The sequence below is a fragment of the Salvelinus namaycush genome, unplaced genomic scaffold (assembly GCF_016432855.1).
Source record: "Salvelinus namaycush isolate Seneca unplaced genomic scaffold, SaNama_1.0 Scaffold1746, whole genome shotgun sequence".
Lineage (NCBI taxonomy): Eukaryota > Metazoa > Chordata > Actinopteri > Salmoniformes > Salmonidae > Salvelinus > Salvelinus namaycush.
This window is the reverse complement of record NW_024058504.1, coordinates 1-53,667: the sequence shown is the minus strand read 5'-3', so window position 1 is coordinate 53,667 and position 53,667 is coordinate 1. Positions and strand designations below refer to the sequence as shown.

Genomic DNA, 53,667 nt, shown 5'->3' with positions numbered 1-53,667 from the left:
TAATAGTGATATTAAACCATGGGGGCTGTATAGTCGGATATTAAACAATGGGGCTGTATAATAGTGATATTAAACCATGGGGGCTGTATAGTAGTGATATTAAACCATGTGCTGTATAGTAGTCATATTAAACCATGTGCTGTATAATAGTGATATTAAACCATGTGCTGTATAATAGTGATATTAAACCATGTTGCTGTATAATAGTGATATTAAACCATGTTGCTGTATAATAGTGATATTAAACCATGGTGGCTGTATAATAGTGATATTAAACCATGTTGCTGTATAATAGTGATATTAAACCATGGTGCTGTATAATAGTGATATTAAACCATGGGGGCTGTATAATAGTGATATTAAACCATGGGGGCTGTATAATAGTGATATTAAACCATGTTGCTGTATAATAGTGATATTAAACCATGTTGGCTGTATAATAGTGATATTAAACCATGTTGCTGTATAATAGTGATATTAAACCATGGGGGCTGTATAATAGTGATATTAAACCATGGGGGCTGTATAATAGTGATATTAAACCATGGGGCTGTATAATAGTGATATTAAACCATGGGGGCTGTATAATAGTGATATTAAACCATGGGGCTGTATAATAGTGATATTAAACCATGTTGCTGTATAATAGTGATATTAAACCATGTTGCTGTATAATAGTGATATTAAACCATGTTGCTGTATAATAGTGATATTAAACCATGTTGCTGTATAATAGTGATATTAAACCATGTTGCTGTATAATAGTGATATTAAACCATGGGGGCTGTATAATAGTGATATTAAACCATGGGGCTGTATAATAGTGATATTAAACCATGGGGCTGTATAATAGTGATATTAAACCATGGTGCTGTATAATAGTGATATTAAACCATGGGGCTGTATAATAGTGATATTAAACCATGTTGCTGTATAATAGTGATATTAAACCATGTTGCTGTATAATAGTGATATTAAACCATGTTGCTGTATAATAGTGATATTAAACCATGTTGCTGTATAATAGTGATATTAAACCATGTTGCTGTATAATAGTGATATTAAACCATGTTGCTGTATAATAGTGATATTAAACCATGGGGGCTGTATAGTAGTGATATTAAACCATGGGGGCTGTATAATAGTGATATTAAACAATGGGGCTGTATAATAGTGATATTAAACCATGGGGGCTGTATAGTAGTGATATTAAACCATGGGGGCTGTATAGTAGTGATATTAAACCATGGGGGCTGTATAATAGTGATATTAAACCATGGGGGCTGTATAATAGTGATATTAAACCATGTTGCTGTATAATAGTGATATTAAACCATGTTGCTGTATAATAGTGATATTAAACCATGTTGCTGTATAATAGTGATATTAAACCATGTTGCTGTATAATAGTGATATTAAACCATGTTGCTGTATAATAGTGATATTAAACCATGGGGGCTGTATAATAGTGATATTAAACCATGTTGCTGTATAGTAGTGATATTAAACCATGTTGCTGTATAATAGTGATATTAAACCATGTTGCTGTATAATAGTGATATTAAACCATGGGGCTGTATAATAGTGATATTAAACCATGTTGCTGTATAATAGTGATATTAAACCATGTTGCTGTATAATAGTGATATTAAACCATGTTGCTGTATAATAGTGATATTAAACCATGGGGGCTGTATAATAGTGATATTAAACCATGTTGCTGTATAATAGTGATATTAAACCATGTTGCTGTATAATAGTGATATTAAACAATGGGGGCTGTATAATAGTGATATTAAACCATGTTGCTGTATAATAGTGATATTAAACCATGTTGCTGTATAATAGTGATATTAAACCATGTTGCTGTATAATAGTGATATTAAACAATGGGGGCTGTATAATAGTGATATTAAACCATGTTGCTGTATAATAGTGATATTAAACCATGTTGCTGTATAATAGTGATATTAAACAATGGGGGCTGTATAATAGTGATATTAAACCATGTTGCTGTATAATAGTGATATTAAACCATGGTGCTGTATAATAGTGATATTAAACCATGGGGCTGTATAATAGTGATATTAAACCATGGGGCTGTATAATAGTGATATTAAACCATGGGGGCTGTATAATAGTGATATTAAACCATGGGGGCTGTATAATAGTGATATTAAACAATGGGGGCTGTATAATAGTGATATTAAACCATGTTGCTGTATAATAGTGATATTAAACCATGGGGGCTGTATAATAGTGATATTAAACCATGTTGCTGTATAATAGTGATATTAAACCATGTTGCTGTATAATAGTGATATTAAACAATGGGGGCTGTATAATAGTGATATTAAACCATGTTGCTGTATAATAGTGATATTAAACCATGGGGGGGCTGTAAAGTAGTGATATTAAACCATGGGGGCTGTATAGTAGTGATATTAAACCATGGGGGCTGTATAATAGTGATATTAAACCATGGGGGCTGTATAATAGTGATATTAAACCATGGGGGGCTGTATAATAGTGATATTAAACCATGTCATGGCTGTATAATAGTGATATTAAACCATGGGGGGGCTGTAAAGTAGTGATATTAAACCATGGGGGCTGTATAGTAGTGATATTAAACCATGGGGGCTGTATAGTAGTGATATTAAACCATGGGGGCTGTATAATAGTGATATTAAACCATGTCATGGCTGTATAATAGTGATATTAAACCATGGGGGCTGTATAGTAGTGATATTAAACCATGTCATGGCTGTATAATAGTGATATTAAATTATGGGGGCTGTATAATAGTGATATTAAATTATGGGGGCTGTATAATAGTGATATTAAACTATGGTGGGGCTGTATAATAGTGATATTAAATTATGGGGGCTGTATAATAGTGATATTAAACCATGGGGGCTGTATAATAGTGATATTAAATTATGGGTGCTGTATAATAGTGATATTAAACCATGGGGGCTGTATAATAGTGATATTAAATTATGGGGCTGTACAATAGTGATAGTGGTGGTGTTACAGTATGGTATAGTATATATAGTGACTGTTATCTCTGCAGTAGGATGGCTTCACCCCCCTGGTGGTGGTGTTACAGTATGGTATAGTATATATAGTGACTGTTATCTCTGCAGTAGGATGGCTTCACCCCCCTGGCGGTGGTGTTACAGTATGGTATAGTATATATAGTGACTGTTATCTCTGCTGTAGGATGGCTTCACCCCCCTGGTGGTGGTGTTACAGTATGGTATAGTATATATAGTGACTGTTATCTCTGCAGTAGGATGGCTTCACCCCCCTGGTGGTGGTATTACAGTATGGTATAGTATATATAGTGACTGTTATCTCTGCTCTAGGATGGCTTCACCCCCCTGGTGGTGGTGTTACAGTATGGTATAGTATATATAGTGACTGTTATCTCTGCTGTAGGATGGCTTCACCCCCCTGGCGGTGGTATTACAGTATGGTATAGTATATATAGTGACTGTTATCTCTGCTGTAGGATGGCTTCACCCCCCTGCTGGTGGTGTTACAGTATGGTATAGTATATATAGTGACTGTTATCTCTGCAGTAGGATGGCTTCACCCCCCTGGTGGTGGTATTACAGTATGGTATAGTATATATAGTGACTGTTATCTCTGCTGTAGGATGGCTTCACCCCCCTGGTGGTGGTGTTACAGTATGGTATAGTATATATAGTGACTGTTATCTCTGCTGTAGGATGGCTTCACCCCCCTGGTGGTGGTGTTACAGTATGGTATAGTATATATAGTGACTGTTATCTCTGCTGTAGGATGGCTTCACCCCCCTGGTGGTGGTGTTACAGTATGGTATAGTATATATAGTGACTGTTATCTCTGCTGTAGGATGGCTTCACCCCCCTGGTGGTGGTGTTACAGTATGGTATAGTATATATAGTGACTGTTATCTCTGCAGTAGGATGGCTTCACCCCCCTGGCGGTGGTGTTACAGTATGGTATAGTATATATAGTGACTGTTATCTCTGCTGTAGGATGGCTTCACCCCCCTGGCGGTGGTGTTACAGTATGGTATAGTATATATAGTGACTGTTATCTCTGCTGTAGGATGGCTTCACCCCCCTGGCGGTGGCGTTGCAGCAGGGACATGAACAGGTGGTCTCTCTGCTCCTGGAGAATGACACTAAAGGGAAGGTCCGGCTCCCGGCGCTCCACATCGCCGCGCGCAAGGACGATACCAAGGCTGTTGCACTGCTGCTCCAGATCGACCACAACGCAGATGTCGAGTCCAAGGTACCACACAGACAGCGCACCAATCACTAGTCCTTTATCTGCACTCTGACCAGAGGGCTATCCTCGGAATCAGGTTTAAGGAGTTAGCCAGGTAACGTTGGTCAACTCTGAGTTAAACTCGGGATAACCAGTCATACGAATATGGCTCACCTTTTAGTCAGGTACATTTCTATGGCAACGGATCTTTCAGAACTAACCTGCTCCGGGGCAGGCTAACTCAGGGCTAACTCCACTATCCTGCATTCAGAACTAACCTGCTCCTGGGCAGGCTAACTCAGGGCTAACTCCACTATCCTGCATTCAGAACTAACCTGCTCCGGGGCAGGCTAACTCAGGGCTAACTCCACTATCCTGCATTCAGAACTAACCTGCTCCAGGGCAGACTAACTCAGGGCTAACTCCACTATCCTGCATTCAGAACTAACCTGCTCCAGGGCAGGCTAACTCAGGGCTAACTCCACTATCCTGCATTCAGAACTAACCTGCTCCAGGGCAGGCTAACTCAGGGCTAACTCCACTATCCTGCATTCAGAACTAACCTGCTCCAGGGCAGGCTAACTCCACTATCCTGTATTCAGAACTAACCTGCTCCAGGGCAGGCTAACTCAGGGCTAACTCCACTATCCTGCACTCAGAACTAACCTGCTCCAGGGCAGGCTAACTCAGGGCTAACTCCACTATCCTGCACTCAGAACTAACCTGCTCCAGGGCAGGCTAACTCAGGACTAACTCCACTATCCTGCATTCAGAACTAACCTGCTCCAGGGCAGGCTAACTCAGGGCTAACTCCACTATCCTGCATTCAGAACTAACCTGCTCCGGGGCAGGCTAACTCAGGGCTAACTCCACTATCCTGCATTCAGAACTAACCTGCTCCAGGGCAGGCTAACTCAGGGCTAACTCCACTATCCTGCATTCAGAACTAACCTGCTCCGGGGCAGGCTAACTCAGGGCTAACTCCACTATCCTGCATTCAGAACTAACCTGCTCCAGGGCAGGCTAACTCAGGGCTAACTCCACTATCCTGCACTCAGAACTAACCTGCTCCAGGGCAGGCTAACTCAGGGCTAACTCCACTATCCTGTATTCAGAACTAACCTGCTCCAGGGCAGGCTAACTCAGGGCTAACTCCACTATCCTGCATTCAGAACTAACCTGCTCCAGGGCAGGCTAACTCAGGGCTAACTCCACTATCCTGCATTCAGAACTAACCTGCTCCAGGGCAGGCTAACTCAGGGCTAACTCCACTATCCTGCATTCAGAACTAACCTGCTCCAGGGCAGGCTAACTCAGGGCTAACTCCACTATCCTGCATTCAGAACTAACCTGCTCCAGGGCAGGCTAACTCAGGGATAACTCCACTATCCTGCATTCAGAACTAACCTGCTCCAGGGCAGGCTAACTCAGGGCTAACTCCACTATCCTGCATTCAGAACTAACCTGCTCCAGGGCAGGCTAACTCAGGGCTAACTCCACTATCCTGTATTCAGAACTAACCTGCTCCAGGGCAGGCTAACTCAGGGCTAACTCCACTATCCTGCATTCAGAACTAACCTGCTCCGGGGCAGGCTAACTCAGTACTAACTCCACTATCCTGCATTCAGAACTAACCTGCTCCGGGGCAGGCTAACTCAGGACTAACTCCACTATCCTGCATTCAGAACTAACCTGCTCCAGGGCAGGCTAACTCAGGGCTAACTCCACTATCCTGCACTCAGAACTAACCTGCTCCAGGGCAGGCTAACTCAGGGCTAACTCCACTGTCCTGCATTCAGAACTAACCAGCCTAAACCCTAAACAGCAAGCAATGCAGACGTGGCTAGGAAAAACTCCCTAGAAAGACCGACACGTAAGAAGATACCTAGAGAGGAACCAGGCTCTGAGTTTGGGCAGTCCTCTTCTGACTGTGCCGGGTGAAGATTATAACAGTACATTGCCAAGATGTTCAAATGTTCATAGATGACCAGCAGGGTCAAATAATAATAATTACAGGGGTTGGTCAGCACCTCAGGAGTAAATGTATTTTAAAATATTAAAATACCTATCACACTATTTAGTCATTTATTTTTATTTATTCATATAACCTTTATTTAACTAGGCAAGTCAATTAAGCACAAATTCTTATTTACAATGACGGCCTACCAAAAGGCAAAAGGCCTCCTGCGGGGACGGAGGCCTGGAATAAAAACAATACAAATATAGGACAAAACACAATCACTGTATGTGTCATACAAAAGTTACATTAAGTTAATGCATTCTGTCATTACTAGGGATGGCAAGTAGCCTCGTGGTTAGAGTGTTGGGCCACTAACCAAAAGGTTGCTGGCTTGAATCCCCGAGCTGACAAGGTATAAATCTGTCGTTCTGCCCCTGGACAAGGCAGTTAACCCACTGTTCCCCGGTAGACCGTCATTGTAAATACGATTTTTTTCTTCACTGACTTGCCTCGTAAAATAAAGGTTAAATAAAATAAAAAAATGATTTCGATACAATTATTTTATTGATAGGAGTGGGAAAAAGGTGTTCAGTTATTATCGATAAGTAATAAAATAAAGACATCTCTTCTGAAAGCCTTTTTCACACCATAGCCTGCTGAATTAGCAAAATAACTTTTCTTTCATTTTGATTTCGGCACAAATGAAAATGTGGCACTGACTCACCCATTGGATTGATGTTTCAGCATTGTCTCAATGAAGAGTTGGGCATTTCGACTCTCCATGTGTGACATGCACACGTAGTTACAAGCCTGCTACAGTTAGCAGCAGGCGGACAAGCAATATCCACCGTCGAAGCCTGACATGGAATGTGAAGCTAACTGAAGCTGCTTTAGAAAACCCTGAGTTGATAACGCTTTCTTCATAGGATACCCCTCTGGCCTCACGGTGGTTGTTGTAGCTGTAGTTATTGTGAACTTGAAGGTGCAGAGTTCTGATGTTACTGTCGTAGTATAATTTGACTCTGTAGATGTTCTATAATATCAGTATACTGGCAAAAGTAGTACCCTGTGTTACTGTGTTCCTGTCTGTGGTGTTAATGTGGTGTACCTGACCGTTATCCTGACTGGTATGTTGTTATCATGACTCTTCCCACCATCGTACAGCATGGTGCAGCCATAGTGTCGTTGTGATGCACTAACCTCCCATTCTCTCCTCTCTTCACCTCTCGCTGGTGTTGCTCTCCCTAGATGATGGTGAATAGGACCACAGAGGTATATTTGGATCTCGTCTACACACTCAGCACTCACAGCCCACCACCTCACACCCTGCTGCTAACTGCTAACTGCTGCTGCTAACTGCTGCCTCATCTCTCCTCCCTGTTCCTGCATTGCTTCTTCTGTTATTTTATTTACTGTCTGTCTTGGTGCTTTCCAGAAGGGACTAGAAAGCAGCATGACCTCTGACCTCGATGTACTGACAACATGGACTGACGGTCTCTACAGCTGAGGGGCTGGCTTCCTTTATCCAGTCTCATAAAACCCTTAAGAACCTGGTTAACACTTGAACCGCCAATGGCCACTGACATTTAATTTAGTCAATAAAAGGTATCGCCCCGCTCCTCCAAAAACAAATGTTATTTGTCACCTACACGTGTTTAGAAGATGTAATTGCGGGTGTAGCGTAATGCTTGTGTTTACTTGTCATTGTTTTTCTCGGAAGCTACCCGGAACATATCCCAGTCCGCATGATCAAACTATCTTGAAGCGTGGATTCTGATTGGTCAGAGCAGCGTTGAGTAGTCCTTAGCACAGGTACTTCCTTTTTGAGTTTCTGCCTATAGGTAGGGAGGAGCAAAATGGAGTCGTGATCTGATTTGCTGAAGGGAGGTCGGGGGAGGGCCTTGTAGGCATCCCAGAATTAGGAGTAGCAGTGATCGAGTGTTTTAGCAGCGCGAGTACTACAGTCAATGCGTTGATAGAACTCCGGTCGCGTTTTCCTCAAATTTTCTTTGTTAAAATCCCCAGCTACAATAAATGCCGCCCCAGGATTTGTGGTTTCCAGTTTTCATAAAGTCCAGTGAAGTTCTTTGAGGGCCGTCGTGATACCGTCTTTAGGGGGAATATACACGGCTGTGACTATAACCAGAGAATTCTCTTGGAGGTAATACGGTCGGCATTTGATTGTGAGGTATTCTAGTTTGGGTGAACAAAAGGACTTGAGTTCCTGTGTGTTATCACAATTACACCATGAGTTGTTAATCATGAAACATACACCCCCGCCCTTCTTCCCGGAGAGATATTTATTCCTGTCTGTGCGATGAACTGAGAACCCAACTGGCTGAACGGACTCAGACATTATATCCCGAGAGAGCCATGTTTCCGTGAAAGAGTACGTTACAATCCCTGATGTCTCTCTGGAAGGAAATCCTCTCCCTGAGCTCGTCAACTTTACTATCCAGAGACTGAACTTTAGCTAGTAACATACTCGGAAGCAGTGTGCATGCCTACCTGAGTCGGACTAAAAGTTCACTCCGAGTACCTCTTTTCCGCCGGAGGTGTTTTGGAACAGCCTCTGGAATCAGTTCAATTGCCCTGGAGGGTATGATAAAAGGGTCCAATTCCGGAAAGTCGTATTCCTTGTCGTAATGCAGGTAATGCTGGTGCGTTACCGCCACTCTGATATCCAAAAGCTCTTCCCGGTAGTATGTAATAACACCAAACACTGGCTGAGTTCTGTGATGAGATACTGCAGGACACCATTGGACCCCAGGAAGACTAGCGGTTGCCAAGGTGCCAGCTAATGTGGATCCAAATAAAGAATAAAGGAAGCTATCCCCCAGCAGCAGAGACCCAGTCCACCAGTTAGTCCCTCTCAGTGTCTGCCTTAACATCCCCAGGCTTGTGCATGACTCTAACCCAGGCAGGAGAACCCAGACACCCTGAGGCAGGCAGGTGTCGGTCAGCAGAAAGCCCCAGCTGCAGCATCAACAGTCCTCTACTCTAAATGTGGCTATGCTGCTTTTTCTGTTCTCCAACAGCGAACACAGCTAACAGGCCTACTGTAGATCACAGTTCCACACAACACTACTGTAGATCACAGTTCCACACAACACTACTGTAGCTTATAGTCTAGTACAGCCTCTGCTTCAGACAACTTGAAGTTAACAACTGATGAACTATAACTCTATGGAGGAACCATAGACTAGTGGTCGTTTCTACCATATTTCATTGGACTGGTGGAGACACCATAGACTAGTGGTCGTTTCTACCATATTTCATTGGACTGGTGGAGACACCATAGACTAGTGGTCGTTTCTACCATATTTCATTGGACTGGTGGAGACACCATAGACTAGTGGTCGTTTCTACCATATTTCATTGGACTGGTGGAGACACCATAGACTAGTGGTAGTTTCTACCATATTTCATTGGACTGGTGGAGACACCATAGACTAGTGGTCGTTTCTACCATATTTCATTGGACTGGTGACGACACCATAGACTAGTGGTCGTTTCTACCATATTTCATTGGACTGGTGGAGACACCATAGACTAGTGGTCGTTTCTACCATATTTCATTGGACTGGTGGAGACACCATAGACTAGTGGTCGTTTCTACCATATTTCATTGGACTGGTGGAGACACCATAGACTAGTGGTCGTTTCTACCATATTTCATTGGACTGGTGACGACACCATAGACTAGTGATAGTTTCTACCATATTTCATATACCAGTCATTTACTTTAAAATCAGTGAAGGGAAGTGAACAAGCACACACTTTGGGAGGAAGGAGATCATTGGGCTGTAGGCAGGGTCTGCAGTGTGTCTGATCAAAGAGCAGTCCCATCTGGCTATGACGGTATGAGGGGCTGCTCTGATTGGTTGTGTTGTGACTGAGTGCTGATGTCATGATGTATCTGTTTTCTAGAGTGGCTTTACTCCGCTGCACATTGCTGCTCACTACGGCAACATCAACGTGGCAACGCTCCTCCTCAACCGCGGCGCATCCGTGGACTTCAAGGCCAGGGTAAGACTCCTCTAAAACAAGGCCAGGGTAAGACTCCTCTAAAACAAGGCCAGGGTAAGACTCCTCTAAAACAAGACCTGGGTAAGACTCCTCTAAAACAAGACCAGGGTAAGACTCTTCTAAAACAAGATCAGGTTAAGACTCCTCTAAAACAAGGCCTGGGTAAGACTCCTCTATAACAAGATCAGGTTAAGACTTTACTAAAACAAGTTCTTGGTAAGACTCCTCTGAAACAAGATCAGGGTCAGACTCCTCTAAAACAAGACTAGGGTCAGTCTCCTCTAAAACAAGACCAGGGTCAGACTCCTCTAAAACAAGACCAGGGTAAGACTCCTCTGAAACAAGATCAGGGTAAGACTCCTCTAAAACAAAACCAGGGTAAGACTCCTCTAAAACAAGACCAGGGTAAGACTCCTCTAAAACAAGATCAGGGTAAGACTCCTCTTAAACAAGACCAGGGTAAGACTCCTCTAAAACAAGATCAGGGTAAGACTCCTCTAAAACAAGATCAGGGTAAGACTCCTCTAAAACCAGATCAGGGTAAGACTCCTCTAAAACAAGACCAGGGTAAGACTCCTCTAAAACAAGATCAGGGTAAGACTCCTCTAAAACAAGACCAGGGTAAGACTCCTCTAAAACCAGATCAGGGTAAGACTCCTCTAAAACCAGATCAGGGTAAGACTCCTCTAAAACAAGATCAGATTAAGACTCCTCTAAAACAAGACTAGGGTCAGTCTCCTCTAAAACAAGACTAGGGTCAGTCTCCTCTAAAACAAGACCAGGGTCAGTCTCCTCTAAAACAAGGCCTCGGTAAGAGTCATCTGGCCTGTTTCCATCCTGCCCAGGTCAAGAATGTGCTTAGGGACCTGAATGTGCAGGGTCGTACCCAATAGCCCCTGCAGATGTCATTCTACAGCTGCTGGTGTCAGTCTGCACTCCCCCTGCCAAGGCCCTTACACATAGACACACCCTGCCAAGGCTCTCAGTCGGTCATACCTCTGCACTATGAAATATGAGCCTATAGATGTAGATGGAATCTGGCTGTTGTTTGCCAGGACATCCCATAATACTGTCCATCCCAGCATGAAGAAACCATTTGATTCCAGCTGCTGATGGTATGGAGGCGCTTTACACTAGGACGGGGTAATATGTTATCCTATATCCCTCCAACAATGGTAATATGTTATCCTATATCCCTCCACCAATGGTAATATGTTATCCTATATCCCTCCACCAGTGGTAATGTGTTATCCTATATCCCTCCACCAATGGTAATATGTTATCCTATATCCCTCCACCAATGGTAATATGTTATCCTATATCCCTCCACCAGTGGTAATGTGTTATCCTATATCCCTCCACCAATGGTAATGTGTTATCCTATATCCCTCCACCAATGGTAATATGTTATCCTATATCCCTCCACCAATGGTAATGTGTTATCCTATATCCCTCCACCAATGGTAATATGTTATCCTATATCCCTCCACCAATGGTAATATGTTATCCTATATCCCTCCACCAATGGCAATGTGTTATCCTATATCCCTCCACCAATGGTAATATGTTATCCTATATCCCTCCACCAATGGTAATATGTTATCCTATATCCCTCCACCAATGGTAATGTGTTATCCTATATCCCTCCACCAATGGTAATGTGTTATCCTATATCCCTCCACCAATGGTAATGTGTTATCCTATATCCCTCCACCAGTGGTAATGTGTTATCCTATATCCTTCCACCAATGGTAATATGTTATCCTATATCCTTCCACCAATGGTAATGTGTTATGCTATATCCCTCCACCAATGGTAATGTGTTATCCTATATCCCTCCACCAATGGTAATATGTTATCCTATATCCCTCCACCAGTGGTAATGTGTTATCCTATATCCTTCCACCAATGGTAATATGTTATCCTATATCCTTCCACCAATGGTAATGTGTTATCCTATATCCCTCCACCAATGGTAATGTGTTATCCTATATCCCTCCACCAGTGGTAATGTGTTATCCTATATCCCTCCACCAATGGTAATGTGTTATCCTATATCCCTCCACCAGTGGTAATGTGTTATCCTATATCCCTCCACCAATGGTAATGTGTTATCCTATATCCCTCCACCAGTGGTAATGTGTTATCCTATATCCCTCCACCAATGGTAATGTGTTATCCTATATCCCTCCACCAATGGTAATGTGTTATCCTATATCCCTCCACCAGTGGTAATGTGTTATCCTATATCCCTCCACCAGTGGTAATGTGTTATCCTATATCCCTCCACCAATGGTATTGTGTTATCCTATATCCCTCCACCAATGGTAATATGTTATCCTATATCCCTCCACCAGTGGTAATGTGTTATCCTATATCCCTCCACCAATGGTAATGTGTTATCCTATATCCCTCCACCAGTGGTAATATGTTATCCTATATCCCTCCACCAATGGTAATATGTTATCCTATATCCCTCCACCAATGGTAATATGTTATCCTATATCCCTCCACCAATGGTAATATGTTATCCTATATCCCTCCACCAATGGTAATATGTTATCCTATATCCCTCCACCAGTGGTAATGTGTTATCCTATATCCCTCCACCAGTGGTAATGTGTTATCCTATATCCCTCCACCAGTGGTAATGTGTTATCCTATATCTCTCCACCAATGGTAATGTTTTATCCTATATCTCTCCACCAATGGTAATGTGTTATCCTATATCCCTCCACCAATGGTAATGTGTTATCCTATATCCCTCCACCAATGGTAATGTGTTATCCTATATCCCTCCACCAATGGTAATGTGTTATCCTATATCCCTCCACCAATGGTAATATGTTATCCTATATCCCTCCACCAGTGGTAATGTGTTATCCTATATCCCTCCACCAATGGTAATGTGTTATCCTATATCCCTCCACCAGTGGTAATATGTTATCCTATATCCCTCCACCAATGGTAATATGTTATCCTATATCCCTCCACCAATGGTAATGTGTTATCCTATATCCCTCCACCAGTGGTAATGTGTTATCCTATATCCCTCCACCAGTGGTAATGTGTTATCCTATATCCCTCCACCAATGGTAATGTGTTATCCTATATCCCTCCACCAATGGTAATATGTTATCCTATATCCCTCCACCAATGGTAATATGTTATCCTATATCCCTCCACCAATGGTAATGTGTTATCCTATATCCCTCCACCAATGGTAATATGTTATCCTATATCCCTCCACCAGTGGTAATGTGTTATCCTATATCCCTCCACCAGTGGTAATGTGTTATCCTATATCCCTCCACCAATGGTAATATGTTATCCTATATCCCTCCACCAATGGTAATGTGTTATCCTATATCCCTCCACCAATGGTAATGTGTTATCCTATATCCCTCCACCAATGGTAATATGTTATCCTATATCCCTCCACCAATGGTAATGTGTTATCCTATATCCCTCCACCAGTGGTAATGTGTTATCCTATATCCCTCCACCAATGGTAATGTGTTATCCTATATCCCTCCACCAATGGTAATGTGTTATCCTATATCCCTCCACCAATGGTAATATGTTATCCTATATCCCTCCACCAGTGGTAATGTGTTATCCTATATCCCTCCACCAATGGTAATGTGTTATCTTATATCCCTCCACCAATGGTAATGTGTTATCCTATATCCCTCCACCAGTGGTAATGTGTTATCCTATATCCCTCCACCAATGGTAATGTGTTATCCTATATCCCTCCACCAATGGTAATGTGTTATCCTATATCCCTCCACCAGTGGTAATGTGTTATCCTATATCCCTCCACCAATGGTAATGTGTTATCCTATATCCCTCCACCAGTGGTAATGTGTTATGCTATATCCCTCCACCAATGGTAATATGTTATCCTATATCCCTCCACCAGTGGTAATGTGTTATCCTATATCCCTCCACCAATGGTAATGTGTTATCCTATATCCCTCCACCAATGGTAATGTGTTATCCTATATCCCTCCACCAGTGGTAATGTGTTATGCTATATCCCTCCACCAATGGTAATGTGTTATCCTATATCCCTCCACCAGTGGTAATATGTTATCCTATATCCCTCCACCAATGGTAATATGTTATCCTATATCCCTCCACCAATGGTAATGTGTTATCCTATATCCCTCCACCAATGGTAATATGTTATCCTATATCCCTCCACCAGTGGTAATGTGTTATCCTATATCCCTCCACCAGTGGTAATATGTTATCCTATATCCCTCCACCAATGGTAATATGTTATCCTATATCCCTCCACCAGTGGTAATATGTTATCCTATATCCCTCCACCAATGGTAATGTGTTATCCTATATCCCTCCACCAATGGTAATATGTTATCCTATATCCCTCCACCAATGGTAATGTGTTATCCTATATCCCTCCACCAATGGCAACAGCATACTGGAGAACGCTGCTCTCTTCCTCCCCATAAACACAACCACATTTGTGGATGTTAAACTGAATTGGCATCTAGAGGAAAGTGTAAAACATCCAGTCTCGTACAAAGGAAGTTCTAATACAACCCATCACCTGACAAAGCCAAGCAGTTTTATCCAGTGAACACACCCTGCTAATGGAATGGGCTAACAGCCTATCATGACACTCTTAATCGAAGCACAACTTTACCAAGAAACAGTGGATATGTATCACAGCTTATCTCCCATGCAGTTACTCTGTCATGTGATTAGAGCTGGTTTGAGCTGAGATATGAGTACCTTTAGCTGTCACTAGAGGGAGGTGTTCTTCAGCCCAGTACCACAGACTACCTCAGACCTGACTGTCCTACAGACACAGTTCACTAACCCAGTACCACAGACTACCACAGACTACCTCAGACCTGACTGTCCTACAGACAGTTCACTAACCCAGTACCACAGACTACCTCAGACCTGACTGTCCTACAGACACAGTTCACTAACCCAGTACCACAGACTACCACAGACCTGACTATCCTACAGACACAGTTCACTAACCCCAGTACCACAGACTACCTCAGACCTGACTGTCCTACAGACACAGTTCACTAACCCCAGTACCACAGACTACCTCAGACCTGACTGTCCTACAGACACAGTTCACTAACCCAGTACCACAGACTACCTCAGACCTGACTGTCCTACAGACACAGTTCACTAACCCAGTACCACAGACTACCTCAGACCTGACTGTCCTACAGACACAGTTCACTAACCTCAGTACCACAGACTACCTCAGACCTGACTGTCCTACAGACACAGTTCACTAACCCAGTACCACAGACTACCTCAGACCTGACTGTCCTACAGACACAGTTCACTAACCCAGTACCACAGACTACCTCAGACCTGACTGTCCTACAGACACAGTTCACTAACCTCAGTACCACAGACTACCACAGACCTGACTGTCCTACAGACACAGTTCACTACCACAGTACCACAGACTACGTCAGACCTGACTGTCCTACAGACACAGTTCACTAACCCCAGTACCACAGACTACCACAGACCTGACTGTCCTACAGACACAGTTCACTAACCCAGTACCACAGACTACCTCAGACCTGACTGTCCTACAGACACAGTTCACTAACCCAGTAACACAGACTACCACAGACTACCTCAGACCTGACTGTCCTACAGACAGTTCACTAACCCAGTACCACAGACTACCTCAGACCTGACTGTCCTACAGACACAGTTCACTAACCCAGTACCACAGACTACCACAGACCTGACTGTCCTACAGACACAGTTCACTAACCCAGTACCACAGACTACCTCAGACCTGACTGTCCTACAGACACAGTTCACTAACCCAGTACCACAGACTAACTCAGACCTGACTGTCCTACAGACACAGTTCACTAACCCAGTACCACAGACTACCTCAGACCTGACTGTCCTACAGACAGTTCACTAACCACAGTACCACAGACTACCTCAGACCTGACTGTCCTACAGACACAGTTCACTAACCCCAGTACCACAGACTACCTCAGACCTGACTGTCCTACAGACACAGTTCACTAACCCCAGTACCACAGACTACCTCAGACCTGACTGTCCTACAGACACAGTTCACTAACCCCAGTACCACAGACTACCTCAGACCTGACTGTCCTACAGACACAGTTCACTAACCCAGTACCACAGACTACCTCAGACCTGACTGTCCTACAGACACAGTTCACTAACCCAGTACCACAGACTACCTCAGACCTGACTGTCCTACAGACAGTTCACTAACCCAGTACCACAGACTACCTCAGACCTGACTGTCCTACAGACACAGTTCACTAACCCAGTACCACAGACTACCTCAGACCTGACTGTCCTACAGACACAGTTCACTAACCCCAGTACCACAGACTACCTCAGACCTGACTGTCCTACAGACACAGTTCACTAACCCAGTACCACAGACTACCTCAGACCTGACTGTCCTACAGACACAGTTCACTAACCCAGTACCACAGACTACCTCAGACCTGACTGTCCTACAGACACAGTTCACTAACCCAGTACCACAGACTACCTCAGACCTGACTGTCCTACAGACACAGTTCACTAACCCAGTACCACAGACTACCTCAGACCTGACTGTCCTACAGACACAGTTCACTAACCCAGTACCACAGACTACCTCAGACCTGACTGTCCTACAGACACAGTTCACTAACCTCAGTACCACAGACTACCTCAGACCTGACTGTCCTACAGACACAGTTCACTAACCCAGTACCACAGACTACCTCAGACCTGACTGTCCTACAGACACAGTTCACTAACCCAGTACCACAGACTACCTCAGACCTGACTGTCCTACAGACACAGTTCACTAACCCAGTACCACAGACTACCACAGACCTGACTGTCCTACAGACACAGTTCACTAACCCAGTACCACAGACTACCTCAGACCTGACTGTCCTACAGACACAGTTCACTAACCCAGTACCACAGACTACCTCAGACCTGACTGTCCTACAGACACAGTTCACTAACCCAGTACCACAGACTACCTCAGACCTGACTGTCCTACAGACACAGTTCACTAACCCAGTACCACAGACTACCTCAGACCTGACTGTCCTACAGACACAGTTCACTAACCCAGTACCACAGACTACCTCAGACCTGACTGTCCTACAGACACAGTTCACTAACCCAGTACCACAGACTACCTCAGACCTGACTGTCCTACAGACAAGTTCACTAACCCAGTACCACAGACTACCTCAGACCTGACTGTCCTACAGACACAGTTCACTAACCCAGTACCACAGACTACCTCAGACCTGACTGTCCTACAGACACAGTTCACTAACCCAGTACCACAGACTACCTCAGACCTGACTGTCCTACAGACACAGTTCACTAACCCAGTACCACAGACTACCTCAGACCTGACTGTCCTACAGACACAGTTCACTAACCCAGTACCACAGACTACCTCAGACCTGACTGTCCTACAGACACAGTTCACTAACCCCAGTACCACAGACTACCTCAGACCTGACTGTCCTACAGACACAGTTCACTAACCCAGTACCACAGACTACCTCAGACCTGACTGTCCTACAGACACAGTTCACTAACCCAGTACCACAGACTACCTCAGACCTGACTGTCCTACAGACACAGTTCACTAACCCAGTACCACAGACTACCACAGACCTGACTGTCCTACAGACACAGTTCACTAACCCAGTACCACAGACTACCTCAGACCTGACTGTCCTACAGACACAGTTCACTAACCCAGTACCACAGACTACCTCAGACCTGACTGTCCTACAGACACAGTTCACTAACCCCAGTACCACAGACTACCTCAGACCTGACTGTCCTACAGACACAGTTCACTAACCCAGTACCACAGACTACCTCAGACCTGACTGTCCTACAGACACAGTTCACTAACCCAGTACCACAGACTACCTCAGACCTGACTGTCCTACAGACACAGTTCACTAACCCAGTACCACAGACTACCTCAGACCTGACTGTCCTACAGACACAGTTCACTAACCCAGTACCACAGACTACCTCAGACCTGACTGTCCTACAGACAGTTCACTAACCCAGTACCACAGACTACCTACAGACCTGACTGTCCTACAGACACAGTTCACTAACCCAGTACCACAGACTACCTCAGACCTGACTGTCCTACAGACACAGTTCACTAACCCCAGTACCACAGACTACCACAGACCTGACTGTCCTACAGACACAGTTCACTAACCCAGTACCACAGACTACCTCAGACCTGACTGTCCTACAGACACAGTTCACTAACCCAGTACCACAGACTACCTCAGACCTGACTGTCCTACAGACACAGTTCACTAACCCAGTACCACAGACTACCTCAGACCTGACTGTCCTACAGACACAGTTCACTAACCCAGTACCACAGACTACCTCAGACCTGACTGTCCTACAGACACAGTTCACTAACCCAGTACCACAGACTACCTCAGACCTGACTGTCCTACAGACACAGTTCACTAACCCAGTACCACAGACTACCTCAGACCTGACTGTCCTACAGACACAGTTCACTAACCCAGTACCACAGACTACCTCAGACCTGACTGTCCTACAGACACAGTTCACTAACCCAGTACCACAGACTACCTCAGACCTGACTGTCCTACAGACACAGTTCACTAACCCAGTACCACAGACTACCTCAGACCTGACTGTCCTACAGACACAGTTCACTAACCCAGTACCACAGACTACCTCAGACCTGACTGTCCTACAGACACAGTTCACTAACCCAGTACCACAGACTACCTCAGACCTGACTGTCCTACAGACACAGTTCACTAACCCAGTACCACAGACTACCTCAGACCTGACTGTCCTACAGACACAGTTCACTAACCCAGTACCACAGACTACCTCAGACCTGACTGTCCTACAGACACAGTTCACTAACCCAGTACCACAGACTACCTCAGACCTGACTGTCCTACAGACACAGTTCACTAACCCAGTACCACAGACTACCTCAGACCTGACTGTCCTACAGACACAGTTCACTAACCCAGTACCACAGACTACCTCAGACCTGACTGTCCTACAGACACAGTTCACTAACCCAGTACCACAGACTACCTCAGACCTGACTGTCCTACAGACACAGTTCACTAACCCAGTACCACAGACTACCTCAGACCTGACTGTCCTACAGACACAGTTCACTAACCCAGTACCACAGACTACCTCAGACCTGACTGTCCTACAGACACAGTTCACTAACCCAGTACCACAGACTACCACAGACCTGACTGTCCTACAGACACAGTTCACTAACCCAGTACCACAGACTACCTCAGACCTGACTGTCCTACAGACACAGTTCACTAACCCAGTACCACAGACTACCTCAGACCTGACTGTCCTACAGACACAGTTCACTAACCCAGTACCACAGACTACCTCAGACCTGACTGTCCTACAGACACAGTTCACTAACCCAGTACCACAGACTACCTCAGACCTGACTGTCCTACAGACACAGTTCACTAACCCAGTACCACAGACTACCTCAGACCTGACTGTCCTACAGACACAGTTCACTAACCCAGTACCACAGACTACCTCAGACCTGACTGTCCTACAGACACAGTTCACTAACCCAGTACCACAGACTACCTCAGACCTGACTGTCCTACAGACACAGTTCACTAACCCAGTACCACAGACTACCTCAGACCTGACTGTCCTACAGACACAGTTCACTAACCCCAGTACCACAGACTACCTCAGACCTGACTGTCCTACAGACACAGTTCACTAACCCAGTACCACAGACTACCTCAGACCTGACTGTCCTACAGACACAGTTCACTAACCCAGTACCACAGACTACCTCAGACCTGACTGTCCTACAGACACAGTTCACTAACCCAGTACCACAGACTACCTCAGACCTGACTGTCCTACAGACACAGTTCACTAACCCAGTACCACAGACTACCTCAGACCTGACTGTCCTACAGACACAGTTCACTAACCCAGTACCACAGACTACCTCAGACCTGACTGTCCTACAGACACAGTTCACTAACCCCAGTACCACAGACTACCTCAGACCTGACTGTCCTACAGACACAGTTCACTAACCCAGTACCACAGACTACCTCAGACCTGACTGTCCTACAGACACAGTTCACTAACCCAGTACCACAGACTACCTCAGACCTGACTGTCCTACAGACAGTTCACTAACCCAGTACCACAGACTACCTCAGACCTGACTGTCCTACAGACACAGTTCACTAACCCAGTACCACAGACTACCTCAGACCTGACTGTCCTACAGACAGTTCACTAACCCCAGTACCACAGACTACCACAGACCTGACTGTCCTACAGACACAGTTCACTAACCCAGTACCACAGACTACCTCAGACCTGACTGTCCTACAGACACAGTTCACTAACCCCAGTACCACAGACTACCACAGACCTGACTGTCCTACAGACACAGTTCACTAACCCAGTACCACAGACTACCTCAGACCTGACTGTCCTACAGACACAGTTCACTAACCCAGTACCACAGACTACCTCAGACCTGACTGTCCTACAGACACAGTTCACTAACCCAGTACCACAGACTACCTCAGACCTGACTGTCCTACAGACACAGTTCACTAACCCAGTACCACAGACTACCACAGACCTGACTGTCCTACAGACACAGTTCACTAACCCAGTACCACAGACTACCTCAGACCTGACTGTCCTACAGACACAGTTCACTAACCCAGTACCACAGACTACCTCAGACCTGACTGTCCTACAGACACAGTTCACTAACCCAGTACCACAGACTTCCTCAGACCTGACTGTCCTACAGACACAGTTCACTAACCCAGTACCACAGACTACCTCAGACCTGACTGTCCTACAGACACAGTTCACTAACCACAGTACCACAGACCTGACTGTCCTACAGACACAGTTCACTAACCCCAGTACCACAGACTACCTCAGACCTGACTGTCCTACAGACACAGTTCACTAACCCAGTACCACAGACTACCTCAGACCTGACTGTCCTACAGACACAGTTCACTAACCCAGTACCACAGACTACCTCAGACCTGACTGTCCTACAGACAGTTCACTAACCCAGTACCACAGACTACCTCAGACCTGACTGTCCTACAGACACAGTTCACTAACCCAGTACCACAGACTACCTCAGACCTGACTGTCCTACAGACACAGTTCACTAACCCAGTACCACAGACTACCTCAGACCTGACTGTCCTACAGACACAGTTCACTAACCTCAGTACCACAGACTACCACAGACCTGACTGTCCTACAGACACAGTTCACTAACCCCAGTACCACAGACTACCACAGACCTGACTGTCCTACAGACAGTTCACTAACCCCAGTACCACAGACTACCTCAGACCTGACTGTCCTACAGACACAGTTCACTAACCCAGTACCACAGACTACCTCAGACCTGACTATCCTACAGACACAGTTCACTAACCCAGTACCACAGACTACCTCAGACCTGACTGTCCTACAGACACAGTTCACTAACCCAGTACCACAGACTACCACAAACCTGACTGTCCTACAGACACAGTTCACTAACCCCAGTACCACAGACTACCTCAGACCTGACTGTCCTACAGACACAGTTCACTAACCCAGTACCACAGACTACCTCAGACCTGACTGTCCTACAGACACAGTTCACTAACCCAGTACCACAGACTACCTCAGACCTGACTGTCCTACAGACACAGTTCACTAACCCAGTACCACAGACTACCTCAGACCTGACTGTCCTACAGACACAGTTCACTAACCCCAGTACCACAGACTACCTCAGACCTGACTGTCCTACAGACACAGTTCACTAACCCAGTACCACAGACTACCTCAGACCTGACTGTCCTACAGACACAGTTCACTAACCCAGTACCACAGACTACCTCAGACCTTACTGTCCTATAGACAGTTCACTAACCCCAGTACCACAGACTACCTCAGACCTGACTGTCCTACAGACACATTTCACTAACCCAGTACCACAGACTACCTCAGACCTGACTGTCCTACAGACACATTTCACTAACCCAGTACCACAGACTACCTCAGACCTGACTGTCCTACAGACACAGTTCACTAACCCAGTACCACAGACTACCTCAGACCTGACTGTCCTACAGACACAGTTCACTAACCCAGTACCACAGACTACCTCAGACCTGACTGTCCTACAGACACAGTTCACTAACCCAGTACCACAGACTACCTCAGACCTGACTGTCCTACAGACACAGTTCACTAACCCAGTACCACAGACTACCACAGACCTGACTGTCCTACAGACACAGTTCACTAACCCAGTACCACAGACTACCACAGACCTGACTGTCCTACAGACACAGTTCACTAACCCAGTACCACAGACTACCACAGACCTGACTGTCCTACAGACACAGTTCACTAACCCCAGTACCACAGACTACCACAGACCTGACTGTCCTACAGACACAGTTCACTAACCCAGTACCACAGACTACCACAGACCTGACTGTCCTACAGACACAGTTCACTAACCCAGTACCACAGACTACCTCAGACCTGACTGTCCTACAGACACAGTTCACTAACCCAGTACCACAGACTACCTCAGACCTGACTGTCCTACAGACACAGTTCACTAACCCAGTACCACAGACTACCTCAGACCTGACTGTCCTACAGACACAGTTCACTAACCCAGTACCACAGACTACCTCAGACCTGACTGTCCTACAGACACAGTTCACTAACCCCAGTACCACAGACTACCTCAGACCTGACTGTCCTACAGACACAGTTCACTAACCCAGTACCACAGACTACCTCAGACCTGACTGTCCTACAGACACAGTTCACTAACCCCAGTACCACAGACTACCTCAGACCTGACTGTCCTACAGACACAGTTCACTAACCCCAGTACCACAGACTACCTCAGACCTGACTGTCCTACAGACACAGTTCACTAACCCAGTACCACAGACTACCACAGACCTGACTGTCCTACAGACACAGTTCACTAACCCAGTACCACAGACTACCACAGACCTGACTGTCCTACAGACACAGTTCACTAACCCAGTACCACAGACTACCTCAGACCTGACTGTCCTACAGACACAGTTCACTAACCCCAGTACCACAGACTACCTCAGACCTGACTGTCCTACAGACAGTTCACTAACCCCAGTACCACAGACTACCTCAGACCTGACTGTCCTACAGACAGTTCACTAACCCCAGTACCACAGACTACCTCAGACCTGACTGTCCTACAGACAGTTCACTAACCCAGTACCACAGACTACCTCAGACCTGACTGTCCTACAGACAGTTCACTAACCCCAGTACCACAGACTACCTCAGACCTGACTGTCCTACAGACAGTTCACTAACCCAGTACCACAGACTACCTCAGACCTGACTGTCCTACAGACACAGTTCACTAACCCAGTACCACAGACTACCTCAGACCTGACTGTCCTACAGACACAGTTCACTAACCCAGTACCACAGACTACCACAGACCTGACTGTCCTACAGACACAGTGTCAACTGACAGTGATACTGTACATTAGGTCGTGTTAAGGGTATCTTCATCGGGTGAAGCTGTTTACAATACACCCAGAACAACTGATAACCCGCTGTTAGTGTCATTCAAAGTACTGTATGTGTAGGTATTAATGTCCAATCTGATGGAAATAATGACTGTACTGTATTTATGACTTGATGTTGTGTCTCCCCTCCTCAGAATGACATCACACCGCTGCATGTGGCTTCTAAGAGAGGGAATGGCAACATGGTCAAAGTTCTGCTGGAGAGGGGAGGCAAGATAGACGCCAGGACTAAGGTTAGATATACACTATACTACATTATACAACGGGTGGGTCTCATCCTGAATGCTGATTGGTTAAAACAGCATTCCAGCCGGCGTCTGTTCCACAAGTTAAAATGTCTATGTACTCTGTTCCATCTGACTGCTGCCATCCACTGTCTCATCAGCCCAGCCAGGCAATTTATAACCTTGATCTCCACTGTAAAAAGCATCTAGACATTATCTCACATTTCTTTTAGACTAACATTTAGTTTTAACAGATTTGTATAAACCTCGCTGTCTGTCGCTCCGACATTTTCAACATTGTTTCTATATTCACATTGGATATCCAGCTGTCCCGTAGTAATGAACGTGTCGGGACGAGACAGACAGGCAGCGGTTCTCAGACAGTCCAGATCATGAATCAGCTGGTATAATTGTTATGGATAAATACAAAGGAATGTCCATTGAAAACCAGGTAAAGAACAAAAGGAAGGGCAGCTAGTTTTCAGTCTTTCCAGCTTCAGTTTGAAGTGATTGTTAGCTGTGTTGTTGGCTCCTCTGAACAACGAGTGAGCAAACGAGTCCCGACGAGTGAGCAAACGAGTCCCGACGAGAGAGCAAACGAGTCCCGACGAGTGAGCAAACGAGTCCCGACGAGTGAGCAAACGAGTCCCGACGAGAGAGCAAACGAGTCCCGACGAGTGAGCAAACGAGTCCCGACGAGTCAGCAAACGAGTCCCGACGAGAGAGCAAACGAGTCCCGACGAGTGAGCAAACGAGTCCCGACGAGTGAGCAAACGAGTCCCGACGAGAGAGCAAACGAGTCCCGACGAGTGAGCAAACGAGTCCCGACGAGAGAGCAAACGAGTCCCGACGAGTGAGCAAACGAGTCCCGACGAGTGAGCAAACGAGTCCCGACGAGTGAGCAAATGTCCTATGCCAGGCAAAATCGTACATTATTAGCTCATTGTTATGGATGTGTCGGGAGTCTGGACTAGACAGACAGACAGACAGGCAGCGCCTCATTAGCTCATTGTTATGGATGTGTCGGGAGTCTGGACTAGACAGACAGACAGACAGGCAGCGCCTCATTAGCTCATTGTTATGGATGTATCCAAATAAATGTCACTAGAAAACAACTTAAACAAATGAAAATGCGGCAACTTTGCTGTTATTCTGGCTGTACTTTTTGACGTGACTGTAATTTAGCTAGCTAGCAAGCAAGGCATAAGAACGTTGCCAGCCAGAATGGCAATGGAACATTCATCACTTTAGAAGTGTCATTGTGTTTCCAAGTCACTAAATCCTCATCAGTGCCAATTGAGAATGCACTGAGTACAACGCTCAGTCGGACCTCATAGAACTTTCAGCGATGTAGTGACGCAACGTGAAAACTGTGAATACTGAACATCTATGTTTCTGTTTGGATGTATATTATGACATAAAGCCCTGTATGGAAGCTGCTCTTCTCTAGTATTGTCTCAGTCCCAGATATAACATGGTTGTTGTGACAATAGAAATAACAAAATTACTGTCAATTATTCATGTTTATTGTCCTACAGGAGGACTGGTCCGTGTTCAGATTCATGTTTATTGTCCTACAGGAGGACTGGTCCGTGTTCAGATTCATGTTTATTGTCCTACAGGAGGACTTGTCCGTGTTCAGATTCATGTTTATTGTCCTACAGGAGGACTGGTCCGTGGTCAGATTCATGTTTATTGTCCTACAGGAGGACTGGTCCGTGGTCAGATTCATGTTTATTGTCCTACAGGAGGACTGGTCCGTGGTCAGATTCATGTTTATTGTCCTACAGGAGGACTGGTCCGTGGTCAGATTCATGTTTATTGTCCTACAGGAGGACTGGTCCGTGGTCAGATTCATGTTTATTGTCCTACAGGAGGACTGGTCCGTGGTCAGATTCATGTTTATTGTCCTACAGGAAGTAAATCTAGCTCACACACAATATGCACAAAACATCTAGAAAACCCAGCAGGGAAGAACCAATAGTCAGAGATCCAGTAAGTAACCTGTGTAATGTCCTACTTCCCCTTAACCTCTGACCCCAGGACGGTCTGACCCCTCTCCACTGTGGTGCCAGGAGCGGACATGAACAGGTGCTGGAGATGCTGCTAGACAGAGGAGCTCCCATCCTGTCCAAAACTAAGGTACGGTAACTATGGCAATGTCTTTCTCTCTCTGTCCCTGTCCCCCCTCTAAACTGTCTCTCTGTCCCCCTCCAGAACGGTCTGTCTCCCCTCCACATGGCCACCCAGGGGGACCATCTGAACTGTGTTCAGCTCCTGCTACACCACGAGGTTCCTGTTGATGACGTCACCAATGACTACCTGACGGCCCTGCATGTCGCCGCCCACTGCGGACACTACAAGGTCGCCAAGGTCATTGTGGACAAGAAGGCCAATCCCAATGCTAAAGCACTGGTAAGCATCAGTCACACTGTGTATTAAAATCCCTGTTAGCTGTTAGCTTAGCTTAAGCTTAGCATTATTTTAGCAATAACTTAGCATTAGCTTTAGCAGTAGCTACTCTTCCTGGGATCCACACTAAGTTGGAAACACAGAACAGTGACATGGGAACAGTAACACGCTGAAACACAGAACTCTGTTGTTCCCTGGTTCCTGTTAGAAAACCAGTAGAATCAGTGTGAAATGCACATCCACTTCCTGTTGTATGGTTCTGCCTCATCCAGTCCACAGCCTCTGAGGCTGACAGTAAAGTGTGTTGGCAGGCAGCAGGGTCAGGGCTAGGGTTGATGGCATCAGGCAGCAGGGTCAGGGCTAGGGTTTATGGCATCAGGCAGCAGGGTCAGGGCTAGGGTTTATCAGGCAGCAGGGTCAGGGCTAGGGTTTATCAGGCAGCAGGGTCAGGGCTAGGGTTTATCAGGCAGCAGGGTCAGGGCTAGGGTTGATGGCATCAGGCAGCAGGGTCAGGGCTAGGGTTTATGGCATCAGGCTGCAGGGTCAGGGCTAGGGTTTATCAATCAGGCAGCAGGGTCAGGGCTAGGGTTTATCAGGCAGCAGGGTCAGGGCTAGGGTTTATCAATCAGGCAGCAGGGTTAGGGCTAGGGTTTATGGCATCAGGCAGCAGGGTCAGGGCTAGGGTTTATGGCATCAGGCAGCAGGGTCAGGGCTAGGGTTTATGGCATCAGGCTGCAGGGTCAGGGCTAGGGTTTATGGCATCAGGCAGCAGGGTCAGGGCTAGGGTTTATGGCATCAGGCAGCAGGGTCAGGGCTAGGGTTTATGGCATCAGGCAGCAGGGTCAGGGCTAGGGTTTATGGCATCAGGCAGCAGGGTCAGGGCTAGGGTTTATGGCATCAGGCAGCAGGGTTAGGGCTAGGGTTTATGGCATCAGGCTGCAGGGTCAGGGCTAGGGTTTATGGCATCAGGCAGCAGGGTCAGGGCTAGGGTTTATGGCATCAGGCAGCAGGGTCAGGGCTAGGGTTTATGGCATCAGGCAGCAGGGTCAGGGCTAGTGTTTATGGCATCAGGCAGCAGGGTCAGGGCTAGGGTTTATGGCATCAGGCAGCAGGGTTAGGGCTAGGGTTTATGGCATCAGGCAGCAGGGTCAGGGCTAGGGTTTATGGCATCAGGCAGCAGGGTCAGGGCTAGGGTTTATGGCATCAGGCTGCAGGGTCAGGGCTAGGGTTTATGGCATCAGGCAGCAGGGTCAGGGCTAGGGTTTATGGCATCAGGCAGCAGGGTTAGGGCTAGGGTTTATGGCATCAGGCAGCAGGGTTAGGGCTAGGGTTTTTGGCATCAGGCTGCAGGGTCAGGGCTAGGGTTTATGGCATCAGGCTGCAGGGTCAGGGCTAGGGTTTATGGCATCAGGCAGCAGGGTCAGGGCTAGGGTTTATGGCATCAGGCAGCAGGGTTAGGGCTAGGGTTTATGGCATCAGGCAGCAGGGTCAGGGCTAGGGTTTATGGCATCAGGCAGCAGGGTCAGGGCTAGGGTTTATGGCATCAGGCTGCAGGGTCAGGGCTAGGGTTTATGGCATCAGGCAGCAGGGTTAGGGCTAGGGTTGATGGCATCAGGCAGCAGGGTCAGGGCTAGGGTTTATGGCATCAGGCAGCAGGGTCAGGGCTAGGGTTTATGGCATCAGGCAGCAGGGTCAGGGCTAGGGTTTATGGCATCAGGCAGCAGGGTTAGGGCTAGGGTTTATGGCATCAGGCTGCAGGGTTAGGGCTAGGGTTTATGGCAGCAGGGTCAGGGCTAGGGTTTATGGCATCAGGCAGCAGGGTCAGGGCTAGGGTTTATGGCATCAGGCAGCAGGGTTAGGGCTAGGGTTTATGGCATCAGGCTGCAGGGTCAGGGCTAGGGTTTATGGCATCAGGCTGCAGGGTCAGGGCTAGGGTTTATGGCATCAGGCTGCAGGGTCAGGGCTAGGGTTTATGGCATCAGGCAGCAGGGTCAGGGCTAGGGTTTATGGCATCAGGCAGCAGGGTCAGGGCTAGGGTTTATGGCATCAGGCAGCAGGGTCAGGGCTAGGGTTTATGGCATCAGGCAGCAGGGTTAGGGCTAGGGTTTATGGCATCAGGCAGCAGGGTCAGGGCTAGGGTTTATGGCATCAGGCTGCAGGGTCAGGGCTAGGGTTTATGGCATCAGGCAGCAGGGTTAGTGCTAGGGTTTATGTTATCAGGCAGCAGGGTCAGGGCTAGGGTTTATGGCATCAGGCAGCAGGGTCAGGGCTAGGGTTTATGGCATCAGGCAGCAGGGTCAGGGCTAGGGTTGATGGCATCAGGCAGCAGGGTTAGGGCTAGGGTTTATGGCATCAGGCAGCAGGGTCAGGGCTAGGGTTGATGGCATCAGGCAGCAGGGTTAGGGCTAGGGTTTATGGCATCAGGCTGCAGGGTCAGGGCTAGGGTTTATGGCATCAGGCAGCAGGGTTAGGGCTAGGGTTTATGGCATCAGGCAGCAGGGTCAGGGCTAGGGTTTATGGCATCAGGCAGCAGGGTCAGGGCTAGGGTTTATGGCATCAGGCAGCAGGGTCAGGGCTAGGGTTTATGGCATCAGGCAGCAGGGTCAGGGCTAGGGATGATGGCATCAGGCTGCTTGTATACCGGCATGGCGTTTAGTCATTGGATCAGAATGGCTGAAGTTTAGAGAGAAAAAGCATGAAGAACTGAAGAAATAACACATGGTGGCAAACCTCAAAGCAGCCAGAGAGGCCAGTCTGATCCAGTAACGCTGTGTTACTGTAACTCCACATGTTTATCTGGTTAGTATCTGGTTAGCTGTGTGTTAACCAGGCTGGATGCTACCAGGACATCTGTAGAGTTGTGCTGTGCGTTTTTCTTTTAGAATGGTTTCACTCCGCTCCACATCGCCTGCAAGAAGAACAGAATCAAAGTGATGGAACTGCTGCTGAAACACGGAGCGTCCATACAGGCAGTGACCGAGGTAGGAACTGAAACACGGAGCGTCCATACAGGCAGTGACCGAGGTAGGAACTGAAACACGGAGCGTCTATACAGGCAGTGACCGAGGTAGGAACTGAAACACAGAGCGTCCATATAGGCAGTGACCGAGGTAGGAACTGAAACACGGAGCGTCCATACAGGCAGTGACCGAGGTAGGAACTGAAACACGGAGTGTCTATACAGGCAGTGACCGAGGTAGGAACTGAAACACGGAGCGTCCATACAGGCAGTGACCGAGGTAGGAACTGAAACACGGAGTGTCTATACAGGCAGTGACCGAGGTAGGAACTGAAACACGGAGCGTCTATACAGGCAGTGACCGAGGTAGGAACTGAATCACGGAGCGTCCATACAGACAGTGACCGAGGTAGGAACTGAAACATGGAGCGTCCATACAGACAGTGACCGAGGTAGCAACTGAAACATGGAGCGTCCATACAGGTAGTGACCGAGGTAGGAACTGAAACATGGAGCGTCCATACAGGTAGTGACCGAGGTAGGAACTGAAACACGGAGCGTCCATACAGGCAGTGACCGAGGTAGAAATTGAAACACGGAGCGTCCATACAGGCTGTGACCGAGGTAGGAACTGAAACCTGGAGCGTCCATACAGGCAGTGACCGAGGTAGGAGCTGAATCACCGAGCGTCCATACAGGCAGTGACCGAGGTAGGAACTGAAACACAGAGCATCCATACAGACAGTGACCGAGGTAGGAACTGAATCACGGAGCGTCCACACAGGCAGTGACCGAGGTAGGAACTGAAACATGGAGCGTTCATACAGGTAGTGACCGAGGTAGGAACTGAAACACGGAGCGTCCATACAGGTAGTGACCGAGGTAGGAACTGAATCACGGAGCGTCCATACAGGTAGTGGCCGAGGTAGGAACTGAAACCCGGAGCGTCCATACAGGTAGTGACCGAGGTAGGAACTGAAACACGGAGCGTCCATACAGGCAGTGACCGATGTAGGAACTGAAACACGGAGCGTCCAGTGACCGAGGTAGGAACTGAAACACGGAGTGTCCATACAGGTAGTGACCGAGGTAGGAACTGAAACACGGAACGTCCATACAGGCAGTGGCCGAGGTAGGAACTGAAACATGGAGCGTCCATACAGGCAGTGACCGAGGTATGAACTGAAACACGGAGCGTCCATACAGGCATGGACCGAGGTAGGAACTGAAACACGGAGCGTCCTTACAGGCAGTGACCGAGGTAGGAGCTGAAACACGGAGCGTCCTTACAGGCAGTGACCGAGGTAGGAACTGAAACACGGAGCGTCCTTACAGGCAGTGACCGAGGTAGGAACTGAAACACGGAGCGTCCTTACAGGCAGTGACCGAGGTAGGAACTGAAACACGGAGCGTCCATACAGGCAGTGACCGAGGTAGGAACTGAAACACGGAGCGTCCTTACAGGCAGTGACCGAGGTAGGAACTGAAACACGGAGCGTCCTTACAGGCAGTGACCGAGGTAGGAACTGAAACACGGAGCGTCCTTACAGGCAGTGACCGAGGTAGGAACTGAAACACGGAGCGTCCATACAGGCAGTGACCGAGGTAGGAACTGAAACACGGAGCGTCCTTACAGGCAGTGACCGAGGTAGGAACTGAAACACGGAGTGTCCATACAGGTAGTGACCGAGGTAGGAATTGAAACATGGAGCGTCCATACAGGCAGTGACCGAGGTAGGATCTGAATCATGGAGTGTCCATACAGGTAGTGACCGAGGTAGGAACTGAAACATGGAGCGTCCATACAGACAGTGACCGAGGTAGGAACTTCAGAAGACCTACAGAGGAACACCTAACTAACTTTTCAAAAACTACAGAAGAACTACAGAGGAGCTACTAACTAACACGTTGTCTTCTGACTGACTGTGTCTCTCTGTTCAACCATTTTATAATGGATCTCTGTTCTGTGGTTCTGTGGTGTTTGTCTTTGTTAGGTGGACATGGACACTACGTTCTGTGGTGTTTGTCTTTGTTAGGTGGACATGGACACTACGTTCTGTGGTGTTTGTCTTTGTTAGGTGGACATGGACACTAAGTTCTGGTCATTGGAGTTGTTTGCTACAGACTGTTTGAAGTGGTTTTGAAGTGAACATACGTATCTGAGTTAGCTGAGGTTAGGAGTTTTAACTGGACAGGACACATGTTGCTGACAGGGGCTTGAGGAGGAAGGCTTGGTGAGGAAGGCTTGGCGCTGGTTAGAGGGGCTCTGGTATCTGTTTATACCAGAAAAGGGCCAGATAACTTCTGTTGTGAGCTAGGGGCTGGGGGCTACGCACTCGGTGAACTGCCTACAACTTTAAAGAGGACTATCTCTGTCTCTGTTCCAGTTGAGTCTCTTGTTCCTAGAATAACTCTGTGTCTCTGTTACAGTCGGGTCTCACTCCGATCCATGTGGCGGCTTTCATGGGACACGATAACATCGTCACTCAGCTGACGAATCACGGAGCTTCGCCAAACACAACTAATGTGGTGAGTCACAGAATACACTCTCTCCCTCTCTCTCTAGCTCCATTTCTCCCCCTCTCACTCTCTCTCTATCTCGCTCTCACTCTCTCTCTCTCTCTCTTTCTCTCTCTAGCTCCATCCCCCCCCCCCCTCTCTCTCATATCATAGTATTTGAAAGAAACTATGTGATAATTTCAAAGAAAGTTGGGGAAAGCATTCCATATAGATTTTAGAACATTAGCCTGTGTGTTTGATAGAACCCTGGTACCTAACCTGTGTGTTTGATAGAACCCTGGTACCTAACCTGTGTGTTTGATAGAACCCTGGTACCTAACCTGTGTGTTTGATAGAACCCTGGTACCTAACCTGTATGTTTGATAGAACCCTGGTACCTAACCTGTGTGTTTGATAGAACCCTGGTACCTAACCTGTGTGTTTGATAGAACCCTGGTACCTAACCTGTGTGTTTGATAGAACCCTGGTACCTAACCTGTGTGTTTGATAGAACCCTGGTACCTAACCTGTGTGTTTGATAGAACCCTGGTACCTAACCTGTGTGTTTGATAGAACCCTGGTACCTAACCTGTATGTTTGATAGAACCCTGGTACCTAACCTGTGTGTTTGATAGAACCCTGGTACCTAACCTGTGTGTTTGTGAAGTAACATGTGTAACCTGTGTGTTTGATAGAACCCTGGTACCTAACCTGTATGTTTGATAGAACCCTGGTACCTAACCTGTGTGTTTGATAGAACCCTGGTACCTAACCTGTGTGTTTGATAGAACCCTGGTACCTAACCTGTGTGTTTGATAGAACCCTGGTACCTAACCTGTGTGTTTGATAGAACCCTGGTACCTAACCTGTGTGTTTGATAGAACCCTGGTACCTAACCTGTGTGTTTGATAGAACCCTGGTACCTAACCTGTATGTTTGATAGAACCCTGGTACCTAACCTGTGTGTTTGATAGAACCCTGGTACCTGTGTGTTTGTGAAGTAACATGTGTAACCTGTGTGTTTGATAGAACCCTGGTACCTAACCTGTATGTTTGTGAAGTAACATTTGTAACCTGTGTGTTTGATAGAACCCTGGTACCTAACCTGTATGTTTGATAGAACCCTGGTACCTAACCTGTGTGTTTGTGAAGTAACATTTGTAACCTGTGTGTTTGATAGAACCCTGGTACCTAACCTGTGTGTTTGATAGAACCCTGGTACCTGTGTGTTTGTGAAGTAACATGTGTATCTCTGTGTTCCAGAGGGGAGAAACGGCGCTCCACATGGCAGCGAGGGCCGGCCAGGCTAACGTGGTCAAATACCTGGTTCAGAGCGGAGCCAGAGTGGAGGTCAAGGCCAAGGTAGGACTGGAGAAATACCCATACTGACTGGAGAGATACCCCATACTGACTGGAGAGATACCCCATACTGACTGGAGAGATACCCCATACTGACTGGAGAGATACCCCATACTGACTGGAGAAATACCCCATACTGACTGGAGAGATACCCCATACTGACTGGAGAGATACCCCATACTGACTGGAGAAATACCCCATACTGACTGGAGAGATACCCCATACTGACTGGAGAGATACCCCATACTGACTGGAGAGATACCCCATACTGACTGGAGAAATACCCATACTGACTGGAGAAATACCCATACTGACTGGAGAGATACCCCATACTGACTGGAGAGATACCCCATACTGACTGGAGAGATACCCCATACTGACTGGAGAAATACCCCATACTGACTGGAGAGATACCCCATACTGACTGGAGAGATACCCCATACTGACTGGAGAGATACCCCATACTGACTGGAGAGATACCCCATACTGACTGGAGAAATACCCCATACTGACTGGAGAGATACCCCATACTGACTGGAGAGATACCCCATACTGACTGGAGAGATACCCCATACTGACTGGAGAGATACCCCATACTGACTGGAGAGATACCCCATACTGACTGGAGAAATACCCCATACTGACTGGAGAGATACCCCATACTGACTGGAGAGAATCCCCAATACTGACTGGAGAGAATCCCCCATACTGACTGGAGAGAATCCCCCCATACTGACTGGAGAGAATCCCCAATACTGACTGGAGAGAATCCCCCCATACTGACTGGAGAGAATCCCCCCATACTGACTGAAGAGAATCCCCCCATACTGACTGGAGAAATCCCCCATACTGACTGGAGAAATACCCCATACTGAATGGAGAGATACCCCATACTGACTGGAGAGAATCCCCAATACTGACTGGAGAGAATCCCCCCATACTGACTGGAGAGAATCCCCAATACTGACTGGAGAGAATCCCCCCATACTGACTGGAGAGATACCCATACTGACTGGAGAGAATCCCCCATACTGACTGGAGAGAATCCCCCATACTGACTGGAGAGAATCCCCAATACTGACTGGAGAGAATCCCCCATACTGACTGGAGAGAATCCCCCATACTGACTGGAGAATTACCCCATACTGACTGAAGAGAATCCCCCAATACTGACTGGAGAGAATCCCCCCATACTGACTGGAGAGAATCCCCCCATACTGACTGGAGAATTACCCCATACTGACTGAAGAGAATCCCCCCATACTGACTGGAGAAATACCCCATACTGACTGGAGAGATACCCATACTGACTGGAGAAATACCCCATACTGACTGGAGAGATACCCCATACTGACTGGAGAGAATCCCCAATACTGACTGGAGAGAATCCCCCCATACTGACTGGAGAGAATCCCCCCATACTGACTGGAGAGAATCCCCCCATACTGACTGGAGAATTACCCCATACTGACTGAAGAGAATCCCCCCATACTGACTGGAGAAATACCCCATACTGACTGGAGAGAATCCCCCATACTGACTGGAGAGATACCCCATACTGACTGGAGAAATACCCCTTACTGACTGGAGAAATACCCATACTGACTGGAGAAATACCCCATACTGACTGGAGAGATACCCCATACTGACTGGAGAGATACCCCATACTGACTGGAGAGAATCCCCAATACTGACTGGAGAGAATCCCCCCATACTGACTGGAGAGAATCCCCCCATACTGACTGGAGAATTACCCATACTGACTGAAGAGAATCCCCCCCATACTGACTGGAGAAATACCCCATACTGACTGGAGAGAATCCCCCCATACTGACTGGAGAGAATCCCCCCATACTGACTGGAGAATTACCCCATACTGACTGAAGAGAATCCCCCCATACTGACTGGAGAAATACCCCATACTGACTGGAGAAATACCCCATACTGACTGGAGAGAATCCCCAATACTGACTGGAGAGAATCCCCCATACTGACTGGAGAGAATCCCCCATACTGACTGGAGAATTACCCCATACTGACTGAAGAGAATCCCCCAATACTGACTGGAGAGAATCCCCCCATACTGACTGGAGAGAATCCCCCCATACTGACTGGAGAATTACCCCATACTGACTGAAGAGAATCCCCCCATACTGACTGGAGAAATACCCCATACTGACTGGAGAGATACCCATACTGACTGGAGAAATACCCCATACTGACTGGAGAGATACCCCATACTGACTGGAGAGAATCCCCAATACTGACTGGAGAGAATCCCCCATACTGACTGGAGAGATACCCCATACTGACTGGAGAAATACCCATACTGACTGGAGAGATACCCCATACTGACTGGAGAGATACCCCATACTGACTGGAGAGAATCCCCCCATACTGACTGGAGAAATACCCCATACTGACTGGAGAGAATCCCCCATACTGACTGGAGAGATACCCCATACTGACTGAAGAAATACCCCATACTGACTGGAGAAATACCCATACTGACTGGAGAAATACCCCATACTGACTGGAGAGATACCCCATACTGACTGGAGAGATACCCCATACTGACTGGAGAGAATCCCCTCATACGGACTGGAGAAATACCCCATACTGACTGGAGAAATACCCATACTGACTGGAGAAATACCCCATACTGACTGGAGAGAATCCCCTCATACTGACTGGAGAAATACCCCATACTGACTGTAGAGATACCCCATACTGACTGGATAGAATCCCCCCATACTGACTGGATAGAATCCCCCCATACTGACTGGAGAAATACCCCATACTGACTGGAGAGAATCCCCCATACTGACTGGAGAGAATCCCCCCATACTGACTGGAGAGAATCCCCCATACTGACTGGAGAGAATCCCCCATACTGACTGGAGAGAATCCCCCATACTGACTGGAGAGAATCCCCAATACTGACTGGAGAGAATCCCCCCATACTGACTGGAAAGAATCCCCCCATACTGACTGGAGAGAATCCCCCATACTGACTGGATAGAATCCCCCATACTGACTGGATAGAATCCCCCCATACTGACTGGAGAGAATCCCCCATACTGACTGGAGAGAATCCCCCATACTGACTGGAGAGAATCCCCCATACTGACTGGAGAGAATCCCCCCATACTGACTGGAGAGAATCCCTCCATACTGACTGGAGAGAATCCCCCCATACTGACTGGAGAGAATCCCCCCATACTGACTGGAGAGAATCCCCACATACTGACTGGAGAATCCCCCCATACTGACTGGAAAGAATCCCCTCATACTGACTGGAGAGAATCCCCCATACTGTATGGAGAGAATCCCCCATACTGACTGGAGAGAATCCCCCATACTGACTGGAGAGAATCCCCCATATTGACTGGAGAGAATCCCCCATACTGACTGGAGAGAATCCCCCATAGTGACTGGAGAGAATCCCCCCATATTGACTGGAGAGAATCCCCCCATATTGACTGGAGAGAATCCCCCCATACTGACTGGAAAGAATCCCCCATACTGACTGGAGAATTACCCCATACTGACTGGAGAGAATCCCCCATACTGACTGGAGAGAATCCCCCATACTGACTGGAGAGAATCCCCCATACTGACTGGAGAGAATCCCCCATACTGACTGGAGAGAATCCCCCCATACTGACTGGAGAGTATCCCCAATACTGACTGTAGAGAATCCCCCCATACTGACTGGAGAGAATCCCCCATACTGACTGGAGAGAATCCCCCATACTGACTGGAGAGAATCCCCCATACTGACTGGAGAGAATCCCCCCATACTGACTGGAGAGAATCCCCCATACTGACTGGAGAGAATCCCCCCATACTGACTGGAGAGAATCCCCCCATACTGACTGGAGAGAATCCCCCATACTGACTGGAGAGAATCCCCAATACTGACTGGAGAGAATCCCCCCATACTGACTGGAGAGAATCCCCCAATACTGACTGGAGAGAATCCCCCATACTGACTGGAGAGAATCCCCCATACTGACTGGAGAGAATCCCCCCATACTGACTGGAGAGAATCCCCATACTGACTGGAGATAATCCCCCATACTGACTGAAGAGAATCCCCATACTGACTGGAGAGAATCCCCCATACTGACTGGAGAGAATCCCCCCATACTGACTGGAGAGAATCCCCCATTCTGACTGGAGAGAATCCCCCATACTGACTGGAGAGAATCCCCATACTGACTGGAGATAATCCCCCATACTGACTGGAGATAATCCCCCCATACTGACTGGAGAGAATCCCCCATACTGACCTGAGATAATCCCCCCATACTGACTGTAGAGAATCCCCCCATACTGACTGGAGAGAATCCCCCATACTGACTGGAGAGAATCCCCCATACTGACTGGAGAGAATCCCCCATACTGACTGGAGAGAATCCCCCATACTGACTGGAGAGAATCCTCAATACTGACTGGAGAGAATCCCCCATACTGACTGGAGAGAATCCCCCATACTGACTGGAGAGAATCCCCCATACTGACTGGAGAGAATCCCCCCATACTGACTGGAGAGAATCCCCCCATACTGACTGGAGAGATTCCCCCCATACTGACTGGAGAGAATCCCCCATACTGACTGGAGAGAATCCCCCATACTGACTGGAGAGAATCCCCAATACTGACTGGAGAGAATCCCCCCATACTGACTGGAGAGAATCCCCAATACTGACTGGAGAGAATCCCCCATACTGACTGGAGAGAATCCCCCATACTGACTGGAGAGAATCCTCCATACTGACTGGAGAGAATCCTCCATACTGACTGGAGAGAATCCCCCCCATACTGACTGGAGAGAATCCCCCCATACTGACTGGAGAGGATCCCCCCATACTGACTGGAGAGAATCCCCCATACTGACTGGAGAGAATCCTCCATACTGATTGGAGAGAATCCCCCCATACTGACTGGAGAGAATCCCCCCATACTGACTGGAGAGAATCCCCCAATACTGACTGGAGAGAATCCCCCCATACTGACTGGAGAGAATCCCCCATACTGACTGGAGAGAATCCCCCCTACTGACTGGAGAGAATCCCCCATACTGACTGGAGAGAATCCCCCCATACTGACTGGAGAGAATCTCCCATACTGACTGGAGAGAATCCCCCCATACTGACTGGAGAGATCCCCCATACTGACTGGAGAGAATCCCCCCATACTGACTGGAGAGAATCCCCCATACTGACTGGAGAGAATCCCCCATACTGACTGGAGAGAATCCCCAATACTGACTGGAGAGAATCCCCCATACTGACTGGAGAGCGCGAGAATCCCCTATACTGCTGTAGAGAATCCCCTCCATACTGACTGAGAGACATCCCCCATACTGACTGTGGAGAGATCCCCCAGACTGACTGAGAAATCCCCCCAATTCGACTGAGGAATCCCCCCCATACTGACTGGTAGAATCCCCCATACTGAACCTGAGAGAATCCCCCTCTACCTCGCAGAATCCTTGACTGGAGAGAAATCCCCCCTACTTGACTGGAGAGAATCCGCCCCATACTGATGGATGATCCCACCATACTACTGGGAGAATGCCCCCATACTGACTGGAGAGATCCCCCATACTGACTGGGGAGAACCCACTGATTAGGTCCACCCTACAGAGACCGGCTGGCCTGACTGGATTCCCCTGATGAAAAATCTCCCCTAACACTGAATCCATTGACTGAGAGAATCCCCCATCTGACTGGAAGATAATCCCCCCCATACTACAAATCCCATGATGACGCGAGAATCCCCCCTAACTGACTGGAAGAATCCCCCCATACTTGACTGGAGAGAATCCCCCATACTGACTGAGAGATCCCCATACTGACTGGAGAGAATCCCCCCAACTGACTTGGAGAGAATCCCCCCATAACGCTGAGAGAATCCCCCATACTGACTGAGAGAATCCCCCATACTGACTGGAGAGAATCCCCCATACTGACGGAGAGAATCCCCCCATACTGACTGAGCATAGAAATCCCCCATACTGAGCTGGAGAGAATCCCCCATACTGACGAGGAGAGATCCCCCATACTGACTTGAGAGAATCCCCCATACTGACTGGAGAGAAAGCCTCCATACTGACTGGAGAGATCCCCCATACTGACTGGGAGAGAATCCCCCCCCATACTGGACTGGAGAGAATCCGCCCCATAACTGCTGGTCCATACGATCGAACCCCCATACTGACTGGAGAGAATCCCCCACAACTGACTGAGAGATCCCCCCCATACTGACTGGAAGAGAATCCCCTCCTGATGAGAGAATCCCCCAACTGATGGAGAAATCCCCCCTACTGACTGGAGAGAATCCCCCCTATGACTGTAGAGAATCCCCCCATACTGACTGGAGAGAATCCTCCATACTGACTGGAGACGAATCCCCAAACGCCAAGAATCCATCTGACTGGAGAGGATCCCCCATACTGACTGATCCCACTGGACGGGAAGATCCCCCATACTGATGGAGACATCCCCCATACTGACTGGAAGAGAATCCCCCCATACTGACTGAGCGAAGTCCCCCATACTGACTGGACGCGAATCCCCCCCATACTTACTGGAGAAGATCCCTCCCCATACGATGGGAAAACCCCATACTGATGAGACTCCCCTATGACGTGATGAGGAATCCCCCATACTGCTGGAGAGAATCACCCCTACGCTTACCCCATACTGACTTAGAAATCATGTGAAACCATATCTGGAATATCATTGTGGGATCCATGACTGGAGAACCCATATGATGAGGATCCCCCATAATGATGAAATCCCATATGCTAGCAAGAATCCCCAACTGCTGAAGCATCTCATACGACTAGTAATCCCCCCTACTGACGAGTCCCCGTGATGGAGAATCTCTGTGAAAATCCTCTGTGTCCCTCGATGAGAGTTCCCATTGACCTGGAATTCCCCCTATGTTAGAAATCCCCATATGACGTAGGAACCCCCCTAGTAAGTGATCCATAAAATGGGGGACTTTGAATATTCCATGTACTATAAGTTGGTGTAGCTCTGGCATTCCTTTCGGACCTTGCAACACTGTATAGATTTCTATTTTTTGTGTTGATTGCTTTTTTTCATGTGTTGTGTTTGTGTTCCCACCGCTTGTGCTTTATCTTGCCAGTTGCGTTGTTAAAAATAAAATGAGGTCATTCTATTGGTGGAGTTTTATATTTTAAATGAAGGTATGTCTTATTGGTTGAGTTATATTAAAATGTTCTATTGGGGAGATAAATAAAAGGTATTCTTATTGGTGGAGTTTATTACATTAAAACGAGGTATTCTTTTTGGTGGAGTTATTTACATTTAACAGGTATTGTTATCTGGTGGACTTGGAACAGGTTTGGGAGTTATTCACATTACAGATTAGTATTGTTATTGTGGAGTTATTACATTAAAATGAGTATTGTTATGTGGGTGGCGTTATTTACATTAAAATGAGGTATCTTATTGTGGGTTATTACATTAAAATGATGGTATATTTTGATTGGTGGAGTTATTTACCCATTAAATGAGGGTATTCTTATTGGTGAGTTATTACATTAAAACAAGGTATTCTTTTAGGGTGGGTTATACATTAAACGAGGTATTCTTTTGTGGAGTGTTATTACATTAAAATGAGGTATTCTTATTGGTGGAGTTATTATATTTAAATTAGGTATTCTTATTGGTGGAGTTATTACATTAAAATGAGGTATTCTTATTGGTGGAGTTATTATATTTAAATTAGGTATTCTTATTGGTGGAGTTATTACATTAAAACGAGGTATTCTTTTTGGTGGAGTTATTATATTTTAATGAGGTATTCTTATTGGTGGAGTTATTACATTAAAACGAGGTATTCTTATTGGTGGAGTTATTATATTTTAATGAGGTATTCTTATTGGTGGAGTTTACATTAAAACGAGGTATTCTTTTTGGTGGAGTTATTATATTTTAATGAGGTATTCTTATTGGTGGAGTTATTACATTAAAACGAGGTATTCTTATTGGTGGAGTTATTATATTTTAATGAGGTATTCTTATTGGTGGAGTTTACATTAAAACGAGGTATTCTTATTGGTGGAGTTATTACATTAAAATGAGGTATTCTTATTGGTGGAGTTATTATATTTAAATTAGGTATTCTTATTGGTGGAGTTATTACATTAAAATGAGGTATTCTTATTGGTGGAGTTATTATACTTTAAAAATTAGGTATTCTTATTGGTGGAGTTATTACATTATAATAAGGTATTCTTATTGGTGGAGTTATTACATTAAAACAAGGTATTCTTATTGGTGGAGTTATTACATTAAAACGAGGTATTCTTATTGGTGGAGTTATTACATTAAAACAAGGTATTCTTATTGGTGGAGTTATTACATTAAAACGAGGTATTCTTATTGGTGGAGTTATTATATTTAAATGAGGTATTGTTATTGGTGGAGTTATTATATTTAAATGAGGTATTGTTATTGGTGGAGTTATTACATTATAATAAGGTATTCTTATTGGTGGAGTTATTACATTAAAACAAGGTATTCTTATTGGTGGAGTTATTATATTTAAACGAGGTATTCTTATTGGTGGAGTTATTATATTTAAATGAGGTATTGTTATTGGTGGAGTTATTATATTTAAATGAGGTATTCTTATTGGTGGAGTTATTACATTATAATAAGGTATTCTTATTGGTGGAGTTATTACATTAAAACAAGGTATTCTTATTGGTGGAGTTATTATATTTTAACGAGGTATTCTTATTGGTGGAGTTATTATATTTAAATGAGGTATTGTTATTGGTGGAGTTATTATATTTAAATGAGGTATTCTTATTGGTGGAGTTATTATATTTAAATTAGGTATTCTTATTGGTGGAGTTATTATATTTTAATGAGGTATTCTTAGGCATGTGGAGTATTTACAGTTGGATTACTATGAATACTGTGAATTGTTGTCACAGTTGACCTTAAGAAAAATGTTTTTTGGTGGTCTGTTGAAGTGTCTTTGCTCATGTTTGTCTTCTGTCTGTCCTCTAACCCGGTCCTCTGTCCCTGTCTCCAGGACAACCAGACCCCGCTCCACATCTCCAGTCGTCTGGGGAAGCCTGACATCGTGCTGTATCTGCTGCAGAATGGGGCGTGTCCTGACGCCACTACCACCTCTGGCTACACCCCCCTACACCTGGCTGCCAAAGAGGGACACAGAGACGTCACCTCAGTCCTCCTTGACCAGGGGGCTTCTTCAGACATCACTACCAAGGTACACACTAAACCCTACACACTAAACCCTACACACTACACTCTACACACAACACACTACACCCTTTATCCTACACACTACATACTATACACTTTACACTACACCCTAAACACTTTACACTACACCCTTCACCCTACACCCTAAACACTTTACACTACACACTTTACACTACACCCTTCACCCTACACCCTAAACACTTTACACTACACCCTAAACACTTTACACTACTAATCCAGCCCTACCCAACTAGCTTTAACCTACATTTAACACATACCTACACCTACAAACACTTCACCCTACACACTTTACACTACACCCGACACAGTTCACCCTGGTGCGCCATTTACACTACACTAAACCCTACCTACCCACTACAACCTACCCTCAACGATCACTAAGCACCGCTACACATTTTCACCCTACACACTTTCCACTACGAAGTTAACCTAAACTTTACCGTACAACACCGACACAGTTTCACCCATACGCGACTTTACACTACACGAATCACGCCACTTACCTCACCCTACCACTTTAACACTACACCCACTACACATACCTAGCTACCCACCTAGCTATCTGAATATACTAACTATTGTGATATGTGGTTGTCCCACCTAGCTATCTGAATATACTAACTACTGTGATATGTGGTTGTCCCACCTACTACTGAAAGAATAAATCTAACTACTGTAGGTTGTGGTTGTCCTCACCCCTAGCTATCCCCCCTGAATATACTAACTACTGTGATATGTGGCTGTCCCCTAGCTATCCGAATATACTAACTACTGTGATATTTGGGGGGGGTGGGTTGTCTCACCTACTTATCTGAATATACTAACTACTGTGATATGTGGGTTGTCTCACCTAGCTATCTTGATATACTACTACTGTGATATGTGGCTGTCCACCAGCTATCTGAATATCTAACTACTGTGATATGTGGCTGTCCCCACCTAGCTACCTGAATATACTAACTACTGTGATTATGTGTTTGTCCCTCCTAGCTTCCTGAATATACTAACTACTGTGATATTGGTTGTCCCACCTAGCTATCTGAATATACTAACTACTGTAATATGTGTTTGCTCACCTAGCTATCTTGAATATACTAACTACTGTGATATGTGGTTGTCCCCCTAGCTAGTCTGAAGTATACTAACTACTGTAATAATGTGGTGTCTTCACCTAGCTATCTGATATACTAACTACCCTGTGATAGTTGGTTGTCCACCTAGCTATCTGAATATACATAAACATACTTAATATGTGGTTGTCCCACCTAGCTATCTGAATTACTCACTACTGAGCATATGTGGTTTGTCCCCACCTAGCTTCTGAATATACTAAAACTACTGTGATATTGTGGTTGTCTCACCTGCTATCTGAATAACTAACTAACCTGTGATATGTGGTATGTCCCACCTAGCTATGCTGAATAACTTAACTACTGTGATATGTGGTTGTCCACCTACTATCTGAATATATAAACTAGTGTGAATGTGGTTGTCCCACCTAGCTTCTGAATATACTACTAGTGTGTAATATGTGGTATGTCCCCACCTAGCTATCTGATATACACTACTGTGATCTTTGGTTGTCCCCCCCTACCTAGCTATTGAATATCTAACTACTGTGGATATGTGGCTGTCCCACCTAGCTGATCTGAATATACTAAACTACTGTGAATGTGGTTGTCCCACCTAGCTATCTGAATATCTAACTACTGTGATATGTGGTTGTCGCCACCTAGCTATCTGAATATACTACTACTGTGATATTTGTCCCACCTACGTACTGAATATACTAACTACTGTGACTATGTGGCTGTCCACCTAGCATCTGAATATAACTAACTACTGTGAGTAATGTGGTTGTCCCACCTAGCTATCTGATATATCTAACTAATGTGATATGTGGTTGTTCCCACCTATCTATCCTGATATACTAACTACTGTGTAATGTTGGTTGTCCCCACCTACTATCTGAATCTAACTAACTACTGTGATATGTGGACTGTCCCACCTAGCTATCTGAATTACTAAGCTACTGTGATATGTTGGCTGTCCCCACCTAGCTAATCTGAATATACTAACATACTGTAATATGTGGGTGTCCCAGCACTGAAGCTATCTGTGATATGTGCATACTACTGAAACTACTCGTGTGATATTTGGCGTCCAACCTAGCTATCTGAAATACACTACTATATGCTGCACCTAGTCGATATTCTTGTGATATGCTGTCCACCATAGCTATCTGAATATACTAACTACTGCTATATGTGGCTGTCCCACCTGCTACCTGAATAACTATACGTGTGATATTGCGCTGCACCTGCATCTGAATATACTAACTCTGTATATGTGGCTTTCCCACCTAGCCTACCTGACTATACTAACTACTTGTGATATGTGTGTTGTCCTCAACCTAGCTATCTGAATATACTACTACTGTGATGTGTGTTTGTCCCCCCACTGCTATCTGAATATACTACTACTGTGATATGTGGTTGTCCCACCTAGCTCTCTGAATATACCTAACTCTGTGATATGTGGGTTTCCACCCTAGCTATCTGAACTACTAACTACTGTAATATGTGGTTGCACCCACCTACTATCTGATATTTACTAACTACTTTGATATGTGGTTGTCTTCCACCTTATCTATCTGAATAACTAACTTGTGAATATGTGTTGTCCCCACCTAGCTATCTGAATATACTAACTACACTGTATATGTGGTTGTCCTCACCTGCTATCTGTAAATATACAACTCTGTGATATGTGGTTGTCCCACCTAACTCTGAAATATACTAACCTACTGTGTATAATATGTGGTTGTCCCACCTAGCTACTTGAATATACTAACTCTGTATATGTGTTTTGTCCCACCTAGCTATCTTAATATACTAACGTACTGTATATGTGGTTGTCCCCCACCTAGCTATCGCAATCATACTAACTACTGTATATCTGTGGTTGTCCCACCTAGCTATCTGAATATACTAACTACTGTATATGTGGTTGTCCTCACCTAGCTATCTGATACTACTAAGCTACTTGTGCATCTGTGTTGTTGTCCCCAGCCTCAAGGGCCCTATCTGAATATCTACTACTGTAATATGTGTTGTTCCACCCACCTAGCTCTGAATATACTAACTACTTGTGATATGTGGGTTGTCCCCTAGCCTATACCTATTGTTTGGTGCTACTACTGAATATACTAACTACTGTCGATATGTGGTTGTCCCCCTAGCTATTCTGAATATACTAACTACTGTCATATGTGGTTTGTCCCACCTAGCTATCTGAATATACTACTACTGTAATATGTGGTTAGTCCCACCTAGACTATCTGAAAGACTATACTGTAATGGTGTTGTCCCACCTAGCTATCTGAATTACTAACTAACGGTATAGTGGTTGTCCCACCTAGCTATCTGAATATACTACATATACTGTTATGTGGTTGTCCACCTAGCTATCTGAATATACTAACACTACTGTGATTGTTGGTTGTCACACCTAGCTGCTCTGATATACTAACTACTGTGAATTAGTGGTTGTCCCACCAGCTATCTGAAATTACTAACTACTGTGATATGGTGGTTGTTCCCACCTAGCTAGCTGAATATAACTAACTACTGTAATATGTTGTTGTCCCACCTAGCTATCTGAATATCTAAACTGTATGGGTCCCTGTATCGATACTAATTGTGATTGTGGTGTCCACCTAGCTATCTGAAGTATACTACTACTGTATATGTGGTTGTCCCACCTAGTTCGTATCTGATATACTAACTACTGTAATATGTGGTTGTCTCACCTAGCTATCTGAATATCTAACTACTTCGATCTGTGGTTGTCCCACCTATCTATCTGAATTACTAACTACTCTGATATGTGGTTGTCTCACCTAGCATCTGAATATACTAACTACTGTGATATATTGGTTTGTCCCACCTAGCTATCTAATATCTAACTACTTGATTGTGGTGTCCCCCTAGCATCTGAATTACTACGTACTGTGATATGTTGGTTGTTCCCACCTAGTCTATCTGAATAGCACTACTAACTGTGATATGTGGCTGTTCCCCTAGCTATCTGAATATACGAACTACTGTGATATACGTTTGGTTGTCTCACCTAGCATCTAGAATAGACTACTACTGTTTATGTAGGTTGTCTCACCTAGCTATCTGAATATCCTACTACTGTGATATGTGGTTGTCCCCCCTAGCTTATCTGAAATATACTACTAACTGTGATAATGGTTGTCCCCCACCTTATCTATCTGAATAATACTAACTACTGTGATATGTGGTTTGTCTCACCTAGCTATCTGATATACTAACTACTGAATATGTGGTTGTCCCACCTAGCTATTTGAATATACTAACACTGTGATATGTGTTGTCTCACCCAGCTATCTGAATATACTAACTACTGTAATATGTGGTTGTCACACCTAGCTATCTGAATACTAACTACTGTGATATTGGTTGTCTCACTAGCTATCGCAATATACTAACTACTGTAATATGTGGTTGGTCGCCATCTAGCTATCTGAATTACTAACTATGTAATAATGTGGTTGTCCCACCTAGCTAATCTGATATACTAACTACTGTGATTATGGTGGTTGTCTCACCTAGCTATCTGAATCTACTAACTACTGTATTATGTGTTGTCTCACCTAGCTATCTGAATACTAACTACTGGGATATGTGGTTGTCCACCACCAGCTTATCTGAATATACTAACTTCTGTGATATGTGTTTGTCCCACCTAGCTATGTGAATCATAGACTAACTGTGATATGTGGTTGTCCTCAACTAGCTATCTGCAGAATGAATATACTACTACTGTAATATGGTGGTTGTCTCAACCTAGCTATCTAATATACTAACTACGATAATATGTTGGTGTTCCCCTAGCTATCTGAATATACTAACTACTGTGATATGTGGTTGTCCCACCTAGCTATCTGAATATACTAACTACTGTGATATGTGGTTGTCCCACCTAGCTATCTGAATATACTAACTACTGTGATATGTGGTTGTCCCACCTAGCTATCTGAAGATGAAAGCACTAACTGTAAGGCACTCTGGATAAGAGCGTCTGCTAAATGACTAACATGTAATGATCTATGATGATGTGATGCTGTGAGTGTTGTTGTGGCTCATTGCTGTCTACTCCTCTCTTCTCTCATCTCCTTTCCTCTCTTATCTCATCTCTCCTCTCCTCACTCCCCTCATCTGCATCATCTCCTACCTGTCTCCTCCTTTCTCCTTTCCTTTCCTCTCCTCCTCTTCTCTCCTTTCCTCTCCTCTCCTTGCCTCTCCTCTCTCTTCCTCTCCTCTCCTTTCCTTTCCTCTCCTTTCCTCTCCTCTCCTCTTCTCCTGTCCTCTCTCCTCTCCTCTCCTCTCCCCTCCTCCTCTCCTCTCCTCTCCCTGATCCTCTCCTCCTCTCCTCTCCTCTCCTCCTCTCCTCTCCTCTCCTCTCCCTCCCCTCTCCTCTCCCTCCTCTCCTCTCCTCTCCCCTCCTTTCCTCTCCTCTCCGTCTCTTCCTCTCTCCTTCCTCTCCTCTTCTCCCTCTCCCCCCTTCTTTTTCTCTCCCTTCTTCCTCTCCTTCTCCATCTCCTCCTCCTTCCTCTCCTCTCCTCCTTCCTCCTCTTCTCCTTCCCTCTCTCCTCTTTTCTCTCTCCTCTCCTCTCCTCTCCTCATCCTCTCCTCTCCTCTCCTCTCCTCTCCTCTCGCTTTCCCGCTCCTTTCCTCTCCTCTCCTCTCCTCTCTTCCTCTCTCTTCCTCTCCTCTCCTCTCCTCTCCTCTCCTCGCCTATCCTCTCTCTCTCCTCTCCCTCTCCTCTCCTCTCCTCTCCTCTCCTCTCTCCTCTCCTCCTCTTCCTTACCTCCGTCCTCTCCTCGTCCTCGTCTCTCACTCTCCTCCTCTCCTTTACTCTCCTCTCCTCTCTCTCCTCTCCTCTCCTCTCCTCTCCTCTCCTCTCCTCTCCTGTCCTCTCCTGTCCTCTCCTCCTCTCCTCTCCTCTCCTCTCTCCTCTCCTCCCCTCTTCCAGAAGGGCTTCACTCCCCTCCATGTTGCAGCTAAGTATGGGAAGATAGAAGTGGCCAACCTTCTGCTGCAGAGACACACTGCGCCTGATGCAGCTGGGAAGGTACTGTAGTCACCATGGAAACAGGGATGAGCTAGCCTGGTCGTCAGTAGTACAGCCCACTGATAGTAACGTGGCCCTTTATGACATACAGCACAGATAGTTCTCCCTGATGTCATATGAGTTATTCTCCTATTGGTTCATTATACTGTAACTACAGGTCAGTATTCTAGCAGTGCTACTAACCAGGTTTCCACCCAACCTTTTTATTAGAGTACAGTACATGTCAGATGAAACAATGGCACGACAGGCCTGATGGAAACAGATCATTTGTCAGTAAATGTATTATTTGAGAAATGCCAATGAAAATGCCTTTTATGTGCAAATATTGATTAAATAACCATCATGTTGTGTGGTCCTCCTACTACGACTCTGGCTTGGAGTCACACGGTGATATGTTGTGTGGTCCTCCCACTACGACTCCGGCTTGGAGTCACACGGTGATATGTTGTGTGGTCCTCCCACTACGACTCCGGCTTGGAGTCACATCACGGTTGATATGTTGTGTGGTCCTTCACTACGACTCTGGCTTGGAGTCCACTACGGTGATATGTTTGTGTGGTCCTCCCCACTACGCTCTGGCTTGGAGTCCCACAAGGTGATTGTTGTGGTGTCCTCCCACTACGACTCCGCCTTTGAGTCACAACGTGATATGTTGTGTGGATCCTCCTACTACGACTCATGGCTTGAGTCACACGGTGATATGTTGTGTGGTCCTCCCACTACGACTCTTGGCTTGGAGTCACACGGTGATATGTTGTGTGGTCCTCCCACTACGACTCTGCTTGGAGTACAACGGTGATATTTTTGTGTGGTCCTCCCACTACGACTCTGGCTTGGAGTCACATGGTGATATGTTGTGTGGTCCTCCCACTACGACTCTGGCTTGGAGTCACATGGTGATATGTTGTGTGGTCCTCCCACTACGACTCTGGCTTGGAGTCACACGGTGATATGTTGTGTGGTCCTCCCACTACGACTCTGGCTTGGAGTCACACGGTGATATGTTGTGTGGTCCTCCCACTACGACTCTGGCTTGGAGTCACACGGTGATATGTTGTGTGGTCCTCCTACTACGACTCTGGCTTGGAGTCACACGGTGATATGTTGTGTGGTCCTCCTACTACGACTCTGGCTTGGAGTCACACGGTGATATGTTGTGTGGTCCTCCTACTACGACTCTGGCTTGGAGTCACACGGATATTTGTGTGGTCCTCCTTACTAACGCCCTGCTTGGAGTCACACGGTGATATGTTGTGTGTCTCCTACTACGACTCTGGCTTGGATCACAAGGTGAATGTTTTGTGGGTGGTCCTCCCATACGACTCTGGCTTGGAGTCACACGTGATTGGTTGTGTGTGGTCTCCTACTACGACTCTGGCTTGGAGTCAACCATCGGTGATATGGTTGTTTGTCCTCCTACTACTACGCTGGCTTGAGTCCCAAGTGATATGTTGTGTGTGGTCGCTCCGCACTACACTCGCTTGGAGGCACAAGGTGATATGTTGTTTGTGGATCATCCCACTACGCTCTGGCTTGGAGTCACACACGGTGAATTTTGTTGGTCCTCCCCCTACAACTCTGGCTTTGGAGTCCACAGGTGATATTTGTGCTGGTCCTCCTCAATACACCTGGCTTGGAGTCACAGACGGTGATATGTTGTGTAGGTCCTCCCACATACGACTTCTGCTTGGAGTCACACGGGTTAATATGTTGTGTGGTCCTCCTACTACGACTCTGGCTGGAGTCCACACGGTGTTATGGTTGTGTGGTCCTCCCACTACGACTCTGGCTTGGAGTCACACGGTGAATTTGGGTGGACCTCCTACTACGACTCTGGCTTGGAGTCACACGGTGATATGTTGTTGTGGTCCTCCCACTACGACTCGGGCTTGGAGTCGCACACGTGATAATGTTGTGTGGGTGCCTCCTACTACGACTCCTGGCTTGGAGTCACATCGGTGATTATGTTGTGTGGTCCTCCTACTACGACTCTGGCTTGGAGTCACACGGTGATATGTTGTGTGGTCCTCCCACTACGACTCTGGCTTGGAGTCACATGGTGATTAGTTGTGTGGTCCTCCCACTATAAACGACTCTGGCTTGGAGTCACAACGTGAGAGTTGTGTGGTCCTCAACACTACGACTCTGGCTTGTAGTCACACGGTGATATGTTGTTTGGTCCTCCCCACTACCGACTCTGGGCTTGGACCACACGGTGATATGTTGTGTGGTTCCTCCCACTACGACTCTGTGGCTTGGAGTCACACTGTGATATGTGTGTGTTGTCCTCCACTACGACTCTGGCTTGGATCACACAGGTGTATTTGTGTGGTCCCTCCCCTAAACTTCTGGCTTGGAGGCACACTGGTTATCAATGTGGTGGTTCCCTCCCACTACGACTCCGGCTTAGAGTCACAAGTGATATGTTTGTGTGGTGCGCTCCTATTACGAACTCTGGCTGGAGTGCACAGACGGTGATTATGTTTTGTGTTGGTCCTCCACTTACGACTCTGGCTTGGATCACACACGGTGATTGTTGTGTGGTGTCCTCCTACTAACGACTCTGGCTTGGATTCACCGGTGATGTGTGTGGTCCTCCCACTACGACTCTGGCTTGGAGTCACACGGTGATATGTTGTGTGGTCCTCGCCACTACGACTCTGGCTTGGAGTCACATGGTGATATGTTGTGTGGTCCTCCCACTACGACTCTGGCTTGGAGTCACACGGTGATATTTTGGTGTGTCCTCAGCTCTTACGTGACGCGTCTTGCTGGCTTGGAGTCACACAATTAATCTACGGTGCATATAGTGATGTTGTGTGGTCCTCCCACATAACGACTTCTGGCTTGGAGTCCACACAGGTGACATATGTTGTTGGTGGGTCCGTCGCCCACCTCGACTCGTTGGCTTGGAGTCAACACGGTGATATATGTTGTGTGTGGTCCTCCCACTACGACTCTGGCTTGGAGATGCCACTAAGGTGAATGTTTTGCTGTGGTCTCCCACTGGACGAAGCGTCTGCTTGGAGTCACACGGTGTTGATATGTTGGTGTGGTTCCTCGTTTCCCATCCGACTGCCGGCTTTAGACGGTCACAAGGTGATATGTGGTGTGTGTCCTCCTACTGCTAGGCTACTTCTGGCTGTGGATGTCACAAGGTGGATAATGATTGTGTGGGTCCTCCTACTAACGACTCCGGCTTGGAGTCACAAGGTGAGGTTGTGTGGTCCCCCTACTACACTCTGACTTGGAGTCACACGGTTGATATGTTTGTGTGTGGTCCTCCACACGACCTCTGGCTTGGAGTACATACCTTGATTTTTGTGTGGTCCTCCCATCTACGACTCCCGGCTTGGAGTCACCGTGAATATGTTGTGTGCTGTCCTTCCTCTCATCCTTACGTCACGATTCTCGGCTTGGATTCGTACAACGGTGATAGTTGTTGGTCCTCCTACTACGACTCTGGCTTGGATTCACATGTTGCTATGTTTGTGTGGATCCTGCCCCACTACGTACCGTGGTGCTTGGAGTCCCTCGGTATATGTCTGTGTGGTTCCTCCCACTGACGCCCTCTGGGCTTGGAGTCACCACTGTGAGTATGTTTTGTGTGGTCCTCCCACTACGACTCTGGCTTGGAGTCACACGGTGATATGTTGTGTGGTCCTCCCACTACGACTCCGGCTTAGAGTCACAAGGTGATATGTTGTGTGGTCCTCCTACTACGACTCTGGCTTGGAGTCACAAGGTGATATGTTGTGTGGTCCTCCTACTACGACTCCGGCTTGGAGTCACAAGGTGATATGTTGTGTGGTCCTCCTACTACGACTCTGGCTTGGAGTCACACGGTGATATGTTGTGTGGTCCTCCCACTACGACTCTGGCTTGGGTCACACATTGATATGTTGGTGGTCCTCCCCACTACCACGACTCCAGGCTTGGAGTCACACGGTGATATTTTGTGTGGTATCCTCTCCACTACGACTCTGGGCTTAGGTAGTTCACATGGTGATGATTGTTTTGTGTGGGTCCTCCTACTATACGACTCTGGCTTGGCGTCACAAGTCTTGTATATGTTGTTGTGTGGTCCCTCCCACTACGACTCTGCGTGGAGTCACAAGGATGATATGTTGTGTGGTCCTCCCACGTCCCCCCGGTACTAGGTCTTATACGACGACTCTCCGCCTTGGGAGTCACACCGGTGGATACTGTTTGTGTGGTGTCACCTCCTGTACGACTCCGGCTTGGCGTCAAGCGAAGTGGTTACTGATCTGTTTGTGGTTCCTCCCCTACGACTCTGGGCTTGGTGCTACTCACATGGTGTCACGGTGATATTATGCTTTGTGGTGGTCGCCCACTAAACGACTTCCGGCGGCTGGAGTCACACTGTATATATGTTGTGTGGTCCCTCCGCACTACACTCTTGTGTTCTTGGAGTCTATCACTGACTTGATATGTTAGTTCGGTGTCTCTCCCCTACTCTCTGGGCTTGGCTACTCTCACACGTTGTATGTGTGGGTGGATACGATCCTCGACCGAATCTGGCTGTGGAGCTGTCACCCGATGAGATGTGTGTGTTTCATCCTCTGCCACTAACGGACTCCGCTTGGAGTCACGACGGGTGATATTTGTGTGGTCCTCTCCACCTACGAACATTCTGGCTTGGTAGTCCCACTTGTGATGATAGTATTGTGTGTGTCCTCCTTACGATACGACTCTGGGCTTGAGAGTGCTACATGGTTCATAATATACTGTTTGTTGGTCCTCCAAAGTA

General features: G+C 46.5%; 1 protein-coding gene across 1 annotated transcript; it reads left to right on the top strand.

Annotated features, from left to right (window-relative positions):
- Positions 1-4,101: 4,101 nt before the first annotated feature.
- Positions 4,102-48,896, top strand: LOC120037527 (ankyrin-3-like; the record flags this gene model as incomplete). Its single annotated transcript, XM_038983559.1, has 11 exons — positions 4,102-4,287; positions 7,472-7,495; positions 10,154-10,252; positions 24,114-24,212; positions 26,247-26,345; positions 26,421-26,618; positions 29,498-29,596; positions 32,005-32,103; positions 33,337-33,435; positions 42,520-42,717; positions 48,798-48,896. Coding segments are annotated over 11 exons (1,299 nt in total), but the record flags the coding sequence as incomplete, so codon positions are not given.
- Positions 48,897-53,667: the final 4,771 nt, after the last annotated feature.